The following is a 72,089-nucleotide window of genomic DNA, read 5'->3' as shown; positions in this document are numbered from 1 at the left end:
CATGGAAAACCATGGATGCAAAGGGTGCCTTACACCTTCCCTTTGTATAAATTACCCCCCGAACTCAAAATTTCTTTTAAAGGTTTTTATCTGTTCTTTTAGCCTTTCTAAAATTTGGATAAAATAAAAGTCGGTGGCGACTCTTGCTTACCGCGACATTTCAAAAAGTCAGTTCACCGTATTACACCATCACTTCATCGTTATAACAACATCAATACAAACATACACAACAACATCAAAATTCATGCAATATAAGTTCTGCAACACATATATAACACACATCAACAATAATCATCACTAATATATATCAATTTCATAGAATTTTCCGTTTTACTATCAAAATACGAAGTTTTACGAAACACAACAACAACATCAAAATTCATGCAATATAAGTTCTACAACACATATATGACACATATCAGCAAGAATCATCACTAACATACATCAATTTCATCAATTTCATATAATTCTCCGTTTTACGGTCAAAATACGAATTTTTACAAAACACGACAGTAACATCAAAATTCATGCAATATAAGTTCTACAACACATATATAACATAGCAACAAGAATCGTTATCAACATGCATCGATTTTATTAATTTCATATAATTCGCCTTCAAAACCTAAGTTATCAATCAAACCACAAAACTCATTCCTACATACAAATCATCATACCCAATCTTATAGAGTTAGAACTCCACCCTTACCTTGGTTTGAAGGTTCTCTACTCTTTCAATGGAATCCTTACCCTAACCTCTTTGTGCCTCTTCTCCTCTTTCACGAAAACTTTCTCTTTTCACGTTCTCTCCAAATTCTCTATTTTCCATTCTATTTTCTTTCTTATTTTTATTTAACTCCTTACTAATTTTTAACTTCACTAATGGGCTTAATAAACACACCCCCAATATTCCTCATGCTAACACAACATTGGCCCACTAACTATTTACTCATTTACTCTCTTATTATTATTATTATTATTATTATTATTATTATTATTATTATTATTATTATTATTATTATTATTAAACCTCAATAATAATTCTTATTTCAATCATATTAAATCATCTCATTTTCTAATAAATTAAATCAAATGAATAATTAGAACTAATTATATTTATTTAATTGTGCAACTTTTAATTCAAAGGCACTACCCTCTATTCTAAGGATACATACCCTCCGATACCACAATCATCATATAACATCGAAGAAAATTCATCCAATAAATCAACAAAATATCAAAAAAACCAAATCGTTGAATAGCGAAAACTGGGGTGTTACAATGCAAGTACCAGGGGACAGCAAGGTGTGGCGGACTTCGAGACCGGCTCTGAGGGATCACCTCCGAATTGACATCTTCGGAACGACATATTTATCAAACCAGGTTCTAAAATGTCTTTCTTTTTTGTTTTCTGACTCGCCTTTCGAAATTTAAAAGTTAGATGAAAGATGAGTCGAACAATCCAAATTACACCAAGAGTGTCATACGCTGCCTTTAGTAGGGATTGTAACAACACTTTAGAAAAACATAAGAAAGAATACTACTTTACCCTTTATGTTACTATGAGTACCTTTTTAAACAAGGATAAAAGAATCATCACGCATGTTTTGGTTTTTAAGCTTTACCGTCTGGTGCTCCTTATAACAATAGCTAGCAGATGAGAGTACATGATTACCGACTGCGTTTATAATGTTTCAACAAGTATTCAGCATACCCTTTATTAAAACGAAAACAACATATGGCATCAAAAGAGTACTAAAAAATGGGGCTTGTAAGTTAGAAGGTCTAGATGGGATAGAATTTCCTAGGACTTGTAAATCAAAATGTGCCACCGCGGCCTTTTTGTGATGAGTAAGCCGCATACGCATCTGTCAAAGTAAATGTTATCGCAACTGCTTTGATCAAGACGACTGGGCCATCGTGGTCCCTCGCAACGATCGAAGTGAACGTCATCGCGACTGATTCAACAATGTCGAATTGTGCCATCACGGCCCTTTCGATGCCGAAGTGAACGTCATCACGACTGCTTCAATGATGCCGAATTGTGCCATTGATGCCCTTTTGATGCCGAAGTGAACGTCATCGCGACTGCTTCAAAGATGCTGAATTGTGCCATCGTGGCCCTTTCGATACCGAAGTGAACGTCATCGCGACTGCTTCAACGATGCCGAATTGTGCCATTGCAGCCCTTTCAATGTCGAAGTGAACGTCATCGCGGCTGCTTTGATGCCAAAGTGAACGTCATTGCAACTGCTTTGAAGCCAGATCGTCCATCACGAACCTTTTCACAAATGCCAAAATGCGTCATCGCGGCCCTTTTGATCAAGCCGACTAGGCCATCACGACCTATGTCGCATTAGACAAAGTGCGCCAGCTAGTCGACTAGTCGACTACGACCTCTGAACAAATCAATCAATTATGTTCAAACTTTACAACACCACATACGTGTCGTATGGCGTGAGCCTGAAACCCATGGCACCTCACCCTGATACACAGATTCTCTGCTTGGGAGAAATCTCATAAGTACATACAACATGATACACTCCGGAGAAAATCTCAAGCGAATAAAAAAACGCTTGAGGCTTACATTGCACAAGCTTTCATCCGGTTTCATAATTAAGGAACTATATAAGTCGTCGTAACAAAGATAACAAAGCTAATTATTCCTTACCCAAATAGGAATTACTTAGACACCCCGGGAACAAAATACTTTCTGCTTAAAAAGTACTTCTCTCCGTTCCAAAGAAGGGGCTCTAACGTACAAATACGACTACGGGGAAACATCTGAAAGTCCTCATACGAATTGGTTTAAACAATGATGAATCGGATTGAACATCCAAACATGTGTACAAATCGGCCAGGTAGTACACACTCGGGGCTATTAATAAATAGCCATAAGTAGGATAAACATTATGCCCTAGGAGCATCTAAAAATTTTCATGGTCTACTATGGTCATAAAAAAAGCGAAACCGAACATCGAGTTAATATGAAGGCACTAATAGAGTCGGGACCCCACTAGGGCTTCCTGACTTCTCCATATCCAGAACTTCCCAGGTTCTGGGATGCCATCAAGACAACAATTCATTGGGGCTCCTTGTCCCGTCTATATCAAGGTACTCTTATAATTCAAAAACTTCATCTGGTCGAGAACCGATTGGGGCTATCCGGCTTACGCAAAACAACAGTAAATCGAGATCCCATTGGGGCTCCCTAACTTCTCCAAAAGTCCAAAATAAGTCAAGGACCCGTTGGGGCTCCCCAACTTCTCTGAGTACTACAAAAATAGGAGTTGAAAAAATATCTCCAAATGAAGCTTGACCCCCTTTCAGGTTGAACGATTTAGCGATTATGATAAATAAGTACCGTCGACACTAGTCAAGAAGACTTTCGTCCAACACCGGATTATTTAAACTTCTATCAAAATATTAATCTATCGATATAACGCTCGGGGCTATCAATAAGCTAAGAAGTAGGCCAAGAGAAATGGCTTGGATTTACTCAATTGCATTTAAAAATCTTCCATGATCCACTGCGATCACGAAGGTACACAGCCAGACATTAAGGTATTAACAATTGGGCTGGGAACATTACTGGGGCTTTCCGACTTCTCCATGTCTAAAATTCTCCAAGCGTCGGAAAACCGTCAAGACGAGAATTTTCCAGGGCTCCTCACCCTATCTATAACAAGTCCTTCGTAAACTCAAGGGACCTACTCAAGCTATGCAAACAACAAAGAGTCATGAACCTACTCGGAGTCCCCGGCTTATGCACAGATAACCCGTTGAAACGCGATAAAAAAGGATTAGGGCTATTTGATTGACGTGGAGTGACGGTAACCCAGATCGGACTTAAACAAACTCTTGATGGACCAAACTATTCACCCCTAGAGAATTCTAGATTGGGGGCTTGTACATATTTGGGATATTTGGACCAATCAGGGAAACCAGAATTAGAATAAAGCATGGCGACAATGAACTAAAATTGGTCCTGGAGATCTTGCCTACTTGCAACTCGATAAGGACCTCCAACTTGGCCATGGCATATCTCCAACTTGGCCAGGGCCTACCTCAAGTTACCTACTTGCAACTCGGCCATGGCCTACCTCCAACTCGGCCATGGCCTATCTCCAACTCGGCCAGGGTCTACCACGAGTTGCCCACTTGCAACTCGGCCATGACCTACCTCCTAACTCGGCCATGGCCTACCTCCCAACTCGGCCACGACAGTAACACACATGCAAAAAGTTGCTACCATTGCGGAAGTTATAATTCCCTATTTGATGGAATCAGTTACAAACGTTACAAACACTTATGAAGCGTTACAAACACTTATGAAGCAGTTACGAAAGTTACAGCAGATACAACGGTTACAACGACGACTTAATGGTCATTGAAGACCAAGGAACACTATAAATATGGGCTCCCATCAGAGGGATAAGCAAGACATTTCTTCTTGGGGGCACACACTCTACTATCACGCCACCCGAATCTCCCAATCCACTCAACATCTTCCTATGAGGCCTCTGCCGTAGAGTAAGATTTCTCAAACTCCTTTATGACCTCGCCGGATTCGCTTCCGAGAGGTAATCAAAAGTGTTCTGTAGGAACACCATACAAACTAACAATCTTCTCAATATACAACTCTGGTAACTTCTTCAATGGATGGTTAAGTCGAATGAGAATGAAATGAGTCGATTTAGTCAACCTATCCACAATAACCCAAATAGTATCACAACCCTTCATATTCCTCGGAAATCCATACACAAAGTCCATCGATATTTTGCCCCATTTCCATTCAAGAGTAGAAAACGATTGCAATAAACCTGACAACTTCTGTTACTCAATTTTTAACTTTTGGCAAGTCAAACACGTATACACAAATTCAGCAACCTCTTTTTTCATTCTTCACCACCAAAGATCTTCCTCAATTCTTGACACATTTTAGTAGCACTGGGATGAATAATAAAACCACTTCGTTGTCCTTCCTCAATAATACTCTTCTTAAGTCCTGGCACATCAGGAACATAAATTCTGCCACAAAATTTTAAAACACCATTCTCAACAATCTTTAAATCTAAACCTTGAATTTGATTGATTAATTCTAAATGATTAACCAATTTCAAATCAATCCTCTGACCTTCTATAATCTCCTCCATAACACCACTCGTAAGCTTCAAGATACCCAGTTTTACACTACGCGGCGTGATTTCACAAACTAAGTTCAAGTATATAAATCCTTCAATAAGCTCTAACTTTCTAGCAATCAATGTTGACATTTGCAACGTCTTCATGCTCAATGCATCGGCTATGACATTAGCTTTACCCGAATGGTAATTCAAACCAAAATACAATCTTTCAACAACTCAAGCCATCTCCTCTCTCTCATATTCAATTCATTTTGATCGAATAAGTACTTCAAACTCTTATGATCACTAAACACTTTAAATCTAGAGTCAAATAGATAATATCTCCAAATTTTAAGTGCGATCACAACAAAAACCAATTCTAAGTCAAGCGTAGGATAATTTTTTCATGAAATTTAAGTTGTCTCGAAGCATAAGTCATAACTTGTTCATTATGAATCAACACACCGGTGGCCTATGCTTTGGAGTTATAACCTTGCAAGTACACCCCAGTCCATTTGTCGGAGACCCTTATCGATGTATCAGAGACCTTCCATTATGGACTTCACAAACACATCTTCATCCTTCTATTCCACACCGGAATAATGGCGTCATTTGTGGAAATACTTGCGAATTTGAGAGGTATCACACTAGCGATGGATGTCGCTTGTGGTTGCATGCATGCTTGGTAAGACATCCTTGTCGTTAGAAATAGGTGCATGTATTGTGCTCACCATTATGAAACTATGATTGAGGAAAAAAGACTCTTTGAATAAGTTCGGTGTGGATGAGATTAGTTTTATCAGACCCCACGATGTTTTCCAACTGTAGTTATAAAAGTACAACATTTATGACCCCATCCATGTAGGACAAGCGAAACCTCAATTAGTGTGAATATGTGAAAAGGTGATATCCTTCCTTTGACAATTAGCACACCTTTTATAATTGCTCTCTTATACTTTGTCCATATAGAGTTTTTGTTTTTTTGCATAACTACTTTCTCTCTCTCTCCCCCCCCCTCTCTCTCTCTCTCTCTCTCTCTCTCTCTCTCTCTCTCTCTCTCTCTCTCTCTCTCTCTCTCTCTCTCTCTCTCTCCCTCTCTCTCTCTCTCTCTCTCTCTCTCTCTCTCTCTCTCTCTCTCTCTCGTGTACAGGAGTTAACTACACGACATTCATTCACGGCCTTTGTTGACTATATGGTCATTGTGATAATCATGTCTTCATGTTATCATTATCATGTTTACTTAGTTTGCGATTCGTCCGCATTATACATAACAAGTTGTTACGTGACTCATGGTTGAGTATGCTCGTCCTTAGAGTTGAGTCGTTTTCACAATTTTGTGGTCTCGCTGTCTCAACATATTGTGACTAGCTAGGCAATGCGACTTCAGAACATATTGATATGCTTAAGCTAGCTTGAGCGCTCTCCGAGGGTTTAACATTGTCTAGAGCCAACGAATCGAGTCTTGTAAGCTCAAGACAAGTTTGACTATTACATACATATTAGTTCGTAGTCCTTCAACAATTAATCTTATAAAAGCGAAATGAATTAAGCAATATTTGATAACTTAAATAAAATTATTTGTTTTAATTAAGGGTATAAAATACTAACTCTTGCATCTATAATATTTTTTCGAGTCAATAAAAGATCAGATACATTGAATAACTAATGTACTCAGATATTATATAAACCATAAAAAAATTAAATACATTGAATAATTGAATAATTAATGTACTTATATATTATATAGATGATATACATTATTTATTCAATATACTCGAAAATAAATAGTTTCTTATAATAGAGAAAGTATTAAGTAAGTATAAATTAACAACTTTTATATTTGATCTATATCTATATAGCAGCAAGACAACCTAAATTGTAGTGATCTATTTGGAAAAATTAAAAATGACAGGTTGGATTTTATATTTCAAAAGGTAAAACATTATAAGCATTTTCAATTAACAATTATAACAAAAATAAGAAATTTCGCATTAAGTTTTTGCTGGAAACTTTTTTTTATTAATGGAAAATCTTGAAGTCTTTTCCTTTTTCTCCCCTTTCTCATCCAAACCTTCTTTCAATTATTTAACCAAGCAAAAAAACGTGCGAGTAATAAACTAACCAAACAAAGCATACACATAAGTAAACAAACATAACAATAATGCAAACATCACCCAATAGTGCAAAACACAACACACAACACAAGCATCCCAAACAGATTGGTCAATCTTTTTCGGAAGATTCCGCTCTATTATGTTGGTCCACGTTTGTACTTGTACACCGTCTCTGACCAACATAAGATTATTACTCCAATGGACCCCATTTTCAGTGACTTTAGAACCCGACCCAAACTACACGACACCTTCCTAATCTTAATCAAATTGTCTTAAACAAACACAAAACACAACACCTTTGATTGTGTCTTTTTATTCTCATACACAAACCAAACCCTTCATTTCATTTCATATATAATATAACCTCTCTCACCTTCACTTCTTCAGACTCATTCTCCTTTTCTTTACAGAGAGTTCAGTCATTACTCTCATCTCAACTATTTCATCTAACCATGGATAACAAAAATGACAAAACTATCCCTCTATGTTTTTTCTTTGTCTTCCTGTTTTTCTCCGGTGTCCCCTTCGCCGGAGCACAATCAGTCAACGGTACCACAAACAACGATAATAACTATTACAACCGTGTAAGCCCCTCCATGGCGATAATTATCGTGATTCTCATAGCTGCTCTTTTTCTGATGGGATTCTTCTCAATCTACATCCGTCAATGTGCTGATTCACCTTCCAACAGCATCCGCAACATGGCTGGTGTCACAGGACGATCACGACGCGCGGCGCGTGGTCTTGACGCTTCCGTGCTCGAAACGTTTCCGATTTTCGAATACTCGTTCGTGAAGATTCACAAAATCGGAAAAGGGACTCTAGAATGTGCTGTGTGTTTGAACGAGTTTGAAGAAACTGAAACGCTGCGTTTGATTCCGAAGTGTGATCATGTGTTTCATCCTGAGTGTATTGATGAGTGGCTCGGTTCACATACGACTTGCCCGGTTTGTCGAGCTAACTTGGTTCCTCAACCGGGTGAATCGGTTCACGGAATCCCGTTGTTTAATACAGAACAACAAGATATCGAGGCTCAAAACGACGTAGTTGAATCGGTTCATGAACATCAAAATATGGATGGTTCTGTTAAAGAGTCAACTGAACCGGAAGTGTTGACCGTGAACGAGACGTTGAACCGGAACCGTACGAGAGGCTCCCGGTCTGGAAGGCCTCGTTGGTTTCCGCGGTCTCATTCGACCGGTCATTCGTTGGTTCAACCGGGTGAGAATACTGAGCGGTTTACTTTAAGGCTGCCTTTGGAAATGAGGAAACAGATATTACAGAACCCGGAATTGCATCGGGCTAGAAGCTTGGTAGTGTTGCCGAGAGAAACTAGTTCACGGAGGGGATATCGAACCGGTGGTGGGGAGGGGAGTAGTAGAGGGAAGTCTGTAAGGTGGTTGGACCGGGGTTTTAAATCGGACCGGTGGGTTTTTACTATGGCGCCTCCTTTTCTTGTGAGAGCGTCGTCGATTAGGTCACCGAGGGTGGCTAATAGCGCTGGGGAAGGTACTTCTGCTTCAGCAGCTACGACGGCGGCGGCTGTTGACTCGCCGCGCCCTCCGGTTTGACTGTCTGCTTCTAGTTGAACTCCCCTCTTGCTTACGATTTCATTGTATTTATTTAAATTTTTTTTATATCTTGAATTAGTTTTTGTCTTAGTGTAAAATTTGTAAAATGTGTATAACGCAGCACATTATTTTCTTAAGATAAATATAGTCATGATATACTGACAATTTCATGATCATTATTATTTAAGTTCATACTAGTATTTTAGATATGGCATACTCTACTCTTTTGTACCTATTATGGGTGAGGGAGTATCAATGGGTAAGGTATAAAAAGAAGAGGCTTGCTATTTGTCCACCAAAAAACATACACCATTCACTTACATCTTATCAAATATAGCATAGTGTTTAGGGATTAGAATTTTTATAAAGGGCACGACCTGCCAGTGAAGCTCTTAGAAGGTATCCCATTGACGTATCCGGCAGAAGCCTTCAAGTCTGGTCGAGTTTACAAGCTGGAACGAGCACTCACAAGAGTCTATCTAGGTAGACATGGCCGGATGCTCAGAAGCCACGAGTAGGAATCAGCCGGGTACTCAAACAAGTCGCGTACCAGAAGAATACATAGAGACATAGGCCAATTCGAATGTAACGCCTAACGGTTACACACAAGCAGGTCGTAACTGATGAGTAAATATGTCATCCACGGACCTTGTATTCAATGATTGAGCAATGTTTGTAACGTTGGAAGGCCAAAGGTTGCTTCTTAAATGAGGCATTGAAGGCCAAAGGTTGCTTCTTAAATGAGGCATTGAAGGCCAAAGCAGCTATAAAAGGGGCTCCCGCTAGAGGGATAAGCAAGACACTCCTCTTGTAATTCAGTGATCAGCTCACTATTTCCAAATCCCCCAGAATACGTATAAATATCATCCCGTCAAAGCTTCCCTCACCTCTGGAGGCAAGCTCCATCATATTCAGTTTTTTTACACAAGAACACATAGGTATATGTATTGTTGTGTCAAAGTATAGGAAAAATTAATAATTAAATATTTATAAAACGCAAAACCATATAATGTTACGGTGTAAATGTCATTTTTAGTGTACAAATAACATTTCTCTACAAAGAATTAGGGTTGATGATCAAGAGAAAAGAGCTTAAAACATAGAAAAAAGGTACATATAAAATGATGGCAAAATACTCTTTTTGTCCCTTAACTATACTCCAAAGTCTATTCTAGTCCCTTATCTTTAAAAAGTATTAAAGTGATACTTTAATTGTTCAAAAAGGATCACGTTAGTCCTTTCCGTCCAATTTTCTCAAACGGCGTCACCATATTAATTAAAATTCAACAAAAACTCAAAAACTTTGCCTTAGACCTGGATTCAAACCAGGTACATGCTAGTCATTTAGCAATTAGTTTACCACTGAGCCATTTATCCTTTTGTGATTAAGTTTACTAATTAAATTTATATTAACTCTTTCATTTCCTGGGTTTCAACATCATGAACCCTAAAGCCTCAAATTTGCTCTGTTACATGAATATCTCAACTTTGCTCCTCTTCTCAGTAACAATTTCAGACTTTGCAGGCTACAAAGAAATAAAATAAAATCCAACCACAACAGCATCATCATCAACAACAATAACAAAAAATTAATAACAAATTAATAACAATATCGTCAAAATGATTATAATGGTTAAATAATTTGATTTGATTTTTCAGGACTTGATTAACATTGAATCTGCATATAAACAAAAGGGTAACATAAAAACACAAACTTTGAACAAACAAGTGAAGTAAATACTTAAAAGAAAGAAACTCAAAATTCAATTGCTTTGGATAGAATCGTTGAACCCTTTTGAAATTGTGGAAAATGAATTAGCAATTTGAGTGAGAGAGATGGAGATGGACTTACAGTGAGGAGAAACTGATGAGGGTTTGTTGAATTGAAGTTCGACTCTTTTGGCTCTTGCTCGAATAGTGATAAGGGATAATAGAAACTGGAAGAGTGTTTTTCCTAAGATGTTTGTGTTTGAAAGGATCAATTTTGTCTATTTCTTTTGTGAATAAATATTTTATGAAATTAATTTCCCCTTCATTACATAGCAAACTGGAAGAGGTTTGTGTTCTGATTTGAAAAAGTTGTAGGCGGAGAGATGAAACGGAGACGACGAGCGGAGATGACAACAGCGGGAGAAACAACCGTCGGTGCGACGGGGACGATGGGGTTTTGTTGAAATTTTATTACGGTTTGTGTTGAGAAGAGTGACATGCAAATCCAACATTAGTACACAACTACTTTTTGTGAGTATGGTATCAATCTTGTCGAATCATGAATCAGTTTAATGAATTTTGTTATGTTATCACATGAATGATTTTGTCTGATTTGGAAAGAAAGGGTTATGAAAATTCTGGGCAAATCTATCTTGATGAAATACGCAGTTTTATTTCACTCATTGTGTAAGACATATAATCAAGTGTGAAGTGATGTAGTGGTTTGATATGTTGTCAAGCAATTAAGTGTGTCTGTGTTCAAATCTTGGCTGCAACAATATTTTTTAGAAATTTTCTGGGTATTTAATGACCTCACATGCCACGCGTATGACCAAGTGCCACATCCGATGCCATCATGCAAAAGTTAACGTCGTGTGAGAAAATTGGACGGAAAGGACTAACGTGATCCTTTTTGAACAATTAAATGACCACTTTGACACTTTTAAAGATAAGGACTAGAATGGACCTTGGGGTATAGTTAAGGGACCAAAAGGGTATTTTGCCTAAAATGATGATATATTAAAAGGAGAGAAAAAAATTATAGAGGATAAACAAGTTAATCCGCTTAGATTAATTTAGTCTGACATGTATTAGTTTGTCTAAAATGAGTCGGCTAAACATGCATAATTAAACGTATATATTTGAAATTTGGTTCATCTTATTTTACCGCGGATTAAGAGATTAACACAGTAAATTAGCGATAAAAAGATAAAATTATTTACAATTCATCAAGATTGAATGAAGTGCATGCGAGCTACCATATAGATGAGTCCAGACAATCTAAAGGCAAGATACATATAACAGCTCTCTACATCGCATGCCTAGCAAATAACGGGTTATTATAACATCCCTACTATATAAAGGACACACGCGAAGAATACAAATTCACAATTTCAAATTTAAATTGCTTTCACTCTTCTTTTTCACATACTGACTTGAGCGTTGGAATGCTAACCTTACAGTTCATTCACTCCTCCACCGCATTGAAAACTCTAATTCACTGTCATTTATCACAACAACCAATTCTCCAACAATTTTTGTTTCCATAATGAAACACATTGCATTCATTCATTGTATCACCATGAAAGTTATCCTTAGCTTATATAGTAGTGTAGGTTAGTTACAACTTTCATACTAACTTTCGTAACATCCTAACAACCTTTCTCTAGTTAGTATAACTAACTCTTACTTGAGATTGCTCTAATATACTTTAACACAAGAGTATAAAAGAATAAAAACAAAATTAGTACAAATTTAAAATACTTTTGATGAATGCATTTTATAATAAAAAACTTGAATCTTTTATATATTCTTAGATTTTCTCTTTTTTTTTTATAAAACTAAACAATATGAGACATAATCAATATGCATACTCTGCATCACTTCGACTACTACAAGTTATCAATATGTATACTATGTGTCATTGTTCGCTTTGGACTTGAAAATTCTCACAACTTTGTCTTTTAAAAAATGCATCTTATTGAGTTGAAGATTATGAGTCTTGTATAAAAACTGTTAAGGTGAATTAATGGAGAATTAGGTTAATTTGGAGAAGATGAAGTTAAGAAAATGAGAGAGAGAGAGAGAGAGAGAGAGATAGATAGATTAACAATAGGGAGCATTGAACCCCTTATATACAACAAGTTAGAAATGATTGGGGAGGTTGAAACACAGTTAAAAATAAAATAGAAAACTGAAAGTTACAGTGGTAACCGGTTGTCGGATATAGGGTAACCGCTTACACCATAGCCGAATTCTCCTTTGTCGTCTCTGTCGAATAGGGTAATCAGTTACCCCATATTCAATAACCGGTTACGGCAACTGAAATGACAGAAAACGGCTTTTTCAACATAAGCTACTCTTAATCTCGATTTTTTTCAAGCAATATAATACTATTTTGCCCACTTTAAAACAATTAGAATTTTTATTTCTTTCTTAATTGAGTTCTAATTATATATGTATAGATTTATTTTATGTATGGCTAGAACTTTTTGATCTTTTTATAATACATAAAAAGTTTTAACCATACACGTACAAAAAGTTCTAATCATACATACATATTTTTTCCCTCACACAGTATATTTATTTCTGCAATACAAAATGTTTTAAAAAAATTTAAGGCATATGCTTTGTAATAAATATCATTTTTTCACTTTTTTTTTTCAATTGATCTGCATCATGCAAATTGCTAGTACTAATATTGAGATTAATATTCTTTATTCTTTTTAAGTACCAGTGCTATATGTTAGCAACTGTTTCTAAAATTAAACCTCATATAAATTGTATAGTGAAAACGTTTTAAATATTTTTTATAAAAAATAAAATTAGATTTTAAGTTCATAACAAAAAAGTGTAGGACCCTAATAACTGAAATTTCATGTTTTTAATTGGTGTAAATTAACAACTTTTAAAAAAATATTGACTTAAATGCAACTTTGATCCTCCTATTTAGCATTTTTTTTTATTTTGGTCCCCCCACTTTAAAAACCATTATATTAGTCCCTTTTTTAAGTTTTCATGTGATTTTTGGCCCCCCTTTCAATTTGGTGTCTATTTTCAGTGACATGGCACATTTTTTGTTGAGCGGCATGTAACATTTATTCCACGTCATTTTTTCCATTAAATTTTAAAATAATATTTATGTAACTATATCTTACCAATTAAAAATTACATTAATGGATTAAAGTTAATAAAATAATTATAATTATCATATCCTTCCTTCACCAAAGAGGAACATAAGATTAGGTTTTCTGAGAAACCCACGATGAACCCTAAGTAAGTACTTAAGGCATCTACAATCAATCACCAAAAAGAAGAGTTGTATTTCTGGATTTCGTTTTCGGATTCGATCGGTATGGCAGACCTAACATACGTTTCCAAGTAAGTATTTTTGTCGCTCTTCTGTCGCGTTTTCTGATTCGTTGATGAATCGTTTGCAGTTATAATTTTTGTTATTTGTTTGTGCATTTTCTGAATCAATTGCTGTTATTTGTTTGTGCGTTTTCTGAATTGATTCTTCTGCTATTTGTTTGTGTGTTTTTTGAATTCATTTTTTAATATGTCATATTCTATTGCAGGCCACCCGATACCCAACATGCCAGACTTAGGTTACATTATCGGGGCAGTTTTCTTGATAATCCAATGAAGTTATATGTTGGTGAGCTTGTTACTGAATTGGACTGGGACTGGGACGTGGATTTTCTGTCATATATACACATTGAAGAACTGGTCAAAGCTGAAGGATATTGCAACATAAAGTGCTTATGGCATTGGAACACTAACTATTCATTTTCATGTGGACTCCGGCCTCTAAATAGCGACAACGACGTGTTAAGGTTAGTGGAAGGTGTTAAAGGATTTAAACTCATTGACATCTATGTTGAACACAAAGTTGAAGAAATTTCTATTGATGATGTTATTTTTGAGGATGAAAATGTGGAAAATGTGGAGGTTAATGGTGATGGCGTAAATGTTGAGGAGAATGTGGAGATTAACGGCGAGGGAGCAAATGTAGAGGAAAATGTTGAGGTTAGTTATGAGGGAGAAAATGTAGAGGAAAATGCTGAAAATGTTGAGAATGTAAGTGAAAATGCTGAGAATGTTGAGGTTACTAATGAAGAAGTAATTGAAGAAGAGAATGTAAAGGGTACTAATGTTGAGGAAAATGTGGAGGTCAATGAAGAAGATAGTGAAACAGATCTAGACTATAACATTAGTAGTGAGGATGATGAGGAGGAAGATGATGAAGCTAACTTAGATGAGTTGGAAGTAGATCCTGCTGTTGTTGTTGATTGGCAGACAATTCTCCCTACAGTTCCAACAAAAAAAACCTTAAATGCATGATATTTCTGATGACGAAAGTGATTCGGATGTGCTACATACTCCACCGAATAGTGATGAAGAAGTTCATATGGAAAAGTTTCCAACTTTTAAAGAAACAACAAAGCTGGAAGTATGGATGATGTTCAAGGATAAAGTGCAAATCAAAGATGCCGTAAAGGAGTTTTCTATGGAGAAGAATAAGAATCTTGAAATCAAGAAAAATGACAAGAGAGTGGTTGTGAAATGCATTGAAGGTTGTCCATTTCATATTAGGTTTAGCATGAGGTCTACCAACCAATTTTGGCAACTAGTTAGTTTCACCAATCAACATACTTGGAAGGACATGATGGATGTTCCTGCCGCATGTTGGAGTAGATCGCATTTCAAGACAAACACGCAGTACGACTTACAAGTCAACAATATGTGTGAAGCTTTTAATCGAGCGATATTGGAATATAGAGACAAGCCAATCATTTCACTGCTTGAGGGAATCAAACATTACATAACTGTTAGAATTTCAACTCAAAAGGAGAAATTAGGTAGGTACAAAGGTGTAACAAGTCCTAACATTCAAAAAATCTTGGAAAAAACAAAGAGGGACTCAAAAGGCTGGCTTGCAACATGGCATTCAGATGATGATATGACTATATTTGGGGTTTCAAACGGTGTTGAGACGTACTCTGTTAACTTGTTGCAAAAGAAGCGTGGTTGTAGGAGGTGGGATTTAACCAGAATCCCGTGTTGCCATGTTGTTGCTAGAATATGGTATACCAAGAAGGAGCCCGAAGATTTTGTCTCATCCTACTATCGGTAACGTCTTCTCATAGTATTTTACTTTGTTATAACATGTTAAGTTACTAATGCATTTTTTTTTGTAAACAGGAAGTCTACTGTGTTGGCTACTTACAATCATATCGTTATGCCAACCAATGGCCCACAACTATGGCCTGTCACAATTGCTAACCCAATCAACCCACCAGTCATGCAGAGGTCAATTGGTCATCCAAAGAAGAATCGCAACAAGGCAAACGATGAACCGAGCAACAAAACTACACTACCTAAAAGTCTTTAAACTGTCAAGTGCAAGAAATGTGGTAACTTTGGCCATAACAAGCGAACATGTAAAGGGAAGAGAGAAGCAGAGAGAGCAATTCCCAAAGGTGGCAATAAAAAGGCGAAAAAAAAGGTTGGACAAGCGGTAATTTAAGGAGGATCACAAGCACCGCCATCAACCCAAGAACAGTTACTCTATAGTGTTATCTCTTTTGTAATGACCCAACTTTTTGTAATGACCCAACTTTTTTGTAATGACCTGTTATATGGCCAAGTTATGGTCTCTTTTGTAATGACCCCACTCCAAGTTATGGTGTTGTTATTAGGTTGTTATATGGCAAATTTATGGTGCTGTTATTAGGTTGTTGTATGGCCAAGTTATGGGGCTGTTATTAGGCTGTTATATGGCCAAGTTTGGCTGTTATAGGATGTTATTAGGTACATGTATTGAAAATTAGGGCAAGTAATTACAAGTTACATGTTAACTATGTTGTTATTACAAATTTCTGTTATGGTTATTACTGTTGTGTATGTGGTTATTACAAGTTTCATGTTACAAGTTGTTAATTACAGGTTTGGTTATTACATGTTTCAACTTGTTTCTGGTGATGTTACACAATAATTTACGGGACAATTCATGGTGTTGTTACATAACACAGAAATTGCATACACAGAAATTGCATACACAGAAGACAAATTACATTTACGGTTTATGCCTAATTACACAACAGTTACAAACACATCAAAATAACCTAGAATAAGAAATTGCAAACTTCATTTGAAACTAGAGATTAAATTACACAGAAGACAAATTACATAGAAGACATTAAAGTACACAACACTTGCAAACGCAACTTCATTTGTGTCCATGTGTTGCCACCAGTGCAAACCCAAGTAACAATACAAACATCATACATAAACCAACAACATAAGACATTACTTAATCTTCATCTTAAGCAATTATTCACTATTCTTGGTGTCCCTAAGTAAATCTGCAATCTCGTCATTTTTATCCTTCAAAGTTCTAATCAGATATTTAGCTATGTTGCTCATGTCTTCATCAATCCATTGAAAGTAATTACAACCTTTTTTCTTCATCACCTTAAAGTTACCACAACCATAAAATCTTCTTCTTGGATTTTCGTTAGTCCATGACATCATCAATGGAGACTCAAGGCCACACCAACATCTACTACCTCTTCTTTTTACACTGGACTGATTTGTTGAAGCTAATGAAAAATTTGTTTCAGACATTGTTTGGAGGAAGAAGAGGACAATGATTGTAAGTGTTACGGTGTTGGGTGTAAGGGAAAACAGCAGATTAATAATGGTGAGAGGCGCTTGATGGCTTGAGAGAAGAAGAAGAACGATTGAAAAATATGGAGGAGGAGGCGCTGGAATAGAGATACAATTAGGGTTAGTTTTATATCAATATTAATAAAATATAATTTGCATAAAAAATATATTGTTGATTATGAAATTAAAGAAAATGAATTATATTATTATTTGAATGACATGGTAATGACACGTCATACAAAATAATGTCATGTCAGACATAATCATACCCAGATTTGATGGGGGACCAAAATTCACATGAAAACCTAAAAAAGGGACTAATATAGTGGTTTTTAAAGTGGGGGGACCAAAATCAAGAAAAGTGTTAAATAGAGGGATCAAAGTTGCAATTAAGCCAAAAATATTTTTAATATTTATTAAAAAAATTTTTTTTTTTCTATAACAACTTATTTCCCACCATGAAATTGCATGCATTGGACACGAATGTTTTATTCCCAACTAATATGAAAAAAATTCATCATGCAAAATTGTTGGTTCCAAACAAAAGTTGTATAAATCAACAATATGCCCCTAGTCCCCACATCCAGAATCTATCTTGATAGCAAGAACTGATTGACTGTGTTTTGTTATGTGTCTTGTGTGTGTCCCATTTTTATGTGGAGCATAGTTTGGTGTATTTGTTATCATAGAAAGCCAATGAAAGAGAATGAGAATGAGATGCTTTCAACAATAAAGCAATCTCAAAAAAGGCACTAATGAGGATCCACAACAGAATACATAAACTTAACAAATTCTAAAATTAATTAATATTAAAAATAAAATTATGCCACCTCATAGCTTACGCAAAAAACTACTAGAATTTTATAGCATATTAAGTTGACGGTCATTTTGAGCAACTTGTTATTAATTATAAATAAAATAGTTTTCGTTCTCCCCTCAAAAATTGACCGGAATGAAGTTCTTGAGTCTTGACCCTTTCTCAAACAAATTTTATGTTTCTAGAATTGTATGGATAATAATAAATAACATAAGACTAGTGGTACTAATTATTATTGTGACGATGATATCATGGCATGGCTGCTTTTAATTAAGGATGTTTACTTTTTTTTAGAAATTTTTGGAATTATTTGGGTTTCAACTTTCAACCTAACTAGCCATGGCCACCAACCTGAAATGAATAAACATTCAACAATTAGTTGTTATAAGTCAAAGAAAGACTTTAATTACTCGGTAGATATTGGTAGTGAGACATATTGGTAAAATTTTAACTATTAGATTATTAGGAAAAAAAAACTTAAAATATGTAAAATTATTTGGCCTGTAGGTTTGCTGTGACTAAAGAAAAATTTGTATATTACTGAGGGTTATATTTGTTCTTGATGCTTGATTTTTCTTGTGTTAGCTAGAACAATTTGTTATCCAAAATGAAGCGAGAGACGTTAAGGAATCTTTTGAATTCAAAAGTTTCCAACGACTTTCTGCTCAAATTCAGTTAGGTGTAAGATGGTTTAGTTTCAAATTTTGTTTGGAATGCTTTTTTCTTTGTACATGCCTAATTAATTTATAAATGATTTGATGTGTATTTGTACAGCATGTAGCTTCATTAAATTATGGATTTTGGTCATTTAATGGCAAGTTTGCCTTGTATATCTTTCATTAGCCACCAACCACTAGTATGGGAAGTAATCGTTTGACAATTGACACATAAGATGACACATACACCTCTATTGTACTAATAGAGTGTTTGGACGTGCGTTTTTATGCTTATCTCAAATTCTTATGCATTTTGATGTAGTTTTATATAGGTTATTATTGAGATTTATTGAGGTTTATGGCATATTTTGCTTTATCTTCCACTGGTGGAGGTTAGTGTTATTATTGCACAATTATGTGTTGTTTTGGGCTGTTGCAGTTGCCTTATATTTAGGAGTTATTTATGATTGAAATTCTAAAGATTAGTAGATTTTGTAACAGATTGTAAACAGGTAGTCTTGTAATGTGTATATATAGTGACTCTAAAGAATGAATAGATAGAGATTTCACATGTTACATCTGTGGTGAATTTAACATGGTATCATGAGCTAGGGAATATCCTAGGGAAAATTAAATACATATTTTTTTTCTTCTTCCAGATCAAGCACCATAATAGATTATGGCTGATAACAATGATAATGATGAGAAGAGCGTTGGTGACAAAAGTGGTAATAAGGAGAAGAAGGTGGATTTGGTGTTTTTTCTCGGCACCAATGACAATCCCGACAATGTGATCACACCAATACAATTGCGTGGCCCGAATTATGACGAATGGGCAAGGGCAATTCGAACCTCGTTGCAAGAGAAGCGAAAATACGGTTTTGTGGAAGAGAAAGTCCCAAAACCAACAACACCTGAGAAATTGGAAGACTGGACTGCAGTGCAGTCGATGCTCATTGTGTGGATGATAAACACGATCGAGCCATCATTGCGCTATACTCTTTCTTATTATGATGATTCACAATCCTTGTGGACACATCTCAAGCAACGATTTTTTGTTGTGAATGGTACTCGTATATGCCAATTAAAGGCATCACTAGGAGAATGCAAGCAAGGCAAAGGTGAAGAGGTGTCGGCCTACTTCGGTCGTCTGTCTCGTGTATGGGACGAACTTATGACTTATGTCAAAAAGCCAAATTGCAAATGTGAAGGGTGCACCTGTGACATCAACCAACAAGTGATTGATTTAAGTGCAGAAGATTATCTGCATCATTTTCTTATGGGCCTTGATGGGGTTTATGCGACGATTCGCTCAAATTTGCTTTCTCAAAATCCATTACCAAATATTGATCAAGCATATCAGCGAGCTGTTCAAGACGAGAGGCTGCTGCAAGGAGAATCTTCAATTCATCGGAACCGTGACAATGTCATGGCTTTTAAAGCTACAACTGATATGCGAGGTAAATCTAAACTTATGGACAATTCTGAAAAATTTTGTCCTCACTGCAACAGAGAAGGACACGACGAACGCTCATGTTTTCAGCTTCATGGATTCCCCGAGTGGTGGGGGGACCGTCCTCGTGGTGGTCGTGGACCGGGTCGTGGCAAAGACACATTAGGCCGTTTTGGAGGGTGTGGCAGAGGCACCTATAACACACCTGTGCGCGCCAACAAAGCCATAACAAGTAGTTGTAGCAGCGGTGGACAGTCTCATGCACCACCACACTCAAGTGAGGCAGCAGGTATATAAGGAATTACCCCGACACAATGGCAACAAATTCTCGACGCTTTGAATATTTCCAAAACTAAAGATCGCCTCCATGGTAAGAATAACATTTCCTGGATTATTGACACGGGAGCTTCACACCATGTGACAGGAAATTTCTCTTGTATGATTAATGTGAAAAATATTAGAAATACACCGATGGGATTGCCGGATGGGAAAGATGTTGTAGCTATAAAGGAGGGCAGTGCGATTTTGGATAGTGGATTGCGGCTCAATAATGTTCTTTTTGTGCCTCAATTAAATTGCAACTTAATTTCTGTAACTCAACTGATTGATGACTCCGATTGTATCGTTCAAATTACTAATACATTGTGTGTAATATATGACCGGACGACGAGGACGTTGATTGGAGTGGGTGAACGGATTGATGGACTTTACTTTTTTCGGGGTGTTCCGAAGATGCATGCCTTGATGGTGGAAGGGGATTCAACAATGGATTTATGGCATAAATGTTTGGGTCATCCATCAGAAAATGTGTTAAGGTTTATTCCTCATGTAAGTTAGTTTATTAGGAGCAAGAATAATCGACCTTGTGGTGTTTGTCCTCGTGCCAAGCAGCATAGGGATAGTTTTCCATTAAGTGAGAATAATGCAGCAAGTTTGTTTGAATTAGTTCATTGTGACTTATGGGGATCTTATAGAACTCGTTCGTCGTGTAGGGCACAATGTTACTTGACAATTGTTGATGATTATTCGCGTGCTGTTTGGGTCTATTTGTTATGCAATAAAACTGAGATTGAGACTATGTTTTTGAATTTTGTGGCACTTGTTGATAGACAATTTGATAAAAAGATAAAGAAAGTGCGTAGTGACAATGGCACCGAATTTAATTGTCTACGTGATTATTTTTTTAATAATGGAATTGTGTTTGAGACATCGTGTGTGGGTACTCCGCAACAAAATGGGAGAGTTGAGAGAAAACATCAACATATTATGAATGTGGCGCGAGCACTTAGATTTCAGGGTCATTTACCAATACAATTTTGGGGTGAATGTGTGTTGGCAGCATGTTACTTAATTAATCGAACACCGTCTAGGGTACTGAATTATAAGACTCCTTATGAAAAATTATTTGGTAAAGTCCCTAAATTTGACAACATGAAGATTTTTGGTTGCTTATGTTATGTCCACAATCAACGACGTGATGGGAATAAGTTTGCGAGTAGAAGTCGAAAGTGCATATTTGTGGGCTATCCCTATGGGAAAAAGGGATGGAAATTGTATGATTTAGAAACCAAAGAGTACATTGTCTCTCGAGATGTAAAATTTTATGAACATGAATTTCCATTTGCTGTGCAACAAGACACAACTCATTCTGCTCCTCCTATTATTTCTGACATTGAGTATGTTGACGATGATATTGGTTGGAAGACTTATGATACATCAATTGGAGGAGGGAACGCATCAGTGGTCTTGCAAGACAATGGGCCAACACGGCTCCAGGGGGGGTTGCGTGAAGGTGGTAATGCTGCCGACGAGGGAGTATGTGTCAGTGGTATAAATGGAGAGGAAGCACCCACGCACGAAGTTGATGAGGCTGGTGTTGTGGTGATGCAAGAGGATGATGCGGGATTTGAAGAGAATGAGGTGGCAGTTGAGAGAGAGAGAGACTATCGTGACACCTGAGATGGGAAGGGGGATGAGAAACAAAGTTCTGAATATAAGACTCAAGGATTTTGTCACTAATACAATACAAAAAGTAAAGTCCTCGAAAAGTTCATCTACCCAAGAACATGCCTCAAGTACTCCTTACCCTATTACTTACTTTGTATCTTGTGAAAGATTTTCTATTAGACATAGAAATTTTGTTGCAGCTGTGACGGCAGGGAAAGAACCTAAAAATTTTAAAGAAGACGTAAAGGATTCTGGTTGGCGTGATGCAATGCGCGATGAGATACAAGCCTTGGAAGACAATGAGACACGGGTTATGGAGAAACTGCCACCCGGGAAGAAAGCACTTGGCAGCAAATGGGTATACAAAATAAAACATCACTCAGATGGGAGCATAGAACGGTTGAAAGCAAGACTTGTTGTATTCAGACACCATCAAATATAGGGGATAGACTATGATGAGACATTTTCCCCAGTGGCAAAAATGGTCACTGTTCGTAAATTCTTGGCAGTGGCAGCAATTAAAAAGTGGGAAATTCATCAAATGGACGTGCACAACGCCTTTCTCCATGGTGACTTGGAAGAGGAGGTGTATATGAAAGTTCCTCCAGGTTTTAAAAACACTAATCCAAATCTGGTTTGCAGGTTGAAAAGGTTATTATACGGTTTAAAACAAGCTCCTCGTTGTTGGTTTGCTAAGTTGGTCACGACATTGAAGCGCTATGGATTTGTTCAGTCCTATTCAGATTACTCACTCTTTACTTTGCATAAGGGAAAAATACAAATCAATGTGCTGGTTTAGGTGGATGACTTGATTATTGCAGGAAATGATATTGCAGCCCTAAAAATTTTTAAAACTTACTTAGGTACATGCTTTCATATGAAGGATTTGGGAGTCTTAAAATATTTTTTGGGGTTGGAGGTAGCTCGTAATCACAAGGGAATTTATCTATGCCAGTGAAAATATGCATTGGAGATAATTGAGGAAACAGGTTTGTTAGGGGCCAAGCCTGCGGATTTTCCAATGGAACAACACCATAAGCTAGCGTTGGCTTCTAGTAAGCCTATTGTAGATCCAGAACCATATCGAAGACTTATCGGGTGGTTGATTTATTTGTCTGTGACTAGACCAGATCTTGCGTATTCTGTACATATTTTGTCTCAGTTTATGCAACAACCATGTGAAAAGCATTGGGAGGCAGCCTTAAGGGTTGTTCGATATTTGAAGAAACATCTGGGTCAAGGTATTCTACTGCGGTCTGATAGTGAGTTGAACCTAGAGGGATGGTGTGACTCAGATTGGGCTAGTTGTCCACTTACGAGACGTTCTTTGACTGGATGGGTGGTGTTACTTGGTTTTTCTCCGGTGTCTTGGAAAACTAAGAAACAACCAACCGTCTCTTGTTCCTCTGCAGAGGCTGAGTATCGATCTATGGCGGTTACTACATGTGAGTTAAAATGGCTGAAACAATTACTTGGTGATTTGGGAGTTAGTCATTCCAAAGAGATGCGATTGTATTGTGATAGTCAATCAGCATTGCATATAGCTCAAAATCCAGTGTTTCATGAGCGAACAAAGCATATTGAAGCTGATTTTCACTTTGTTCGTGATGCGGTGATGGGTGGAATTATTTGTCCTTTGTATGTTCCCACATCGGTACAATTAGCAGACATTTTTACAAAAGCCATGGGAAAAATGCAGTTTGAATTCCTTCTTCGCAAGTTGGGCATTCGAGATCTTCACGCTCCAACTTGAGGGGGGGTATTGAGATTTATTGAGGTTTATGGCATATTTTGCTTTATCTTCCACTGGTGGAAGTTATTGTTATTATTGCACAATTATAGATTTATCAGTTTATGGCATATTTTGCTCTATCTTCCACTGGTGGAGGTTAGTATTATTATTGCACAATTATGTGTTGTTTTTGGCTGTTGCAGTTGCCTTATATTTAAGAGTCATTTATGATTGGAATTCTGAAGATTAGCAGATTTTGTAACAGATTGTAAAGAGATAGTCTTGTAATGTGTATATATAGTGACTCTAAAGAATGAATAGATAGAGATTTCACATGTTACATCTGTGGTGAATTTAAAAGTTATATATTGTAGCTTTTGATTAAATGATAAAACTAAACATACATTAAGTTTGGATTTTTTTCATATATTGTAGCTTTTGATTAAATGAAAAAACTAAAGATATAAGTTTATATTTTTTTTAATTCTTCTTACAACTTTTTTATCAGTTTGAGCGCACAAATATAATTCTTGTATTTTTGTTAAGGTGTCCATATACGGTGTAATATATCCAAACAACTCCCCTCTATTTAGAAGATTAATAAAGAGATTGGTTATAATAATATTTTTAAAGATGGTAATGAATATGTCAACCAGAATGTTCCAGGAAACCTACATGACATATTGCTGACTTAGTTTTTAACTCAGAGGAAGGATGAGCGAGTTTCCCCCATTAATTCTAAAGTGAATGATATGGTGAATAATGTGAGTGACAACTTTGATGGTGTTGTTAATGATTATGTTTGTGCTGATGAGGATTCTATCCCTAAGAATGCCTACCCCTTTCAATGAAGGTGTAATGAAAGATGTTAGTCTTAGAGAAATGCCTGACAAGAAGTCAAAGAAAAAGGTGGAAAATAGAAAGGTTGTGTTGAAGGCTAAAATGACTCCTTCCAAGAAGATCCCCGCTCCTACCAAAACAAAGAAGACACCCAAGAAGAAGAAGAAGAAGAAGAAGAAGAAATATGTAGTTGTTAGTAAGAATTCAGCTAGCAAGAAATGGAATGTTGCTTATCATATGAGAATGGCTCTTGAAAAAAACATTATGTTAAAGCATTGAAGTATAATGAAATTATGAAGTCTCTTAGTTATGCTCAATCTTTGAAGACAATGTTGAATGTTGGATATGGTTATCCTAAGTGGATGAAGGAGTTTGTGGTTAAGAGTGATGATATTACTCATGGGTTATTGTATTTCAGTTGCAAGCTATTTGTTGAAAAACATGTTGTAGACATTGTGTTACACATTTGTGCACCTGTTGATAAAATTGATATGTTTTTTGATGAAGAAATATTAGAGTTTTTTCACCTCAACTTGTTGTTTCTACTGCAAGTGTGTGGAGGAGATTATGACATGATGATATTCAAAAAATGATGTTTCTTTTATCTGGTGTTCATAAGGAGTGATTGGTTGCTATGGAGTATAATAGTTTGTGTTTGATTAAGTTCTTTTTGGCCCTGGTTTTGTATTGGCTCAGTAAAGGCAACAATGGTTCTACACTATGGCATTATTTCCAGTTTCTTTTTTGTTCCAATCTTGGCTTGGAAGTATTGGTCTAATTTTATTTCTTTACATGTGTTTTCCAAATTATGACAAAAGGGGGGTGATGAATATTTGATAAGAAGATGTGTGTGTGTGTGTGTGTTATGTCTAAGCTTGGTTTGATTTGCTTATGCTCTCATTGATGAGCTTGTGTACTCATATTTAATAGTTATGTGATTACATGCTGGAACATCTGGCATGAAATTTGGCCTTTTGTGTGAGAAAGTATGGTGTGTTCTAACTGACTACTGGCTTTGATTGAATGTGTCCCTGACTGTATGAGAGCATTGTGTTTAATCTGTTTTGATGTAACAACCATTTTATATGATTTCTGATTTTGTGATACTTTTGTTGCTGCTGATTTCTCTGTTTGTTGTTTTCTTATAATTCTCAGCTTGTATTATTTTTAGACGATTTACCCATGCACATCTTGTAAGTTTTGCAAGAGTTGGTTTTGCCAAAATTTTCCAAATGGGAAGATTGTTGTTCCTTTTGATTGACTGCATTATGCAAAACAACATGAAGTGTAGAAGATGTTTTGGAGAAAGGACACATGTCAGACCCGATGTTCCAACATGTGTGCAATATTTGACCGTTGTCAGCAGGCCAATGTTGTTATTATCCTACACGTATTTTCTGGATGTGTGCAACAAGATTTGCTGCTATCTTTTAGCAACATGCTATTTATATTTGTTTGATAAGATTGAATCAAAATAAATCAATTTTTGGAGGCTTTTGGAAAAACAAGTCAAAACAAAATCCTCTATAGATCTGGATGTGATCAAATCTTATGCCCATTGGAGAAAAACCCAAAAGTTGCATTGCTATTTAAGGAGGTTACACCGAACTAGGTTATCAATTCTCTTGTGTTATTTATTGCTTTATGTTTTAAATCATAGTTGCTTTCAAATTTTGTCAATCAGTCATCATCAAGTTGTGTACAATTGTGCCAGACATTGTGTCCAACATATGTCCCCTTAAGAACAGAATTTAAAATGCAAATAATTTGCACTTGGAAGCTTCGTCAACGTGGAAAGAGTTCAAATGCTCATTGATGAGTTGTATGTGCTCGTCGGGATCTCCTTTCGTGTTCTTCTCATTCAACTTAAGAGGCTTCTCCGTCAAATTCAATATCATGTTTTCCAAGATGTAGGCGCAGAGACGATGTTTCTGCAGGTTCTTCGCTTGAGTTTTCTCTACTTGATCCTGAGTATGGATATCTTGGTCTCTCATGGCTCTGAGAAGGAGTTTGGTGCTTCTTAATATTCTAGTGATTCTGCAATTTCGGAGCTTTATTCCTCCTTGAGGTGCTCGGCTCTGGGATGGCAACTTAGTTTCTCTTTGACAAGGCCTCGTGTGTGGTGTTTCCCCTTTGAGGCGCGTTGTACATGCTTTTTTTCAAGGCGAAGTAACCTATCATTTATCGCCTGCAAATTTTGTTACTAAACCATGTTATACATGCAGTTAAGAAGTTCATTGGCATATTGTATTCTAAGATTGGCTCGCAAAAGTTGGAAACCATGCAACATTTCAGGTTGTGAAGCTGGTAGTGGTATATGAGGTCTAGGAGAAGGAACTGAAGTAGATCCCATAATATGAGGATGTTGGAGTATATTTAGATGCAACAGAGTATCTACTACAACTTGAGGAAGATGTGGAGGGGGTTAAGTTATCGCCGCCTGAATGGCAACGATGAAGGAAGCTTCTTTGCTTAAGGTAGCGAAACGAGTAGCTTTACATCGATCCATTGTTGAAAAGTCCGAAAGTTAGGAATATGAAAAATCAAGAAATTGAGGTTGATCCGCTACTTGACTGGATCGAACGAGGTGGATGCAATTCTTGATTTCGAGAACTCTGATCTTATAAATCAAAGAGGTTTCGAATCGATGGATCGAAGAGCGAATGTGTGATTATGGAAAACATGGGAAACAAAAGTCGATCATAAACCGATTTCAATATAGACAATGTCATTTTTCCATTATAGAACTTGAATTTGTTGGAGAATCAGTGGTTGTGGTGGCCAAGACTTGAGCTTCATAAATAGTGGGAAGGGGCTGACTTGAAAGGTTATCACTCCAACGTCCAAGTTAGTAAATAAAGGAGATCAGTGAGTGAAATTTAAATGTGAAATTGTGTACCCGAACTGTTCTCGCGTATCCTTTATATAGTGGCGCGATTATAACAATACATTATTTGCTAGACATGTGATGCGAGGAGTCGTTGGAGATATCTTAGATCTGGATCACTTATACTCCTCCTCATGGTAATTCTTCTACGTTGCGAGCAATTCAGTCAAACGGTAACTTCCTCTAAATGGTCGACTGATAGTCATTTAGTCCGGTCTAAAAAAAAGTTTTTTAAAAAAATATAGGAGATTGATATTTCTATTAATAAATCTTTTTATATTTTTTTAAACATTTTGTAAATATATGTTTACATAGCATTTTTTCTATAAAAACATATTACATTTTTATCACATTTGAATTATTTAATAAATTTTTATATAAATAGTTAATAAAAAAGTAATTGTAGGATGCTAAGTAAAATTTCATGTTTTTAAGTGGGTGTGAATTTATTAAAGTGATTTATTTTTTATAATATAACTTTTTTTTCTTATTGCCCTTGTCTCCCACCATGAATTTGCATGCATTAGACACGAATGTTTTATTCCTCAATGAATATGCAAAATTGTTGGTTCTAAACAAAAGTTGTATAAATCAACAATATGCCTATAGTCCCCACCATTGATTTAGTCGGATAACGAGAATTTATAGTGACTTTATTTTGTTGTGTCTTTTGGGTAGGGCTGACAATGAACCAAACTAACTCGAACATAGTTCGAAACTCGATTCGAAAACTAAATCGTTGAACTAGGTTTATGAACCAAATGAGCTGAGTATGAGCTAAAAACTAAGTTCGTTAACTAAATGAGCTGAACTTGGACTATACATAGTTCGACTCATTAGGTTCATGAGTCAACTCGATTATATATGAGATAGATTATATTGTATTTAAAAGTAGGTTTAAATATTTTCTCTAAATCTTAGTATCATATTTTATTTTAATCTAACGGTTTTAATTGATAATTTATATACTCTAGTGAGCAAAATATTTCTACAAATAATTATACAAATAAAATTAACCTCGTATGAATTCCAATCTTATAACTTTAATTTTATTTCTATATTTTTTATTTAAAAAATATTAATTTAAAATGTCAAATATATATATAAAAAAATATACTTTACAAAATTACTTTTAATTTAGTGAAATAAGCGAGTTGAACCTAACAAGATAAATCTAATGAGTTGAATCGAGATGTTTGTGAACTTCTAACAAGTCGAGTTTGACCTGATAAAAAAGTTCGAGATAAACTCGAACTCGAAATCAAACTCGATCAATTCTTAACGAGCCGTCATGAACTCGAACTCGAACTCGGCCAATTCTTAACGAGTCAAACTGAACTGAGGTGAGTACGACTCGACTCGACTCATTTCCAGCCATACTTTTGGGTGTTCCATTTTTGTGTGGAGCATAGTTTGGTGTATTAGATTATTATAGAATATGAATGAAAGGGAATGAGAATCAGGTGCTTTCAGCAATATAACTATTGCAAAATAGGGGGCACAAATAAGAGTCCAAGACAGAATAGTAAAATTTAACCAAAAAAAAAAGTTTTAATCAAATTTTGGCCACCTCATAGCTTTTAAAAAAAAAAAAAAAAACATAAAAATTTTGCATCACATTATGCTTGACGGTCATTTTGAGCAAAAATTGACCGGAACAAAGTTCTCAAGTTTTGACGATTTCTTAAATAATTTATTCACTTTTAAAAATTGTTTGAGTAATAAGTAATAGTAATGAACTAATCGTAAGTTGGTCGAGTGATGAGTAGCGGTAAATTTAATAGAGAAGATTATGCTTGGAAAAATATGTAGTACTAATGAATATTGGTGATGATGATATCATGGCATGGCTGCTTTTAATTAAGAATGCATACTTTTTTTTAGAAGATTTTGGAGTTATTTGAGTTTCAACCCAACTAGCTATGGCCACCTACCTACCTGAAATGAATAAACATTCAACAATTAGTTGTTACATACAAGTCACAAGTCATAACTAAGTGAGACGCTTCGAGACAAAATGGTTTTTAATTGCTTGGTTGATAATGGAAGTGAGACATATTTTGACAGAAACAAATATTAATATATTTTACTAGTACTTAAAATATGTAAAATTAATTGGTCTGCATGTTTGGCTGTGGACATATACCAAACAAGTTGAAAATCGGTATATTATTAAGGACTCTATTTGTTCTTGATGCTTGATTTAGAACAATTTGTTATCCAAAATGAAGTGAGAGAGATGTTATTTTAAAGGTAATGCTAACTTGTGTTCTATGACACAAGTTAAAGAATCCACTTATAAAAAATATTTGTTTTAATAAAAATAAAAATTAATTTATACTTTCATTAAAATTAATACATAATTTTTAAAATATTCCTTCTTTAATTATTCAATTAGTAGTTCTTAATAATTAATAGTTGTTAACTTGTGTCCTAGTCACATAAAGTAACATTACCCTTCTTTCAATTCAAAAGTTTCCAACTACTTTCCTCTCTTTTCATTAGTATTCATTAATAACACGACACAAACTACAGATCCAGTTAGGTGTAAGAAGTAAGATGGTTTGGTTTTAAGTTTTGCTTGGGTTGCTTTTTTCTTTGTACATGCCTAATTAATTCATTAGTGATTTGATGTGTATTTGTACATAACATAGGGTTGCATTAAATTATTGTTTTCTTCCCTTCAACCATCCACCTATTGCAAATTTGCATTCCCTTTCATTTGAATGTCTTTAGTTTGCCTCCAACCCATTAGTATGGGAAATAATCTTTTGACAATACATGCACCGCCGTACTAATAGAGTGCTATGGATGTCCGTTTTTTAATGCTTATCTCGATTCTTAGGTCATTTTGATTTTGACGTGGTTTTATAGAAGCTACAGTAGCTTTTGAGTTTTGTTAATAACTAATATATATATATAGAGAGAGAGAGAGCGCGCGCGCGCGCGAGAGGGGTCAGGAGTCTGAGTATTAATGCATGCATTACGCGATGGTCCATTTAAGTCACTTTAAGACTGACGGCGGACGTTGCTAATCATAGCATAACAGAGGGAAATCCAAGAGGTGCCTCTTAAATGAGGTTCTTTATGATTAAAGTTATATAAGGGGTTCCCGACATAGGGATAAACAAGATTTCTTCTTGGGTGTTAGTAGAACTCAAATTCTCCATAATATCAATAAGATTCATCGCACATTCAAAAATTAGGTAGGAGTGTCGCCGGAGGAACTTAGGTGTTACCAAAGAAATCAAAAAAAGACAATGCACATTATGGTTAAAAGAAACCAAAATATCTTGTCGAGATAGCTTTTGATCAAAGCGTTTCATCATGTTCCACAAGCCTCACACTTAGGGGTTACATAGGTATCCCGGTTAGGAAGATTATAGAAGATAAAGTCAACTCATCTCATCAGGGAAAAATTTTAAAAATAAATTTATGCTTTAAACCAATTATTATTGTTGTATAAGGCGAGCTATTGTCTCTGCCATTTGTAAAATAGTTCAGGTAAATTTATTAAAAGGAGCAAAGAGTGTCGTCCTTTTCCCCCTGCGTGGGCGGGAGGCACACTACTCTTGTTAAGTATCAAAATTAGGTGGGATTCAAACATTATGTAAAAGGATCTGTAATCGACTGTGTTTTAAAAACCGGACCGGACATCAAACCGATGAGGGTACTGGGTCACTGGTTTATTGGTCGAACCGCATGACTAAACCGGATAACTCGGTTGAATAGATCGGTCGTTAAAACAAAATTATTATATGTATAAAACTTGTCGAACCAGATGATTCAGTCTCTACAAAATATAACTATCACTTAATTTTTTTTTGAAATTATCATTATAAATAAATTCACAAGTTCATAATTTAAATTCAAATTTTAAACATAGGTATCAAACATAATAAAATAGTAAAAAATTAATAAGTATAATTACAAATAAAGTTTAATCCCAACATTATCTAATTGAATAATTTATAACAAAATAATTTTATTGTTTACTAAATTTAATTTCAAGAAAGGAAAAATTGTTTCAATGTGGGATCTCCTTCTTCAATATCAAAATCATCGGTAACAAAATCAACCGCATCTAAAACATTTTTTTATTTTATTTCTATTATTTTTTATTTTAATTTTTCATTAAAATAATCAAAACGACGTCATTTTAATTTTTTAAAATAAAAAAATTTTAAAATGCAATTAAACCGCCGGTTCAGAAAAACCGTCGGTTTTCCCGGTTTTAGCGATTTACACCGATTTTGACCAGTTCACACGGGTTCGATGACATATCTGATCCAACTATTGAACCAGTCCGGTTACCAGGCCGGTTCCCATTTCGACCGATCTGACCGGCCGGTCCGATTTTTAAAACACTGGTAATCAGCTTTGGCCAAAAGGATGACTGCAGTACTCGGTCAACCTCGCCAAAGGCTCTGAACCAACGTGGTCAACCTTGCTAGAGGCTCTAACCAAACTTTTACATCAACCTCGTCAAAGGCTCTAAACCAACTCGGTCAACCTTACTAGGGCCTCTGAACGTCGGCCAACCTTGATAAGTGCCAAAATGTCGTTATTTTGAGTATTATAATTGTGGCAATTATCAATTATATTCTTTCTGTTTTTATTATAAAAACCCAACTTTTGTGTATATATTCATTCACTTGAGTTTTGATTCATTTTATGTACCATTTGACCATTTTTCATTTGTTTTATATGTATTGATGCATATCGGAGCCTCGAGTAATCAAGTGTCGAAGGCATGACTTCGATGACGCAGTTTTTGAGCAATAAAATGGAAATTATGCAGAAGCTCGCTAAGCCAAGCTCAAGCGCGCTTGCATAAATGTAACCACACCACGAAAGCTCATAAGGCATTTACTTGCGCATTCCGTAGTTGTCCAAACATATTTACCCTTGAAGCAATTACTATACCGGCCAGATCTAGTCGGGCATTTGATGAAATTGACCATAGAATTACCTGAGTTCAAAGTGTCTTTCAAAGCATGGAATGCAATGAAGGCCTAGTTGTTCGTTTCTTGGTTTAAATGACCCTAATACCGTTGGAACTAGATCACACGTGGGTAGTAATTACGGATGGATCATCCAAAAGTCAAGTAAGTGGTGCCGACATGTTCTTGAAAAAAGTCTTAGGGTTGATGGTAGAAGTTTCTTTGAGGTTCGAGTTCCCAACCACCAACAACTAAGCCGAGTACAAGGCGATTATCGCAAGGATCACACTAGAAAAATATATGAGGGGCCAACGGTATTAAGCTGCAAACGGACTCCCAGTTGGTCGTTTCCTAAATAAGAGGGGAGGCTCAGGCCAAAAACTCGTTGTTACAGCGATACCTCAAGATAACAACAGAAAGTCTACCCATATTCAATATGTTCGAGATTGCTCACGTTCCATAGGAAGAAAACACTTACGCTGACATGTTGTTTCGATTGGCCAGCACAAGGAGCCCGAGTATTAATCATTCCTTCGTCCAAGAAACCAAGAAAGCACCAAGCATTGAATCCATGGGGAAATAGTGTTGGTCGTGAACGCCGATGCCCCGCCACCATGGATGACTCCTATTTGTGATTATATCGAGACAAGGCGCCTCCCATCATATTTGTTTGAGGCAACCATGGTAAAAAATAGAGATATTGGGTACACAGTAGTCATAAAGTATTTGTATAAAAGAGGCTTATCCACACCGCTGTTGAAGTATTTAAGAAGGGAAGAAACTGCATACGTCCTCTAGGCAGTGCGCAAGGGGATAGTCGGGCAACATCTAGGCGCTAGGGAGTTGGCCAAAAAGATGCAGATATCAGGATATTTCTGGCCAACCATTGTCCAAGATGCCCAAGAGTACATGAAAAAATGCAATCAATGCCAACAACATGGCGATGTTTTCAATGTTTCATCCATAAAATTTCAGATCCTAACATCACCTTAGTCGTTCCTACAATGGGGGATGGACTTTCTCGGTCCCTTTTCCCCTGCATCAGGGCAACTCAAATACTTGTTTTTATTCGTGGATTACTTTACCAGATGGACTAAGACGGGGGCATTGGAAAATATCGCAACAACGAACATCTTGAATTTTTCAAAAGGAATATACTAGCCAGGTTAAGGACACCCTAAGCTATTGTAATGGACAATGGACACACAATTCATAGACAAAAAGCTGAAAAGCATGTTGGAAGAATTGAAGATCAAACAACATTTCGTGTCGGTGGAACACCCCCAAACAAATGGTCATCAAACTCCTAATGCACTCTATGGTCTGCGTAGGGTGTCTAGATGATATCGTCTATAGTCAGGGCATCAATCCTCTTCCTGTACACTAGAACACTGCCTAGGTGTGCATGCATGGACTTCCCTCTTTTGGTTCGTATGGAGCCAGTAGTGGTAGGAAGAACCCGCCTCTCACAAACGGAGGGGAAATGCTTGTATATCTAACAATGTACAAGAACATTGTCAAATTAAGAAATGTCATAAATAAGAACCAAATTAATAAGTAACAAAAGTTCATACTTAAAATAGAATCATGTAACTGACAAACGGTCTAGTCTCAATGAAGGTCTCCTCTCCAAGTGTAGCATATAAAACAGTCAATACAACACATCTCCACATGCCTAACTAACATGGACAAGACTACTAAACAATCACATGTACTTCACATCAATATATACATGAGACTTATCCGCTAAGATACTACATCATACATGATGCACTAGGTCGCCATACCTATCCTAGGGCCAAGATAGGAAAAAATGAACACCCTTGTAACCCCAAGCTCCTCTATCACTTGCTCCTTAGTAACTCCCAAGTCTCGTATAGCAGTAATACATGCTAAATGCTAGCTAATACGAGAAGCGATGACGAAACTACCTGCCAAGGGAAGATGGAACAAAGAGGAGACATCATTCAAGGTAATCGGCATCTCACCAAATGGAAAATGGAAGGAATATATCTCCTTATGCCATTGCTCAACAAAGGCTGTTAATAGCTGGCCGTTGAACATCATCAACAAACAGTCCACTAGTGAAAGGAGATCACAATCTTCAACAATCACCCAGGGGCATCTAAGAACTTCTTCAACTTCCCCCGTGGATGGGCACCTTCAGAGGCAGTTGGTCTTATAATAATCAAAGTAAACAACATTAGTTATTTTCAACGTATCAATAATAAATAAAGTCAAGTTCAACATAACATATACATAAGTCTCCCTACCAAAATCTTAATGCCACGTGATTGACATATCCAATGAGAACAAAATAGTCATTAGGCCCGACAAGAAACCCTTCACCCATATGCACAAACGACCCTATTAAAGTCGGTGCAGTAAAATCTGTCTCAACTGGAGTAGTAAGCTCCATGTCACTCGTAGAAGGTGGAGTAACCTCCATATCACATGTAGCAAGCGCCTCAACATCCGGCTGCAGAGTAACCTCTATAGTAGTCGGAGCCTCCATCTTATAATGGTGAGGCACCTCTGCCACAACTTCCATTTTCTTGTAATCCTCAACTGCTACCAAGATATCCTCAACAACTAACTCAACATCAGGATCTTTGGTCTATCCAACAGCAGGTTTAGATCCTCTACGTCGAATACTCTAGGGTGCACGAAACTACTCGCCCGCCATCCGCCTCATGTGAGAATTGGTCGGGGCTACTCTTCTCTCCCGAATATGTGAGTCATCGACGTCATCTCCCCTTGGACGAGCTCTCGATGCAGCAGCTGCAGCTTTGTCATTTTGCCTAGAAACAATTGTGCAACTTGATCATATGGTCCTAACTACAATTAAAAAACGATGAAATTTAAACTACCAAAATTTTAAAAATCTGGAAAATTTCATGGTTTTCTCGAATATTTTGAAGTTTTCGGTTAATCAAATAAAAATTGTTCACTACCGGTTTTTTCAATGTCACGGGTATAAATGCATACATTTTTACCATTTTTTTCAAAAAACTGGTAGAAAACACACATTTCTATTGATTTTTTCAAAATATTTGATAGAAACCATGCCTTTATATCGGAGTTTTCGAATAATCTAGAATAATGTATGTCTTTTTTTCAAAGTATGCATTTTTATCGGTTTTTTTTCTTCAAAATATCTAGTAAAAATACATGAAAAACATTAACTTTTACTAGACATTTTTAAAAATCCGGTAGAAATGCATATAGTTTTCTAAAAAATTCGATAAAAACATAAAAATTTAGTAAAACTAAATCCCCGCTGCCCATAAATTTGATAATTTGAATGAAAAATCTGATATTCACGAAAGCTTTTTAAAATACTCAAAATATTCTACTAAAATAGTGAAATGAATTTTATATTTCACAAAATTAAAAGAGCAATTCCATAACATCAGGAGGTGCAAAATTAAATTTGATGATGGCAGGATAAATTCTAATTAATTTTTTTTCCTAGGCTCAAGCTTAAGTAAGACTACAAGCCCATTTCAAACTTGTACAATTCACCCGCAAGAAACAACCCGAGCACACCCCTGTGAGCAATTTCATCAACCAGTTTGTGTTCGCGCGAATAGAGAGATGGAGAACGAGGGAGAATCGCAAAACAACGACACAAACAAGAAGAATTCCGTCGTCATACGAATCCCTTCCTATCAAGAAGTAGTCGAAAGTTCTCAATCCAGATCAACTCCACCGTCTCTCTTCGTTCCCTCTCAAACTTTTTCCCAAGCCTTCGCGTTCGTCAAATCCTCAGAGTTCTACTCTCCACCTCCTTCACTCCCAAAGTAATCGCACTTCTCTTTATCATATCATTCTTCGTCATTGTTATTATTCTTATCCTTTTCACATTATTCAAATTTTGATTAGGGAAACTGTTCAATCGAATGCTTCGTCTTCAACGCCGCCAACATTATCTGCAACTACTACTGCACCTGCAGCTTCATCGAAATTACCGAACTCTCAACCTACTCAAAATCGCAATGCGATTCTTGTGAGCAACAGACAGGTCAGATGGTTATGGTTCTAAATTCTTATGCATAGCTTTATGGTAAAATTCAAATTTATTAGGGTTTTTCCTGATATACCAAACTTGTCTCACAGTTTTGTTTTTTTAAAATATTTCAGAAGGGAAATCCGTTGCTCAAATATATTAGGAATGTTAGATGGACATTTGCGGATGTTGTTTGTGATTTCTTGCTTAGCCAAACCTCATGTGCTCTCTATCTCAGGTTATTTATTTTCTGTTGCTGTAACTTGTTTGTTTTTCTGGTGAAGTTAGAGAGGTATGGTACCGGATATCGGAGAGTTTGTTTGTTATAGTGTTGTCAAATAACGGTTTGAGTTGCACTATAGTGCTATTGCGTGTAGCAGAATTTTAGCAAACTGTTATTATTATGTGGTATGCGATTGACAACATTGGTTTTTTACTGTCATTTATGATATCTAGCTCCATTTCTTGATAGTTTCTGCAGACTGATAATTTGTTTAAATGAAATACTTTCTGTTTTTTAAGCATGTATTGGTTGACAAAAATATTGGGCTGCTTGAATTTTTTTTTTTTATAGCATTTCGGATACATATAAGTAAAGAAAAAACAGGTCATGTATATGTTTTTATCTATGTGCAATCCATATTAATAGTAGAATAAAATGGGATAAAAGGTTAACAAGGAACAAGACATTTTGGTCTCACTAAAAAAGAATAGAATAAAATAGAAAAAAGCCATCCCTTTCCGTGCTTTGTGCCCCAACACGGCCTTCTTATCAAATTGCCTGTAATGGGTGGATCTTCTGGTGCATCCATTGCCTCAATTGCTCTGGTGTATATGCGGCATAAGTAAATGATCTGATATCTCACAATTGCATACTTATATTCATGCCAAGGGAATCAACTATCTTACGTGGAACTTTATGGTTTATCATGAGTATCGTAGAACTTCTTGTTTTCTACATTACCTGCCTGTTGTTTGTGGGTAGTTAGTTAGTTGGATATCTAAGATGTTGTTGCTCTACTAGATGGGTTTAATACAGTTATTTTTTCGCATCAACCTAACAAAAGTGGATGATTTTGATGCAGTCTTCGGTATCATCTGCTTCACCCAGACTATTTATATTACAGAATACGGGAGTTGCAGAAAAATTTCAAGCTTCGTGTAGTTTTATGCCATGTTGATGTGGTTAGACACCCTGTTATGTACTCAAATTTCCAAAGCATCTATTTTAGTTTATATCTTCCTATGATCTATTTAGGAATTTGTAATTTAGTTATAGCAAATATATTATACAAATGATGTAAGTGACATTTTCTTTGTTATTTTACTATTGATTATAGGAGGATGTAGTGAAGCCTCTACTTGAAGTTACAAAAACATCTATGCTTCATGATTGTACCCTCTTATGTGGATGGAGGTTTGATTGACTCATTGACACTCCCTTTAACTGGTTGTTTGCATTTTTCTTTAACTTGTAGGAGCGTAAGAGTGCTGCTTGTTTGCATTTTTTTGGTTACGACATACTGAAAATGTTAATATGCATAAGTAATTTTTAGTCTTTTAACTTACTATGTACATCTAGAAAGCATGAAGGAAAAGAAAAGCTTATCGTGGTTTCTTCTAGAACTTCTGTTTTTTAGTATATAACTCATACCATTTTTAGTAGCTTGGAATTACTGCTGCATTGATGTGAATTTTTGTCTCTTCAGTAGCATCAGGCAAGATTCCTCTTACCTGTCTAATTGATTTTTTATCATTCCATCCTATTGTTGTTACAGCCTGGAGGAATGCGGCCGTTACTTAGAGACCATAAAAGTCTACGAAAACAAACCTGCAGATATTATTCAAGGCCAATTGGATTCAGACTATTTATCGCGGGTATTCTTGTGTTTTATTTACCCCACACTTCAGTTTACTATGGCTTTTGGTACTCTTAGAAAAATAATAAAGTTGCCATTGTTAAATTGATTAATTTGCAAGCAAGGTTGTCCAACTTGAGTTTGTACATCAACTTGTTTTACCATTTAAAATTACTATATGCATGACTGATATATTTATATTATACCACAAATACGTCAACATTTCAACTTAATTATAAAGGAAAAATATGTCAAATCACCGTAACAAAGTGTCATGATCATAAACTTCTATCAAACTACATAAACTACATAAAAATACCTAAAAAACAAGTGTTACATTAGTTTCTAAAGTTGTTAAAAGTTAAAACTATCCAATAAAAAGAGTTAATTTCTTTCAAATCAGGTTAAATCAGGTAAACCTGAATAAAATAGGGTAAAATTATTTTTGATTCTATCTGATTTCAGAGAGTTCACTATGCTATGTATTAACTATAGTAACATCTGGTTCAACTATGATTTTACCCAAATTTGATTTTTACAAGTGATTTAAGTCGAAATCAATACCTATAAATGTGAAGTCGGACAATGATTTTATGAGTTAAAACTCAATTTTAACAACCTTGTTTGTAAGCATAATCATTGAAGGCGCTGATACTATTTTACTTTCAACTGTAGCTAACACATTCTCTAACAACAGTTCGGCATGTCAACAAGACTGATGTAGTTACTCTTGGTACCAACTTTGGGGTATGCATTTTGTTTTTTTAGCACATACACAAATATTGATTGAGTTGTTTGCACAAGATTTTGATCAAGCTGGATTCTTGTCCTTTCAGTCTCTATCTAACATAATGGGTGCATCTATGGAAGATCTAGCTCGTTGTCCTGGCATAGGAGAGCGCAAGGTATATTATCAGCGGCGAAAGTGGAATAGGACAATGTTTCATAGTTATATTTTTGAGACTATTGTTGCCTAATTTGGTACAACAGCCATTGATATAGACAACAAAAAAAAAACCTCTGAATATTTTGCATGCTTCCTGATAACAGGTCAAGCGCTTGTTTGACACTTTCCATGAACCGTTCAAGCGTGTGGAATCCAGCCGGCAAGCCATTCCAGAGACTTCTGTCCTGAATAAGCCAGCTAGTCCAAATACATCTTTAAGGAATAATGCTGAATCTTCCTCTTCTCTTGAAGACAAACAGAACGATGTAGACAATGCAAGCAAACGTAGCAAGAAAGAACCTGAACTTACTGTCAAATCTGCCCTTTCCGAAGCCTTTGCCAAATTATCTGAGAGAGCTGGAAAGAGGAACATCACTTCAAAATCGAAGGAGAAAGAAGATCCAATTGTTCTCAGTGAATCAGATGCTGAAACGTAAAATTGATGCTGGTATTATCAATGGTTGTTAAATAGTTATTCCTGGAGCAAAATAATCTCGTGAGATTTAGAGAGTTAATCTCCATGAATTTAAGCCAATGGTATTCTGTGAGAATTTTGATAAGGGAAACGGCTGTACTAACTAACTGAAGAGGTAGTTAGTTGGTTGCAATATGAAAGCTGGACCTTTAATTGACTAGGACAAGCTGTAACTTAACGGGAATGAAGAGAAGGGGACTTACGGGGTATGACACTTAGAATATATTGAAGATTGGATTTAATTTATGGTTATTGACAGGGAGAGCCTATCAAAATTCTTAGGTTGAGAGACATTCTCATCTTCTGTATATACTGTTTACCTCATCTCCTTGATTCTAAAATCATATTGATTCAGAATTGGGGGGAAGAGCGTCATCAATGATAGTTTCCATTGTTGTATATCACAAAAACATTCGGTTGTTTGATTGTTTCCTTCTGTTTTAGACAATTTTTTGAACCAGTATCAAACTCCTCTTGCCCAACACCTGTATATATCTAGGGTAATTTTGGGTTGTGCAGGTTTAGAAAAGAACATGTGCTTAAATAGACAGTCAGACACAGATTTCAGCAAGGGTTCTGGAAGTTATAATGTTACTACAGGTCAGCATTATTACTCCATTAAATTCCTCACATCTATCTGTATGTATGTTATGTTAGTATTTATCGTCAGAGAAAAATTAAGTAGCTTTCAATATAATTTTCATATATCACCTTATGTTAGTGCCTAAAATTTAGCACTTTGCCTTCAGCCAGATGGAAAGAAACTGGGCTCAATTGATCACCTTCCTAACCTTTAAGTTGAAGCTTTATGATGTAGGCCGTTTTTCATGGACCGAAAGTTATCCAATTTGATTTGAAGTATGTCATTGAGTTTGGTTTCAGGCATTGATTTGCGTGATTAAAAATTTTGTCGGAAACGAAACTCTTAACGATAGGGTATTAATTTCATTATAATACAAAGAAGAAATGTTCTCCTTAATTTTAGAAAGTTCACATTCCTCCTAATTTTGTACCATATTTTAGCAAATATTTTATTGTATCATAATAACAAAACCAATTTAAGAAAGATGTTAATATTCCATATGGACATCTATTCTATTCTATGAAGGGAATTCCAAACTAAGTTAACTACCAATAACTACTAAATTTGTTCAAATGTTTTCTTGGACAAATTTATCTTCAATAACATTTTTATTTTTCAAATTAAATTTAAAAAAATATAAATCATGAATACTAGAACTAGAATCTAGATATCATTAAATTGAAAGAAGTGAGTTAAATTAAAACACATTATACAATAAAATATCTATACAACCAAACACAACAGAAAAAACGGATAGACGAGTGAGTCTTTCCGTCAGAAAATAAAATAAACATATAGAACAGAAAATAAAATAAACATATAGAACAAAGTGCTTCTATAACTAATGCAAATGGCTCTGGCCTTGTTGGCCCTTTAGGCTTATTTGGGTTGTCTGTTTTGCTCTTTTTTTTCTTCTGTACTCTCTTCTCCTTTCAGTAGAGGTGAAGGAACCATGCAGATCTAAGTTGCCAACATGAGGATGTGCTATCAAGTATGAAATTACAATTTTTTTCACCATATATCTGTCCAAGCACCATTTTAGTCCAAGAAGGTAGAGCAGTTATTTCTAGGCTGCTTATGCTCTTCTCACACAGAACGTTGAAGATAATGCACACTTAATAAATTGGTATTTGTTTATGAAATCTTAGTGAACTGGAAAGAGATTGTGTCCTCACAAGTGGTATCAATGATTGTACCACATCTGTCATTAGTGGCCTGTAATCAGCTTCTGGTTGTATGCACATTGCTGCGATTGCAGCTACCTGTGAGCCGAGTAGTAGATAAAAATATTATCAGTCCAAATCATTAAGTCATAATGATGAGAATTAGAGAATAACGTTGACTAGCAAAATTAAGTTTGACCTGAACTAATGCCTTCTTTGAGTATTGCCCGTGTAGAACTGGGTCAACCATTTCCACAACTTTTTCTCTGTTTGTCAACCTTGGAAGAGCCTGATAAATAACAAAAATTGTATGTCACAAAATGAAATATGACATTATTACTAGCTCAACACTATTTTTTTTTTCCACATTGATTATAAACAAACTGGTCAGGAATAATTGCAGAGTACAGTTTTCTAACCCAAGAGACAAGAACATGTTCTCCAGTGGGGCGCTTAATATCAACCGGTACACGTCCTGTCAGCAATTCGAGAAGAACTACCCCGTAGCTGTAAACATCTGACTTTGTAGTAAGCTTACCTGTGGAGGCGTACCTACATTATCATATCCAAATTACACAGACGAATTAAATTTATGCAATGTAATTGTGAAGTTAATGATTTTTTGTTAAAAATTATTACTAGGTTCTTTGTGATATCATAAAAGAGCCCTTGCTAGAAATTCAGATTATCTGCAGCTGGCATCCCTTCGCATTCACGTAGTCAATATATCAATGATTGTTTGAAATCTAAATCGTCTTATTTCAATTCAACGACCATCTATTAATTGACTGCGTGGATGTTGGAGAGTTACCGGTGGCAGGCAATCCGAATTGTCTAGCAAGCTAGTATTTACAAAATAACAGCCTGCTTGATAGGGACCCGGGGTGTGACCATGTGCATGAGTTCTTTGTTTTACAATGCACGTTATGAACTAGGAGTGGGTAAAGATAGATGTAATAGGGTACTCACTCTGGTGCCAAATATCCTGTGGTCCCCAACACACGGGTAGAAACCTGGCCATTTCTCTTTTCTGATCCCATCTTAGCCAATCCAAAATCTGCCACCTTTGCACGAAAGTTTTGATCCAGTAAAACATTGTAAGTCTTGAAGTCTCTATGGATCACGGGTGATACAGCATATTCATGCAAGAACTCCAAGGCCCTAGCACAATCAAGGGCTATCCTCATCCGGGCCCACCAATCCAATGGCTGAGTTTTATCATTGGTTGAGTGAAGATGGTTTTGGAGTGTACCATTTGGCATGTATTCAAAAATCAATAACCTGTGGTGTTGGTCTGCACAATAGCCAAGCAACTCCACCAAATAAGGAGAACGCAATTGGCTTAGAAGATCGACCTGCCACAAATGTCATTTAGTCTTCACACCCATGTGCTATATTTTAAATTTAATATAAAAGTTTTCATTCCAATTCTAATGGTCCCAATCATGATTACTAAACGCCAGAGAATTCTGTTATTATTTTAAAGCTCTTGAAATAAATTATCATAATTTTGATTTAATGTTACTGTCTAATTCTTATGATAACATTAGAATAATATATGTACTTACATCCCCAACAAATGCATAGCTCGAGTCAAACGTGATACCATAAACTAGGATAGGTTGCCTAAGTCAATCCTCACATTAAAATAAACTGTTCCTTACCCCCTTGTTATTTGTTTTCTATTTTCTTTGGCAACAAATAGAAGTTTCAGTTTGATAAAAGACAAAAAGGACAAAAACATGTTCTCTGTACAAACTCAGAGTTAACAGAAAAACAAGACATTGAGAGAGAGCAGGTAACAAACAAGAAATATTAATTCATTGCGTACAGAAAACACAATATATCTCACTGACCTCTATTTTGAAGCCACGCTCTGCTTGCTTACCCTCAATGTGCAGCAACTTAATTGCTGCCAAAGTTCCATCAGTTAAGACTCCTTTATACATCAAACCATTTACTCCATTACCAATCACATTTGCTTCATTGAATCCACCTGTAGCAGCTTCTAGCTCTCTATACGTGAAAACTTGCACTCCTTTAAATTTAGGTGTTGTTGGTGTCCTGCTCAGATTTCCCCCATAAAGACACCCACCTTTAACATCTGAAATCAATGTCTCAGTCACTATTTATTACTTTCAAAAGCCTCAACCCTTCTAAATGTACTAGGAAAAAAATAATTAATTACCAAAAGTTTAATAAGAAAAATGAACTTGGTTACTAAATTTAGCGACGGCTTTAAATTTTTGTAGTCTCTGATTCATACATCATTAAATTTAGTAACCAAATTAAAGGGCCTGTTGAGTTAATAAGGCAAATGACCAATGGTATTGTATACAGTAATGTAAAAGAAAAATTCTTGTGAAACTCATAAACTTGTATATATGATATGATATATGTTCTGCCAATTAAGAAAATGGTTGCAATTAATTGATAATAAGATGTATAAGTAATTACCCGGGCTAGAATCAAAGGACAGGATTGTTGAAGCTATGTGTCTGCTACTTGTGTCATGAAGCACTCTACTCTCACAATCCTCTTTGTAAATCCCATTTTTGCTTGAAGATTTTTGGCGACGGATCAAGCACACAACCATGAAAATGGTAAAGAAGAGCATAATTAAGGCAACCAATGTGACAATTAAGAGAACAGTTTTGAAGGGAAAATGGCGAGCATGGCTATGGTAATTTTTATCTGAATGTAAGTGATGGAAATGGTGTATGAAAGTATGGTTCTTTGTAGAAACAATAGGTGGCCCTGAAGGTACAATAGTAGTTGTATTATTAACTTCCATTGGTGACCACAGAAATTAAGTGGCTTTCTGTGTGAAGTGAGAAATGGGAAGGCACAGAAGAGAGGGTAAGGGAGAGAGGTTTTGTTTATAGTAGTAAACAAAACAATGTGGAGTGCAAAGAGGTTTTGAGACTAAGAGGACAGGGCATTTGTTTCTATCTTTCTCGTGAATATTTTAATCCAGTTGTTTTGGTGTGTGTACTTCATTCGTCTCTTGTTTTGTTATTTTCTAGACTTGTCCTTTTCTTACTATTAGAAAATCCAGGAAGCATTTTCACGGGTTTTCAATCACTCTATCCCTTCAATAATTCTTTAGTTTCATTGTAATGTTTCATAGTATAATTTTGATGTGCAAAAATTCTATTTTTGGATTGCTTTTGGTACACAATTATTTTTAAGAATCAAGGCTAAGAGTATAGCTTACAAAACCTACTTTAACTAACTCACTGACCCATCTTTTAACTTATGACAAAATCGTAGCTTACACAATTTAAAGCGGACAATTTCTCGTAAAAGTGATGAGATCGAGATCTTTTCTATTCATGTGGGATGACGTGCTTTTAGTCTGTTAATCTCGATTGACGACTATTGTTGCAACACTCTATGAGTTTCACATTATACGGGAATTGAGGTTAATGATGGTTTTCGAGTTGCAACAAACAAATGAAAGTGGATATCAAAAGGATGTAATTCCTCATTCTTGTTTGGAAAAAGAAAACAAAATAGATAATTATGCTTTTGGTAGGGTGAAGAAAAGTCATATTTATCTATGCTATATATATTGCTAGCTGCTGGGAGGGGTCAAACACTGTTGGACCAATTTAACTAGTGAGAGTGAAGTAAGAGGATGAGATGAATCTACTAGGAAACTGTGCCATGCATCTAGCAATTCAGCATTTACACCAGACACTTCCAAGAATAACTCCTTCAAGTTCACATGCATAACTCAAAATGGCAGAAGTCAATTCTTAAACGTGTGTATGCTTTTTAACATCATTTGTTTTGGTCTGTTTTAATTATTCTCATCTGGTTCTGAATGTTAGATGAACAAGGGACAAAATTATTCACTTGTTTTCAGATGCTGAATTAATTATACACTCGTTAAGAAACTTAAACAAAGTTGTATTTTTTTAACTACCCTATATTCATACATGATCATGATTCATAACCGATACATGTAACATTTTGTATGCATATATTCATCTCACATGAAATGCATAGGTTTTTTTTTTTTTCAATTTCACTAAGGCTAACTATTAAGGTCTAGTATAACTATCATGACACTGATCAAAATTGCAAAAACCTTTACATGATCGTAACTTGACAATAATCTGGTTGTTATTTAAACTCTTGATCAATATATCTAAATTGTACATACCATCTATTATTAATGTAATTACTACTAGACATCAATATTTGTCCTTGGTCGTATTAAAGGGTAGCTACGTGTAATTGAGGGAATTATTTACTACTAGTACTACAATCTCTCAGTGCCAACAAGTAGAAAAGTGACACATCCCTGACTTTCACTTAAGACTACCAATCATATGTCTAGAAATCACATGTCTTTCTGTCGTCCCACGACTTAAGTTGTCATGAAACCACAAAAGACAACATATTCTCTTTCAAAGTTTTAAAGCATTGCAGATTTGTTTTTACTAACTAGTAGTTTGAGCTATGACTCATTTCCACAATTCTGGGCCTCATGATTATGTCAAATTAACAAGAAGAATATGAGGAGAAAATTGGTTTCACATTTAAAATCTGATCTCAAATTACCAATCATATGTTTAGAAATTTGATGTAAAAACCAATAGTATTTTCCTTCTTATTCTTATCATGTCACGGGATTATCTAAACATGCACTTCTGTCGTAGTCAATGCCGGAAACTAGCTTCATTTTTATGACGGTCTAATACAGCCTACATTTGATACAGATTTATAGAAAAGTTATTTTAATATTTTTTATTTAATAATTTATTTTTAGAGATTTTTTCTATATAAAAAGTATAAATTGTTTTCTGTTTATTTATGAGTGAAAATCATTTTTTAAAAATAAAATAGTTTAAAATGTTATTTTAAAGAAAATACTTGAATAGTTTCTCAGTTTAAATAAGTTTTAAAGACTAATTTTTTCAAAAATGAAACTACAAAATGAGCAAAAGTAATATTGTTTTGAAAAATTGAAGAAAACATATATTTATTCTTAATTTATAGAATACTAATAACTATTTTACAAATTACAAATGTTTCTTATTATTAAGCTAGCACATCAAGCTTAGACTGTTTGGAAAAACAAGAGAAAATAATATCAATCAAACATAAAAAAAAAAAAAAATTCACACGAGAGAAAAATAAATAATGGAAGATGTTAATTTTTTTTCCATCTAAAATAGCCGAGGTCCCTATTAAATTTTATATGTATTTTCTACGTACAACCAAGACAAATGTTGATCCAAAATTAAAATGGAATCAAACAAAGTCACAACAAAAGTCAACAAAAAGTTTAAAAAGGATTACAATGTAACTAATGTAATTATGCAAATGAACAAATATGAGTATGTAACCAATGAGTGAATTTTTACTTGATGAAGGGCATAATGCAGATGAATAAGATATAACCAACTTGGGTATAAAACTAGGGTATGACTAAGGGATAGACCAGGTAACAGACCATTGATTGAAATTTGACTTCCAAAATACAAATGGATTTATGATGCATTGTGACAGATTAATGATTGTATGAAATGGGTAAAGGGGTAAAATCGGAGTGTGACACACCCTAGAGGAAATACTAGCTTCTAAAAGGGGTGAAAGGGGTAAAGGGGTAAAATCGGAGTGTGACACACCCTAGAGGAAATACTAGCTTCTAAAAGGGGTTAATGATCCACTGACTCCTATCCTTTTTTTCTCTTTGTAATCACGTCCTTGGTGGTTACCCCCGGGGAACTCTGATGTATTGTTGAATATTTCCTTTAAGGGCCCCTCTTATATTGATCTTGTTTATCTATTATTATTTCTCTATTATGACTTATTTAGGAATGTCCTCGCCCAAATTTTAAATGTGTTGCTCTCGTGGAATGCCAGGATCCCTCACGCTACTTCAGGGCGACAAAGGGATCTATCGTTCGTAACAACCTTAAGGTGGTAAGGATTCCTGGCATAAGAACCCCACATTTTTAATAGCCTAAAAAGGTAATGAGGATTCCCATATAAGGATCCAGCATATTCAATAGCCTTATAGGCGGAAAGAATTCCCACATAAGGATACAACATATTTAATAGCCTTAGAGGCGGTAAGGATTCTCACATAAGGATTCAGTGTATTTAATAGCTTTAGAGGCGACAAGGATTTCCACATAAGGATCCAACGTATTCAATAACCTTAAAGGCGGAAAAGATTTCCATATAAGGATTCAGCGTATGCAATAGCCTTAAAGGGGGCCAGGATTTCCACATAAGGATCTAAAATATTCAATAGCCTTAAAGGCGATAAGGATTCCCACATAAGTATTCACCATATTCAATATCCATAGAGGTGACAAACATCCCCACATAAGGATCTAACATATTCAATAGCCTTAGAAACAACAAGAATTCACACTTAAGGATCCAACATATTCAATAGCCTTGAAGGTGATTTCAATAAGATTTCTTTGCTCTAAGACATCCTGCATGTGAATCAATAATAGTCTAAAACATATATAAATAAAATGATGGCCTCGTTAAAAACTGAGTGCCCCATGAAAACATTATTATCCGTACCAAAATAACCGATAATATAACTCGCCTACATAAAATAAAACTTCAAACAATCGGAACTAAGTGAGGAGAACCTTTTAAGCGATAATATAACCAATAACTTCAAACGTTGTGTTAACTGCTTCTACCCAAAAGTGTTTAGCAATGTTAGTCTCATTGATCATGGTTTTGGCTATTTCTTATAATGTTTTATTCTTTCGTTCTACAACTCCATTTTGTTGAGGAGTTCTAGGACAAGAGAAATCATGAGAAATGCCATTTTCATTAAAAAAAACTTTTCAAAGCATCTGTTTTCAAACTCTCCACCATGATCACTTCTGAATTTTACAATTCTAAACTCTTTTTCATTTTGAACTTGGTTACAGAAAGTAGAGAACACATAGTGTGACTCATCTGCTATAGTCATCTACGATCACTAATCCATATTTCTTTCCGTTGATGAAAGTAGTTTTCACTGGTCCAAACAGATCTATGTGGAGAAGTTCTAATGGTCTAGAGGTAAAAACAACATTTTTAGATTTAAAAGAAGGTTTTACGAACTTGCCTTTTTGACATGCTTCAGACAGAGCATCTGAACTGAACTTCAAGTTAGGAAGTCCTCTGACCAGATTGAGTTTGTTAACATGAGATATTCTTCTCATACTAACATGCCCCAATCTTTTGTGCCAGACCCATTGCTCATCGTTAACAGACATAAGACATTATACATTCTGACATTTTAGTTCAGAAAATTTTATCTTATAAATGTTGTTCTTTCTCTTAACATTGAAGAGGAATGTTCCATCTTTCTGACTAACTGCTTTACAGGACTTTTGTTTAAAGATTATATCATAACCGTTATAACTTAATTGACTTATGGATAACAAGTTATGCATTAGTCCATCTACTAACAGAACATTAGATATAGAGGGAAGTGTACCATTACCAATAGTTCCAGAGCTAATTATTTTTCTTTTCTGATTCCCTCTGAAACCTACGTAACCTCCAGCTTTAAGTTCCAGACTTTGGAACATATGCTTTCTTCCCGTCATGTGTCGAGAGCATCCAGAGTCTAGGTACCATGATTGGTGTTTCAACCTTGTTGTTAAAGACATGTGCAACATAGATGATTTTATCCTTAGGTACCCATATCTTTCTAGGTCTTTGTTTGTTTGTGATTACTAAATTCTGATTGATCTTTGGTTTCTCAAGAGAATTTGTAGAATAAGATTTGCTAGTATATTTTATATCATGATACGTGAAATGAGAGTTTATAGGTGTGATTTTTTGACCATATCATCAACATGTGTAGGTTGATATGGTTCTTCTCCTTTTGGTTTCACATATCCTATGCCTTTTCTGGCATTTCTACTAACTTCATAGATCATTGAAGCCGTCTTGCTTCTATTTATGCTTTTAGCTAGAAATTTTTGAAAACGATGATCATATTATTTTATGATACTATCAGAACTAGTTAAAACTTTTGAGTCAAAATCTTTCTAAGTTTTTTGTAATTCGTTTTTAATAGTAGAGTTTTCATTTTTAAGTTTTAAAAAAAATTCTTTTAACTCAGAGTTTTATGCTTTTAGTTTCCTAGTTTCTTCACCATCAGATACTAGACCATGTTTCAGGTTCTTGAACTTGATTTGAAGTTACTGATACTTTTCAAGAATTCCTGACAGACTATATTCTAATTGAGATCTAGAAAAGTTAGAGAATGCCTCTTCTTCTGAGTCTGATTCTGATTCTGATGAGTTAGTATCATCTGATATACTGGCCATCAAAGCGATGTTGGCATGTTCATCTTCTGATTCTGATTCTGATGAGTTAGTATCATCTGATATACTGGCCATCAAAGCGATGTTGGCATGTTCATCTTTTGATATAGATTCTTCTTCAGAAGAGTCTGAGTCGTCCCATGTAGCCATAAGAATTTTCTTCTTCCCTTGTTGAAAATCTTCTTTGGATTTTTTATGTAGTTTAGCACAATTATGTAGTTTAGCACAATCGCTTTTGTAGTTACCAGGTTCCTTGCATTCATAACAGACAATCTCCTCGCTTCTAGACTTCCTGTGTCTAGAAAATGATCTAGAGTAATCGTTTGATCTTCTAGGATTTATGAATTTCTTTTCTTTGTGCTTCCATAGTTGTTGGACCCTTTTGGAGGGAAGGGATAGTTCGTCTTCTTCTGATGAGGATCCTTCAGAGCTTTCTTCTTCTGCCTAAAAAGCTTTTGTTTCATATTTTTTTTATTAGATTTAAGAGTTAGAGACCTACCTTTCTTCTGGGGTTCATCTTCTTCTAGTTTATCTCGTGACATCTCAGGGAGCTGGTAAATTCTTCAAGAGATATCTCGTTCAAATTCTTATCAAGCTTTAGGACTGTGACCATGGGTCTCCATTTCTTTGGTAAGCTTCTGATGATTTTATTTACATGATCTGTTGTTGAGTATTCTTTATCTAGAAATTTCAACCCAGCAACCAAAACTTGAAACCTTGAGAACATAATCTCAACTGTTTCATCTTCTTCCATTTTGAAAGCTTCGTACTTCTGGATGAGTGCAAGGGCTTTGGTCTCTTTGACTTGAGTGTTGCCTTCATGCGTCATTCTTAGAGAGTCAAATATATTTTTGGCAGAGTCTATGTTTGTGATCTTCCCATACTCAGTGTATGAAATAACACTTAAGAGAATTGTTTTGGCCTTGTGATGATTTCTAAACTCCTTCTTTTGTTGATCAGTCATACCCTTTCTTTCAATCTTCTGAACATTTTCATTAACCAGATGTTTGTAACCATCTTTCACCATATCCCAGAGATCAGCGTCGTGAGCTAGAAAAAAACTTTTGATTCTTTCTTTCCAGTAATCGAAATTTTCTCCATCGAACATTGGGGTTCTGCTACTGATTTTGTCTCTATCATCATAATTGTCATTGTTGTTTTTAACTGGTTTCGCCATAGTGTTTTTCTTGCTTGGATCTTTTTCCGACACGGTTAAGTGTTAACACCCAGAACCAGGCGCTCTGATGCCAATTGAAGAAACGAAAAACACAAGAAAGGGGGTTTGAATTGGGATTTTCAAAAATTAAAGCAAATGACATGTTTGGTTATCTTGGTTCGTTTGAACTCAAACTACTCCAGTCCACCCTACCAAGGTGACTTCTCCTTTCTCTTACGAGGTCTTAATCTACTAATCAAAAGTTTGATTACAATAACATGAAGACAACCGTCAACGTCTTCTCGAGATTAAACCACAACACGGTTTTCTCAAGGAATAACAGTTACAAAGTAATTACTAAGTGTGTTTACAAAAATGCTTCTAGTAAGAAGTATCACAACTGTGATGTATACACGAAATTATAGCACAATAATAATAATAATAATAGATAAGAATGTATGAATATTTTATGAGCGCTCTTTTTGTGCTCACGTGCGTTAGATTCTTCATCATTGTCTTGTTTATATAGAGTGAGCTTGAAGATCCGTTGAGATACACAATGACTTGATTTGGAAGGTTAATAAAATGATATTTAAATGTTCTTTCCAAACATAGAGATTATGTCCGTAGTAATAATGTTCCAGCCGTTACTTTGTTTGAATATGTATTAATGATTTTAACGTAAAGAGAATCTTCTGATTATTAGAGATTTGAATCCATTTGAGAGATCAGTCAGAAACTTCTTATTAGAGTATAGAATGCAGCTTTGTCCTTTGGTGCTTGTGAAGCGACTTAGTATCAAAACTTCTTGTTCTTGTAAACTTCTCTCAATCTTTAGAACTTCTTATTCTTGTTAACTTCTCTCAATCTTTAGAACTTCTTGTTCTTGTAAACTTATCTCAATATTTAGAACTTCTTGTTCTTGTAAACATATCTCAATCTTTAGAACTTCTTGTTCTTGTAATCTTCTCTCAATAAAACCTTCTGCTTCTGAGAGATCACTTTTATAATTTTGTTTTCTTCTTAGAGTGCTTCAGAACTTCTGCAAATCAATTAATACAATTAGAGTGCATATTTGATCTTAATAAAAATTATGTATTTGTTATCATCAAAACTATTACAAGGATGTAGAATCAAACTATGTTCTAACAATCTCTTGGTCCCCCTAGATAACATCTACTTGCCCATCTGTAAAGGGACACTTCATACATAGATACAAGGTAGATAGGGTGACCCCAGTAGTTTAAAAATGTCTTTCTATGATCCTATTATATGAAGAGGATGCATTAATGACTAGATACCTTACTTTGACCTGTCTGGCATTTTCTTCTGTTCCAAATGTGGTCTTCAGCATTATGTAACCCTTCACCTATACTGGCTCGCACGTAAAACCTACCAACGAACCTTGTAAGGGTTTGAGGTCATCTAATTCCAGGAGAAGTCTCTCAAATGCATCCCCGTAGAGGGTGTGTGCAGATCTCCCTTGATAAATCAAGACTATTTTGATTTCCCAATAATCACATTGAACGATGATAACTATTGGGTCATTGTTATGCGCCTCAATACTGGTTGCATCCTTCTCGGAAAAGGTAACAATGGCCTTTAGATTTTCTTATTTGCTTGCCTTAGAGTCAATGAGAGGATTTGGCGGCTGGATACTAATTCCATACTTCTCGGAAAAGATAATCGGGGGGCCACAATAAATTCCTATAGTACTTTCAAAAGTATATATGTATGTCAATCCCTCATGATTAAGGGCTGTCAGAGGCTTTGAGGTTTGTTTTGAGGATGAGAGTGTTGAGTGTCTTTTGTTGTTTATATTCATATGCTTTTTAAGACACTTTTTACCCCTTTTTCTATGTTTTTAGAAGAATAGCTTATGTAAATAAGTGATTTTTGTCATATGTAAATATTCAGTATTTTGATCTATTTTCTAGTGTTTCAGTTATTGGTGATAGCAAAAGTTCAGAAAAATCGGGGAAAAAGTCGAAGAATCGAGGTTTTTGGCAACTCTGAAGGTGTCAGTGTTTGCTTGTTTTCGCCCGGCGCAAGGCTTGGAGGCGAAGCTCCGCCCGGCGAGTGGTAGGCGAGCTGGGGGCGAAGAAGCTCATTTTTTGGCCATCTTTCTGTTCTGGAGCGCCCGGCGGAGCATCTGGCTCGCCGGGCGGAAGAAGATATTATTTTGGTTTCTTTAGTTGTACTATCTAGGTCACGTGGCCTGTTTAGTGGGTTTCGCCCGGCGAAGCTGTTCTTCCGCCGGGCGAATCTGTGCAGATGTGCCATACTATATAGTGCTTGTTAGATATTTTGAGAACCAATCCATCTTTAATTTCTCTCTCTTAAATCAAAACCTATAATTTTGAGTGAGAAAACCCTAAAACTTCCATTGTTAACTAAAATCAAGTTTTTACCCATCAATCTTGGAGGCTTCCATTTTGATGTTCATAAAGCTTGGTAGTTTGCTTGTTACTCAAGTCACCATGGAAATGGGTGGCTAAACCTTCTTGGTGTCAAGATTAGAGTTAGATTATTTGCTTTTAGTTGTATTTCTTTTGATCTTTTGTATGTGAACAAGTGATTATATATATATGGTGATAAACCTTGTGTTTATTTATTTATGAGATTTGTATTCTATTTGAGAAAATGTTTTCAAGTCTTGACCTAGGTTTTTTATCTATCAACAAGTAAAGTTTAGAAATAGCTTTGTGAGTTGATATTCACCTATATTAAGCTTTGAATGTTGTCATTTTGATAGTTAGGTTGAGAGATCATTTAAGGATTAAAATGGCAAATCTCACAAAATAGTTTAGAAATGAAACATATTGAGAGGATTGTGATTATATGTATCATTCATGAGTTCACATATTTGATCAAAGAAAATACCCTAGAAGTAAATTATCAAAAATCTAATCTTGATATTCTTTTACCATCTTTTAAAACCACATACTAAGTTTAACACTTTTTGCATGAGATCGAAGAGCTACGTTACCAAAATCAAAACCAAACCTTATGTTAACTTTAAATCACGACAAAATAAACTATAGAACGGCGGTGATATCGCTTCGATCCCTATGGAAACGATAAACAAAAAGTACCACAATACTCTTTCAACAAAATGGCGCCCTTGCCGGGGATTGTTGTTTAGATATTGCAAGCATTGCAATAGTTTGTTTTGTATTGAGTCTTATAATTAATCTCTTGTTTCTAAATTTATTTTCCTTGTGTTTGTTAATTTGCTTGGTTAGTTTTTCAGATTACAGTTTATGCGAGGACGTGTACCTGCAGATCAACTCCTTTTTGATCCTGAGATTGAAAGGACTGCACGTAGAGAGAATAGTAAAACTCGTAGGAGGAGACTACTAGCTAGGGAAAGAAGACAACAACAAGAAGCATCTTCTTCTTCAACTCCGGTTGAAAACTTGGTTGAGGAAGAAATGGCCGCGGATCCTAATGTTCCATCGCGAGGGCCTTGTGCTAATAGCCCTCGTCTCAATGCACAATTTGCTCGTGATCAAGCCAATGGAAGAAACTCCGAAATGAAAATGGGGTTACTTCAATTATTATACCAAAATCCGTTCACATGGGCAGATCACGAGGATCTGTATACTCATCTAACAAAGTTCTACGAGATCGCCGGAACAATTGGTGCTCCGGAAGCCGAAGAAGACCAGGTGTTCAGGAGACTCTTTCCTCATTCCTTAATTGGAAAAGCTAAGGAGTGGTACCTTGATCAACCAAATAATGTCATGACAAATTGGAACGAGTTAGAAGAGAAATTTCTGGATAGGTTCTTTCCTCACAATAGGTTCATGGAAGCGAAAACTTCTATTGCGGTGTTCTCTCAACTTCCGAATGAATCTCTCAATGAAGCATGGGAGAGGTTCAAGTCCATGGTTAGAAAATGCAAAGGTCATGGGTTTGATGAATTGTCTTAAATCCATATTGTTATACCCCAAAATTTTCCCGCATCTTTTTCAGAAAGAAGGCAACAGACTTCTGTCTAAAAATTGGGAGTTTCATATAATCTTGGATTTTATTTCATAAATATCCTCATTTCATGAATACTCGGTTTTTAGAATTTTTCTTATACGGTATTTTGGTTCGCTGTTGAATTTATTCTTACGCAAACGCCAATTACTGTTTATCACTTCACACACTCTGTTTATTTGAGATTTATTTGCAGATAAATAGTACTGACGCAATTGGTACAGAATTAAATCTTTTTGCAGGCGCAGAGTCCGGGGATTCAGACTGTACTGGTAACGAGTAAATTATTAGCTTTTGTTTCCCACTAATTTTTGTAATATATTCTATTATTTTCAAAATCTTTTCCTTTCTTTTCAAATCTCTTTCTTTCAAAATCAAATCCTAACTTTATTCTACACATATCTCTTTTTCAAACCCTACCACACACTTTCTTTCAAATCCTACTACCACTCAAATTTTCCTTTTTTGTACGGAATCACTTCATTCCCCAACGTCTCTATCCTTCTTTTCACTCTATAAATACCTCTCATTTTTTTCATAAATTCTCACATCAAATTTCAACTTATCTCTCAAATTTCTACCTCATATTCATTCTGTAACGCCCTGAATTTTCATCCGAGACATAAGTCCGAAATTTATCAAAATACTCGTTGAAACACAAATAAATCGATTTAAAGATTTAATCAATTCAACTTTAATCCAAATTCCTAAGAAAAAAATTATCGTGTTTCTAATTCCATGGAAAATACTAAATAAATAATTTCAAAAAGTAATGCGGTCGGTTTAATTACAACATAATGCTTAAAAAAAACCCATTCTTTCCCGCGATCACGCATTAGTCAAACATCAATCACTTTGAATTTCCACATCAGTACCTACAATGTTGTTGTAAGGGTCAGTTACCCATGTCAAACTAAACTAAACAAGAATTAAAAATCAACCAAATACAAATATACATATCATGTCAAAGAGAACTAAATAAAAGGAGGGTCCACCAAAGTTGTTAATATCGCACGGTAACTATGACATAATATACATAGAGTAATTAGCTCAAGATTAACAACCACAACGACCACAAATAATTAAATGCAAAATATGAATGTTCTTAAACTATATGATCCGGATATTTCAGCCCGCCACTAAGGCACCACAAAGAATTCATCTCATATTAATGAGAAAAATAACCCGCCACTAAGGCACCACACAGAAATGCACATGATATGTCATATATGATGAAAAATATAATTACCCGCCACTAAGGCATCCACACAGAAATCTCTACCCGCCACTAAGGCAATCACACAGAACTCCATCACTAAGACAACCACAAAGTCAAACAATATTTATCTCACATAAATTTAAAAACACAATTTATTCACTCTTAACCCAAGCAACGCTCTACAATAATTTAAATAAATTCTCATTTTATTTATTTATTTTAAAACAAATATAATCTTGAATATCTACCTCATGTTAAAACTAATTCTCTTAGGCTACATATTAATGAGCTTTAATAATTTCGTATGCTACATCTATTCTTCTGTTTAGGCCGAAGGAAATTCCAGCCATACCACAACACTATACATATACACAATTACATACTCCATGTTTACATGGCACCTAAAATAAACAAACCAAGCATTTACACTTTACACAACATAAATAGGTTTTGGCATAGTAGTAAATTTTATAACTAAACTCACATATATTTGATAACGCACGAGGTATAAAAACTCACATATATTAGATAAAACACATTGTATCAGTTTTATAACGTAATAGTTACGAGATCCACATACCTACACGCATTTAAATAAGATACTAGTTCATTACTACGTCATTTTATTTTCAATTATTTAAACCTCTCAAACATTACAACATGCATATAATATTTAACTAATTCCTAATTCAAATCTAGTTTAGAATTGCATGAGAAAAAGCCCTTACCTCGATGTGTTTCTCTTTGAATTAAAATATTCTTAAGGACTCTATTATCTGATTACACGAACCACACTTTCAAGAGTACTCCAGAGAATAAAACCGGAACGAAATAGAAGAGTTACATTGAGGAGAAACTATTTTATGAGAGATTTTTTATTTTAATCTTGTAAAGAGTTTATACCATACTAAAGTTCATAATGGAAGTTAAGAGAAAAATAAAGAATCGTGTAGTTCTACAAATTAGGAGAATATTGAATTAGTCTAAAACTTACAAGTGATGAGAGAGAGAGAAATTGACTAATTCAAATTTTCTAATTTTACTTTTATTATTAATTATAATTATTATTGTTAATGTTATTATAATTATTATTGGAAATCTATCATATAAGAAAAGTCTACCATTTGGGACTTTCTTAGGCTGTCCACATCAGCAACTCTTCTCTCAATGATCCACATCAGCTTTGGTGGTTACTACAGAATTTTTGATCCTTCAACTGCATGGTGGGCTGCGGCAGTTATGGCTGTGGAAGTTTCACCCTCACAGCTTCTCATGTTGCTGCGGTTATGTAAGGACCATTACTCTGTGCCTCTCCACGTTCCAAACTGCACAATTGCAGTAATTATGTGTTTAAATGGCTTGCCTATTTATCAGTGATTTCATTCTTCTCTTTCCATGCTTGCTAACTTCTGCCGTAATCATTCAGTGCAGTGTGAATTTGCATTATCATGTCAAGGCCTGTTGAGAGAATAGCAGAGATCAATGATGGAAAAGAGCTTTGGAAGATTGTTGTTAGGATTCACCACCGATGGAAAGTTGTCTCCAACAGCAAGGAACATTTTGAAATGATCTTTGTTGACAAATTGGTGATTACCCTGTTTATGTTTCAGTATGTTTATCATTTACCTATGTTTGTATAGTTTGAATCATTTGTTGGTTTCTGCTGCAGGGAGATGATATTCATGCTGTTGTTCCAGCACCGCATGTGTCGGTTTTCACCGAAAAATGCTTATTAGGCCATACTTATACTGTATCTAATTTTAAGGTGGTGCCTTATGTTCTGGCCTTCAGGGCATCGGGACACAGATATATGATAAAGTTTACTGCTGGAACGTCTGTTCTTGATGAAGACAAACATGAGATACCCGCGAAATCGATTTTATTTACAAGTTTTTCAGACATCATAACAGGGAGGTTTGACAAACATGTTCTGATTCGTGAGTATGGTTTTTGGTTTTTTTATTGTCTCATGTTTTGATGCATTATAGCCGTGTGAAATTAATAAATTTATTTCAGATGTCATTGGAATGGTGGATAGTATTGGTTATGCGCAGACTGAGTCAGGTGCAAAGAAGCAGCAAATTAGCATGATGTTGCGTGATCACAGGTTTGTTTTTTTATACATTAAACTGCCTCATATATGAATCATGTTATATATCTTAATGTGTTGTGATCATGGTTTAGCAACAACATGTTGAACTGTACTCTGTGGGAATCATACGCGGATCAGTTCATCAAGTTTAACAAAGTTAGGGTTGCTGCATCACTACCTACAGTTGTGTTGCTTCAGTATGCCAAAGTGAAGGAAGAAGGTTATTCCATGACTTATTTTATAAATTAATACTAAATCAAAAAAATCTGTGATAAATATATTGACAAGGTTATGTTGTATTTGCAGGAAAGTATCCTCTGTCTGTGACAAACACCTACAATGTGACCCTTTTATGTGTTGATGCTGATTTTCCGATCATGAAAGACTTTATTGATAGGTATGTTGATAGTGTCATCCATTTTATGCAATTATTTTTTTCATGTATGAATTTGATAATGATCCATGCTCTGCAGAATGCCTGAGGAGAGCAAGGTAACCCTGTCTGACCAACTTGGAGGGAATTCCCAATATTCCTCCCAAAGTTCTGAAAATCAACAGCTCACTCCTGTGCAAAAATTGTTCTCAAAGGCTGTTGTTTTGCCTATTGCTGAAATTATTCAACTTACGGATGTATGTCTTTCTATTTTCCTATATTATCGTAATTATAACCTCATTGTTTAGTGTGTCACATGTTTCTGATTTTGGCGGCTATTTGTCCAGGTTACATTTTGCGCTACTGTCGCTACAACAAAATTATTAGTAGCATCTCCGTTTGGATGGTTCTATCGTGCCTGCCATATGTGTCAATCTATAGCGCGCGGGGACAGCCCCCCCTTTGAGTGTGAATCTGGTCATGAAACCATGGCTGAAGTCCTTAGGTTTTAGTTGTTCTCACCTAATAGATGTTGTTTCTGTCATGTTTTTGATGTTTCTATGTTGTCGGCTTTTTTAACGGAACGACTTCTTATGATGTTCAGGTATAAGATTGAAATTGAGGTTACTCACGGGGGTCAAAGCTGCAATTTTGTCTTCTGGAACAGAGAATGTGAAATGCTGTTGGGTTTATCTGCATCGCAACTTCGTAACACTATGATTCAGGTTATATTTATATTGTGCAGACGAATTAGAATGTACTTTTCAATACTCTGTGTACACTAATATGGCCAGTTGTTTAAATAGGCTGGAATTACTGATCCATTGGACTTTCCGTTAGCACTTGATCAGTTGTTGAAGTTGGAAATGGCTATGAAGGTTAAGTGGCATCCACGCTGGAAGAACTGTTCCATCGTTATGATTATAAAAAATGATCCTATTATCCAGCAACTTAAGGAAAAATGGGGAACAGATGAGGTCAGCTCTAATAAACTGACATTTGTTTTATAAAAGAGGACTTCATATTATAACAATTTTTGGCCTGATTTTGTTTTTCTTTGGTAAATTCTCAAGGAACCTATTCCAATCCAAACTGTCGTACCTGATACTCTGGAGGTAGAAATTTTAAACTGTGTATGCATTTTTTTGCTTTTCCTGTGATTATGTTATATTGAAAACTGTGTTTAACAATATATAGATTAAAGAGAGTGTTGATGAAGCTAAAACAGATGCCAATGAAGACTGTGAATTGGTTACAGTAAGTCTCACTGCAACACACTTACCTACTTACATTTAGATCAATATTACTAACACTTACCGACTTACATTTATATCACTATTCCTAACTAATAGTCTTCATCGTGGCATTGCAGGACCTGGAAATTACATCTGAACACAAGCCGGATGCTGTCACACCTGGTGGTAAGAGACATCTTCCTGCTGCATCAAGTGAATCTATTGATGGGGAACTGTCATCAAACAAGCTGAAGAAGATAATTAAAATGGAGAAGATTGATTAGGAATATTTTTATTTTGTGTGTGTTTTGCTTAGGTGTTTGTTATAAAAACTGAATGTTAGTTTCCTTTGCTTTTAATCATGTGTGTGATTTCATTTTCTGTAATAATTAGTGCATGAATACTGGCTATGTGCTTCTGTTATGTTCAATTTGATTTAAGAATTATCAATGGTTTCTTTGGCTTATTATATTCAAATGATTCAAATTGAACTACATATTATATATACTATTATTAATTATTTTGATTCTTTTTGATCATATATCAAACATTCCATTTTAACTATACCTCTTATAACGCGGTGCTCCTTTTTTATTATTTTTAATGTTAGTTACAATAATGATGTTGCAAAGAACGGTTTGTTTGGATTAGCAGAATTTAAGTTTTCTGTCATTGCATTGTAAACTAAAACATGGATTGTGTCTCACAAACAAACACCAGGACTTTTAACATTTGACTATGTTAACTATCAATAAATAATTTTATGTCTGATCTTACTATAATGTTGATACAATATTATGGGACAGATTTCATTTTAACTAACAGCATATCAGAGTGGATTAATAGAATATAATAGGAGAACTTAAAAAATTTGTCCTGAAAACGATTATAGATTAGATCTTCCAGTGGTCACAATATTACTGTGTTCACATTTTGGATAAAGTGCTTACAAAATAACATGTAGCAGAATATATATAACACAATGTACCAAAATAACATTCCCAACATATAATGTAACCATTAAAATTCGGGTATAGTACGCGGTTTGCAAATAGCAGCAGTTTCTTCATTGTCTTTCAACCTTCACATAGATATACGGAGAGAATCGCAGCATACTCCACGCTATTGTATCCCCATTACGCAGGTTAAGAGATTTGACGAATTCGTACCATCCCAGGGCCATGTACTTTTCATATGGCTGGGGTATTCCTTTTCTGTTAGCTTTGTGAACCTGACAGGTAACAATGTTCTTCGTCCTCACATCCAGCAGGTTGATTTCATCTTGAAAGCGACGGAGGCATCTTTTGGCGATTTCCTTAGGGAAATGCTGCATACAAGAAATAAGGTAACTATTAACGATATATACTATTTACATTTTCAATAACATGCTGCAAATATTCAAATATCTCCTTACCATTACATTCTGCTGTGTAGATTTAGCATTTGTAACATGGGTGTTCCAGAAAAAATTTTGAGCCCCTGTAGAACTGTCTACAGTAATGTCTGTACCGACCTTTGCTTTTTTCACCACTTTACCCTTTTGTTTCTTACCCTCTTTTGATCCACTTGGTTCACCAACTTCAGAAACTTTGATTTCATTTGTGTCAATGTCTGTTGATTCCTCTTTTATCTTTACAGGTCCTGCATTGGGATTGCTGTTAACCATTGCGCTATTTTGTGCGACAACATCAACATTCGTCACAACACGATCAGCAGTGACATTGCGCTGTTTATTCCTGCGTTTTCTTTCCACCTTAGGATCGTACCCTGTTTCCTTTACCAAATCTTCTATGATTTCCATTGCCTGATCATCGCTGTTCCAACATCAAATATGGATTAAAAACAAACCGCATATGAAGCATTCTTTACTAAGCAATAGTCATATGCCGAGCAACGACGGGATATGAAATCCAACAATAAAAACCAACAATAGTCATTCAGTCACATTTGATTTCTTGACAAATACCACACATAATACAACATTGCGCTATATTGATACTACACCCATCACTAAATGTTGTTAAGTGTTATTACCACACTACCATATTTTGTATACCGGTATACCCTATTTTCTACCGCAAAGCAATGGTGAAATAAAATTAACTACTCATACCTGAAATCATTTTCATCATCAGAGGGAATACGCACAGAAGGACCACCGTGTGAAGATGCCATTGTCGGAACCCTAACCGCAGGCAGTTGCAATGCTAAACTTCTATTCAGTGCAATAGGAAACAAGTACTTGGTACATGCAGAAAGTGGGTTAACTGTTCAGTTTCTATTTACTTATAATATTAGTTTTGACTTAAAGTCTTTTTAAAAGAGTAACACATCCATCAAATAAAATATTATAAATAACCTGTATAGATTAAATTAAATACATTTAACACACACAACAGTTATAAGGGAGGGATAAGTAGTAATTTAAATCTATAACCATCATTCTATTCATATTCAGTTCCAATTTCATATATATTCAAGTATCAAAGAAAAATTAAAATCAATACTGCATTCATGACATTTGAACCCACCAATTCCCCTTCAATTAGAAACTGTAAACTTTTAGTATTCAAAATCATGAAGTAGCATGCTATACATCTCATATTGTGTGCATAAATCTATACAAATCAATCTTATTTGTAGTATTATTATTCATCCTACTTTTGTGTTTGTGATGGAAACAGATGTTGTTAAAAACACTGCTCCTCAAACATCCATTGCAAGAAAGAGGAGAAAGCTTATTCTTAAAGCAAAGAGGGATTATCGAAACCGTGTCAGATCAAGCAACCTCACTTCCCATTTAAATCATAATTTTACATCTTCTGTAACATATGAAACCACTATTGAAACGGCTATGGCTAGAAAGAGAAGGAAAATAATCTTGGATAACAGAAAAAGATTGAGAAATTTGTTCAATACTGAAGTTAGTAGGGTTCAAAATACGAACAACATTGTTAGTCAAAGTCAGAACATGGATCATGCATCTACTTCAAATTATAATATGTCAAGTCAGTCCATGGATCATCCATCTACCTCAAATCATAATGTGTCTGTTGAATCTCATTATGAAGACAATGATGACTCCAACTCTGACAATAATTTAAATTCTTCTAGTAGTTCCAGTTCTGACGAAGATTCAGACCCGGCACAATTACAGGAGGCCCATCTTCAAGGTATTTCCATATCATACACTGATAACCAAATGATGTACACTTCTTCTGTTGATAGACATATTCAGAATTGTGGTTTCTTTTTTCAGAATATTACGATATTGGCGACCAAAGTTATGAATGCGCACACTGCCAAGCATGTATGTGGTACCAAGAAAAAGTGAATAGACACAAAATTACAGCAACTCCTCGCTTTTATCGTTGTTGCCGTGGAGGAAAAATTGTTCTTCCGTTCCTTGAGCAACCTCCACAGGTGTTGCAAGATCTTCTATTTAATAACACATATTCAGATAGTAAAAACTACCAGGCTAACATACGAACATACAACGCAATGTTCTCATTCACTTCCCCTGGAATGAAGTTCGACACAACATATTCTAAAAGAGGTGGACCCCCTACTTTGAGACTGCAGGGTCAGACCTGTCATCGAATTGGTACACTGCTGCCAGAAACAGGGCAACCTCCGCAATATGCTCAATTATACATCTATGACACGGACAATGAAGTTGAACACAAAATAAAATGTTTCAAGTAAGCATGCTCAGACATAATTACACAATTGTTTTATACAAAAATTATGTTAAACTATTTATTCATGGCTGCGAAAAATAAACAGGGACAACAAAGGCATCGAGCGACCGGTTGTCAAAAAGCTCAAGATGATGTTAGATCAGCACAATGTTCATGCCAAAGCTTTTAGAATGGCAAGGGATGTTTTAAGGACAAATTCTTTCACAGATTTAAAACTCAGGCTTATTTCTGATAGATCCGAAGATGCCCGTGTTTACAACAAACCTACTGTCTCAGAAGTGGCTGCACTCATTGTGGGAGACATTGATTCTGCTGATAAAAGGGACATCTTAATTCAGCGCCGCAATGGTGGTTTGCAACGAATAGATGAGTTTCACCCAGCATATTTGGCTTATCAGTATCCTCTTATATTTCCTTATGGGGAAGATGGTTACAGGAAAAATATAATGCACAGATATCGCCATGAAACTGAGGTCACTAAGAGAAACCGTCAAAGCATTAAGGATTGGTTTTCTTACCGGTTACAACAACGTCGCAAAGAGGCAAAAACACTACTTTACTCAAGACGCCTATTTCAACAATTCTTAGTCGACGGCTATGCTATGATGGAACCCGAACGACTGAATTGGTTGAGAGATAATCAGTCGAAATTAAGAGTGGGCAAATATAATAATTTGGCCGCTCAAACTGATTGCGATACAAGAAATGAACACCAAAAGCGAGGAAAACGAGTTGTTCTGCCATCAACATTTGTTGGTAGCAAGAGATATATGGATCAACTATATTTTGACGGTATGGCCATTTCAAGTCAATTGGGATTCCCTGATTTATTTGTTACTTTTACCTGCAACCCAAATTGGCCTGAAATTAAAAGAGCATTGTCAGGCACAGGTCTACAACCCCATGATAGGCCAGATATCATTTCAAAAGTTTTCAAAATAAAGTTTGATACCCTCATGGATGATATTACAAAACACCATGTCGTGGGAAAAGTGATTGCATGTAAGTTGTTTCATTTAATTATACTACTTTTCAATCATGTGTCTGTGTAGTACCAAAATATTACATCGAACTAACTTTCAATTTAATAGATATGTACACCATCGAATTCCAAAAGCGCGGATTGCCACATGCTCACATCTTGATATTCCTACACCCTAAGAGCAAATACCCAACACCATCTGACATAGACAAGATCATTTCTGCTGAAATTCCCGACCCGACTGTTCATCCCAATTTATACAAATTGGTTAGGGCACATATGATGCATGGACCCTGTGGGCTTGCTCGCGTGACCTCACAATGTATGAAGAATGGACGATGTTCTAAATACTACCCCAAAAAGTTTATTGAAGACACTATTGTTGATGCAGAGGGATATCCGCTGTATAGGAGAAGATCAAAAACCTTCACTATTGAAAAAAATGGTATCACCTTGGACAACAGACATGTGGTTCCATATAATACCAGATTTCTTATGAAATACCAGGCACATATAAACATGGAATGGTGTAATCAGAGTACTTCCATAAAATATCTTTTCAAATATATCAATAAAGGCTATGACAGAATAACAGCAGCAGTTTCAACAAATAGCAATCAACCTGTTGATGAGATCCAACAATATCTCGACTGCAGGTATGTCTCACCCAGTGAAGCATGCTGGCGCATTTACTCTTACAATATTCATGGCAGAAAACCAGCTGTGGAACGTATGTTCTATCATTTGGTTGGGGAGAAACCTATATACTATACAGATTATGCACGCATGGAAAATGTGCTGGAAACTGCAAGTGTGACTGAATCAATGTTTACTGCATGGCTGGTAGCAAATGCTAAATATGAAGAGGCACAAACATTAACTTATGGTCAGTTTGTCTCAAAGTTTGTTTACCACAAAAAAAAGAGAGAATGGAAACCGCGGAAAAAAGGCTTCACCATTGGACGTCTCATATGGGTTCCGCCAACAACTGGTGAACTGTTTTACCTGCGCATGATGTTGACGGTGGCAAAAGGACCAACAACATATGAGGAAATCAGGACCGTGGATAACATTCAGTATGATACATTCAGAGATGCATGCTTTGCAATGGGATTTCTTGAAGACGACAAAGAATACATAGCTGCTATAAAGGAGGCAAGTCATTGGGGGACTGGTCATTTTCTTCGAAAACTGTTTGTTATCATGCTTTTGTCTGGTGCTGTTAATCGCCCTGCACATGTTTGGGAACAAACTTGGCTCCTATTATCTGATGGTGTCTTACATACACAAAGAGCACTGGCTGCTAATCCAGGTTTGTTAGACATAATAAAATAGCAAACAAAACAATTTGTTAATAACAAGCTACAGATGACTTACCAACAGTATTATAACTCAATTTCTCATATCAATGCAGAATTGGACCTCACACAAGAAGAGTTGCAAAATTTGACTTTAATAGAAATTGAGAAACTGCTTCAGGCAAATAGAAGGACACTAAAGGATTTTAGTCCTATTCCATATCCGGATGCTTATGTTCTTGAACAGTTGGGAAACAGGCTCATATATGATGAGCGTAATTATGATACAGCATCAATGAACTCAGAATTTGAAAATTTGTTTGCTGCTCTTACAGGTAACTATTGCGTCAATTAAATTCATTTTATTTTACGCTTTGAAATTCTATGAATCAATTATTCTAACACCGTTCTACAATCAATATTATGTTCCTAAGATGAGCAAAGAAGTATTTATGAAAAAATCATCCACGCTGTGGAGTCTCAAAAACCTGCGGTTTTCTTCCTTCATGGTTATGGTGGTACCGGAAAAACATATATGTGGAGAACACTCGCAGCTGCGTTAAGATCAAAACACGATATATGTTTAACTGTTGCAACTAGCGGTATAGCATCATTGTTACTTCCAGGAGGTAGAACTGCACATTCAAAGTTCAGGATACCGGTACCAACTATGGACAATTCTACTTGCAAGGTTGAATTCAACGATGATGTCGCAGACATGTTACGACAGACAAAGCTTATAATATGGGATGAGGCACCAATGGCGCATAAGTATGCAATAGAATCGCTTGACAGAACTTTGAAAGATGTTATGAGTGCAGACAAAAATTCAACTGATGTATTCGGTGGAAAGGTTGTTGTTTTCGGGGGCGATTTCAGACAGATTTTACCTGTCGTCCCCAGAGGCAGTCTTTCCGATATTGTACACTGTGCCGTAAATGCATCTTACATATGGCATTCAGTTGAGGTATTAACATTGACAAGAAACATGCGGCTACGAACAGGATCGACACAGACTGACAAAAATGAGATAGCACAGTTTTCAGATTGGCTTTTAAGAATAGGAGAGGGCCAAATATCTGAGCCTAATGACGGCACCGCCGAAATCAACATACCACCTGATATTCTGATAACAGAATTTGATGATCCAATCGTGGCCATTGTCAATAGCACATACCCTGATTTCATAAATAATTTCCAATGTGTAGATTACCTTAAAAGTCGAGCGATACTTGCTTCTACACTGCAGATTGTTGATCAGATCAATGACCATATACTTAGCTTGATGCCAGGTTAAGCAACAAAAATATATAATTTAATGGATTATATTAATCTAATTTTTGCTTTTACTAATTCTGTTTGGTCAACAATGTAGGAGAGATTCGTGACTACTACAACGCAAATTCAGTTGACAAGTCTGAGATTCATGACCCAGCAGTAGTTGATATCCTCACACCAGAATTTCTAAGTTCCCTCCGAACATCAGGATTGCCAAACCATCACTTAAAACTAAAGGTTGGGACACCTATAATGCTCATGAGAAATATAGATCAGGCTGAAGGTTTATGTAACGGCACAAGGCTGTGTATAACAAAGATGGCAGCCCATGTACTGGAGGCTTCAATAATGGGTGGTAAAGGTATGGGAAATTTGGTTTACATACCTCGAATGGACATGTCACCATCCCAATCACCATGGCCATTCAAACTGAATAGGAGACAGTTCCCTATTATAGTTTCCTATTCTATGACAATTAACAAATCACAGGGACAGTCATTGGATAACGTTGGTTTGTACTTACCGAAAGATGTATTCACACATGGCCAGATTTATGTCGCATTGTCAAGAGTAACAACAAAAAAGGGAATCAAAATACTGATACATGATGAAGAAAAGAAATTCAGGGAGAAAACTACAAATGTTGTGTATAAAGAAGTTTTTAACAATGTCTAAGTTTTTAGAATTGATCAGAGTAAATCTGTAACAGCGGTAATCTATATTAATAACAGCATATTAGTATTGCAAGTAACTGCTGTAATATATATTACTAACAGCATATTAGCAATGTAAGTAACAGAAATAATATATATATAGCATAACATCTAAATACCAAAATCTTATATATTAATATAAAGGTGGACCTAAGTCCACCAGAAAATTACAAAAAGTTAAACACTTAGATATTTATAACAAACTTTGACATCATTGTCAATATTTCAACATTGTTACAAGTATCTCCTTGCTGATGGGATCCTTAACGCTGAAGCCCATAGAGTCTCCATCAAGCAGGCACCTTTCCTTGGCAAATTTGTACCAACCACGCCCTAAGAACATCTGACCCTTTTCGGTATGATGAACTTCACATTCATACCTGACTTCCCTTTCCCAGTCAACCAAATCTACAAACCTTGCTCCATGGAGCCAGCGACTTGCCACAACATGCTCAGGAATTTCCTGCAATATTGATATAAAACAACATTAGATAATCCCATTAACTGTTAGGGAAAGACAATAAGCTTAAAACGAATAATAACTTACAAGAAGACATGACTGAGCCATCTTCCCGTTGGACACATCTTGCTTCCAGATACAATATTGTAACTTAGCAGGCTGTTCTACATGGCAACTAAAATCGTCAACAACAGGTTCATGGCATCTGGAACATTATACAAACAGACAACATGGTCAATAAATAAATGTGTTATCAAACATTCTAAATTAAAACATAAAACGTATACTCAACATAAGCTAATTCAAACATACACAGAGTTATCAGAGGTGACAGCTTTCCCCACAGCCATTTGGTTGACCGAGTTTTCTTCACCTGCATGCAACCATATATAACTTTTAAATACAATATGTAACAGAGCAAACTTTCAAATGATGTGTTAAGCTTTACCTCTCACTGCTTGATCAACTCTTCCTTCCATCTTTTCAGAAATTCGCAGCTTACACTGTTGATTGCAGAGTAATGATGAATGCTTTAGTGTTTAGTGCTATCAAACTAATCTGCACATTACTTATATAAACACTCTAAATGGACTCTTCACATACCTGCTACTTTTCCACCGCCCAATAGAAATCAATGCAATTGTTCAATTAGTCTTCTTTGCATTTACATCACTTCAAAACAGTTTTCGTTTTATTTATATGCCTCACGAAAAAACAATAACTGCCCATAACCCAATTGATCTTTCACATCCAATATAATATAACACATTACAACTATTTTATAACCATTTAATATTATCATACTACTCTTTAACATATACTATTAAATTGGAATTTTCAACTATTCATATGTCCATTGTTGTGTGTTTACCTATTAGATTTAATAGCCTACCATTTACAGGAGCCATACCCAAACTTATACCAACAATAATGAAATTAGGTTCCCTATTCTGATCAAGTTTGATAGATATCCTGTTCAATACTTATAATAAACAATACTTAATTTTAAAACAGAATGGTAATCAATTTTGCATAAAAACCATGGCAGATTCGGCTCAGTCCATGAAACTTACAGCCAAAATTGATAATATTTAATTTAAAACCATACATAGTGCCATAATTGTTAATCTTGGTTCACATCCACCATTACAAAAAAAAACAAAACCATAAATCCCATACAAACCAAACTGCTAAAAAACGGCCCTATACATCCACCACAAACATTGCCTAACCAACAGCTCTATCAACGATCACCACTGCGCTCCACTGTTACCATAATATCTAACACCGGCGGGTAATAAATCACAAAGTGCACTTTATCACCTACTTTCAGTTCCGCTGCCCTTACATAGTCAAACCATTCTCCATACAAATATGTTTCATTTTTTTTTGGCCTCTTCTTCACATTGCACTCATATGGGTACCCGTTGTCCACATCATTGAGGGTAATCTCTGACATTCCAGCAAGCCCACATTTCTCTACTATTTCTGCAGGGAATATACTGCACTCATTGACATACAATATCAGTTACATTACATCTCTGTATAACACCAGTCGTGCCAACAACTATAGACTTTGAACACTGCTTACCATAACATTTGAGCAAAACTTCTTTACATCATGAACTTCACGAGTCCAGTACGCTTCTTCGAACTCTTCCTGTACAGGACTCATTTCCCTGAAATTAAGACCACATTTACAACACAATGCAAACACAACAGCATCAATATACCTATAACGATAATATATTACCTATCTCTTATAAATAAACTTTACCTCTCACTATTAGAAGATATCATTATGTATTCAATTCCATCTCCATCATCCTTCAACACAATAACATACAAACTATTTATTAAACTAAGTTGTAACTCATTATTCCGGAAACACATTCAATTTTGTAGAGGTTAAAATGGAATTCAATACAAGAAACAAAATTAAACTATAAGATTACCCTTTATTTTCAACAATCCTGGCAGCCTCTACAGAAACTTTACCGGCATCGTCGACACGATTCAATCTTTGATGTTGTTTCTTCCATTCCTCCATAACATCATCATTCTCCTGTGACCCACTCAGTATCCTCTCAACTGTGAGCCGCTTCCATGGAGTTTGCAACTCCAACCTATCGGGTGAACTGGAATCAAAAACAACATTGCGACCTCTAAATGGATGAATATCTTATGATAAACTCTGCAAACAACATAAACAGTAACACATGCACATACCTTCTTGGCTGCGACATTTTGTTCTTCACACTTATCACCCAACCCCTGCGTTTCTTACACCAACAATGCCAAAGACAGACTCTTTGATTGCTTATGAATCCAACGTTACTTTCATTTTAAATTCCAGCGTTATGTAACAATACCAATAATAGGATTCTTTTTTGGGCCTATTAACAAATTAGGTCTAACAATAAAAATAGGTTTTCTGCACCAAGGCTAGAATTCTAAGGCCCAATAAACTTTATTGTCCTATTAACTTAGATAAATTAAACCAACTATAAGGTCCAACAGGTATTTTTAACCTATTTTAAAATATTTTACCTTATAATATGAACTTACATGTATATATATATATATATATATATATATATATATATATATATATATATATATATATATATATATATATATATATATTATATATATATAATATATATATATTTTCCCTATTTTATTAAAGTGCCCTAAAACCCAATGCGCGAGACAGACGGGTAACCCGTGCGAACGCACGGGTAAGACACTAGTTAATATCTAAAAACTACTACCAATAACCAAATTTTTTCCAAACCCCACGTATCATCCTCTCTATTTTTTTCTTTAATTAATTCATTTCTTTTATCTTTTTCTTTCAAAACTCCACCTCACCACTCTTATTAATATTTAAAATATTATTTATTTAAAATGTTCACATTAAAATTCTTCAATTATGAAAATAATAGAATAATAAATATAACAATATTAATTATTAAATATAATCAATATGTTTATAAAAATAACAAAATAAAGAAGATATAAAAAAATAATAACTTTTATATTACCAAGTTATCAAAATAACTATATTAGAAGGATTGAAACAAATAACTAAATAGATTGATAATAATTAATTAAAATAAAACTATACCCATAAAATAAATTATTCACTGAAAAATAAAATTTAATAAATTGGTAGATGTATCGCGTATAAAAATATCGGGATGTTACACATTCTCTCTTCTTCCCCGGCAAACATGGCGAAGTGGATGGATACGTGTTTTCCTTATGGTCATCACCGTCGTGGTGGTAATCATGTCCTTTTTCTGTCTGCATAGTCCTTGAAAAATGCGGACCTGGGTTGTTTACACTCCCAATCATCTATATGTTATTATTTATAGCATGGGTTATTAATCGTCATTCTTAAAGTTTGTCGTATCTTTTGTTTTCAAATAACGTACCGCTTATTTGTCGTATTGTTCATTATATTATGTAATATTTGTACTGTCGGTATTAAATGTCGTACTATCTGTCGTACTGTTGTTTAATTATTAAGATAATATTTTGTGTGTTTTCTGCCAGTTAAATATTTATTTCACTGTGCATTAAATATTTTTCAAGGTTATTATCGGTAATTTCGTTCGCGTACAATATATTTATTATGTCTGTGTTTTTTTAACCACTCATGTAAATAAATTTTCACCATTAAACACAACAAAAAAAAAGAAAAAATTAACTTTAACTGTTGAATTTTCACTTTAACTGTTACGTTAATGCCTGAACAGTCAGTTGACAGTCAAA

At 35.4% G+C, this 72,089-nt stretch overlaps 6 protein-coding genes across 6 annotated transcripts; 4 read left to right on the top strand and 2 right to left on the bottom strand.

Annotated features, from left to right (window-relative positions):
• The first annotated feature begins 7,530 nt into the window (after positions 1–7,530).
• LOC131634769 (E3 ubiquitin-protein ligase ATL6-like) lies at positions 7,531–9,790 on the top strand. The gene has a single exon (XM_058905394.1). It carries the CDS (start codon positions 7,693–7,695, stop codon positions 8,809–8,811), a length of 1,119 nt encoding a protein of 372 aa, XP_058761377.1. The 5' UTR covers positions 7,531–7,692; the 3' UTR covers positions 8,812–9,790.
• Positions 9,791–36,006: 26,216 nt separating this feature from the next.
• Positions 36,007–40,883, top strand: LOC131634768 (DNA excision repair protein ERCC-1-like). Its single transcript, XM_058905392.1, has 9 exons — positions 36,007–36,271; positions 36,354–36,492; positions 36,612–36,715; positions 37,563–37,662; positions 37,818–37,894; positions 38,256–38,355; positions 39,012–39,083; positions 39,173–39,241; positions 39,387–40,883. Exons 1-9 carry the CDS (start codon positions 36,066–36,068, stop codon positions 39,717–39,719), a joined length of 1,200 nt encoding a protein of 399 aa, XP_058761375.1. The 5' UTR covers positions 36,007–36,065; the 3' UTR covers positions 39,720–40,883.
• Positions 40,884–41,060: 177 nt separating this feature from the next.
• Positions 41,061–44,464, bottom strand: LOC131634767 (probable serine/threonine-protein kinase PBL7). Its single transcript, XM_058905391.1, has 6 exons — positions 43,961–44,464; positions 43,360–43,607; positions 42,473–42,858; positions 41,923–42,055; positions 41,703–41,792; positions 41,061–41,602 (listed from the first exon to the last, which is right to left on the bottom strand). Exons 1-6 carry the CDS (start codon positions 44,295–44,297, stop codon positions 41,456–41,458), a joined length of 1,341 nt encoding a protein of 446 aa, XP_058761374.1. The 5' UTR covers positions 44,298–44,464; the 3' UTR covers positions 41,061–41,455.
• Positions 44,465–57,625: 13,161 nt separating this feature from the next.
• On the top strand, positions 57,626–59,448 carry LOC131634743 (uncharacterized). Its single transcript, XM_058905367.1, has 9 exons — positions 57,626–57,763; positions 57,847–58,114; positions 58,194–58,284; positions 58,362–58,489; positions 58,576–58,666; positions 58,743–58,899; positions 58,990–59,147; positions 59,247–59,367; positions 59,437–59,448. The coding sequence occupies exons 1-9, from the start codon at positions 57,626–57,628 to the stop codon at positions 59,446–59,448; spliced, it is 1,164 nt and encodes a 387-aa protein (XP_058761350.1).
• Positions 59,449–62,551: 3,103 nt separating this feature from the next.
• On the top strand, positions 62,552–67,811 carry LOC131634741 (uncharacterized). Its single transcript, XM_058905366.1, has 8 exons — positions 62,552–63,050; positions 63,137–63,578; positions 63,664–64,580; positions 64,631–65,005; positions 65,138–65,872; positions 65,975–66,193; positions 66,293–67,150; positions 67,234–67,811. Exons 1-8 carry the CDS (start codon positions 62,552–62,554, stop codon positions 67,809–67,811), a joined length of 4,623 nt encoding a protein of 1,540 aa, XP_058761349.1.
• Positions 67,812–68,066: 255 nt separating this feature from the next.
• Positions 68,067–68,747, bottom strand: LOC131634740 (uncharacterized). The gene is made up of 3 exons (XM_058905365.1): positions 68,622–68,747; positions 68,397–68,514; positions 68,067–68,312 (listed from the first exon to the last, which is right to left on the bottom strand). The coding sequence occupies exons 1-3, from the start codon at positions 68,657–68,659 to the stop codon at positions 68,067–68,069; spliced, it is 402 nt and encodes a 133-aa protein (XP_058761348.1). The 5' UTR covers positions 68,660–68,747.
• Between the last annotated feature and the right edge of the window lie 3,342 nt (positions 68,748–72,089).

The sequence above is a fragment of the Vicia villosa genome, unplaced genomic scaffold, assembly GCF_029867415.1.
Source record: "Vicia villosa cultivar HV-30 ecotype Madison, WI unplaced genomic scaffold, Vvil1.0 ctg.001344F_1_1, whole genome shotgun sequence".
Lineage (NCBI taxonomy): Eukaryota > Viridiplantae > Streptophyta > Magnoliopsida > Fabales > Fabaceae > Vicia > Vicia villosa.
Note: the sequence above shows the minus strand (reverse complement) of the source record. Positions and strands in the feature narration are given on the sequence as shown.

Bases quoted from the DNA above. Each gene is read 5' to 3' on its own strand.
- LOC131634767 (XM_058905391.1), bottom strand. From the start codon at position 44,297: ATGGAAGTTAATAATACAACTACTATTGTACCTTCAGGGCCACCTATT. The intron at 43,608-43,960 runs GTAATTACTTAT...CATTGATTTCAG, and splicing joins GTCCTTTGATTCTAGCCCGG to ATGTTAAAGGTGGGTGTCTT. The intron at 41,793-41,922 runs GTTAGAAAACTG...GTTATTTATCAG, and splicing joins AACATGTTCTTGTCTCTTGG to GCTCTTCCAAGGTTGACAAA.
- LOC131634769 (XM_058905394.1), top strand. From the start codon at position 7,693: ATGGATAACAAAAATGACAAAACTATCCCTCTATGTTTTTTCTTTGTC.
- LOC131634740 (XM_058905365.1), bottom strand. From the start codon at position 68,659: ATGGCTGTGGGGAAAGCTGTCACCTCTGATAACTCTGT. The intron at 68,515-68,621 runs GTATGTTTGAAT...ATAATGTTCCAG, and splicing joins GTCACCTCTGATAACTCTGT to ATGCCATGAACCTGTTGTTG. The intron at 68,313-68,396 runs GTAAGTTATTAT...TCAATATTGCAG, and splicing joins TGGCTCAGTCATGTCTTCTT to GAAATTCCTGAGCATGTTGT.
- LOC131634743 (XM_058905367.1), top strand. From the start codon at position 57,626: ATGTCAAGGCCTGTTGAGAGAATAGCAGAGATCAATGATGGAAAAGAG. The intron at 58,490-58,575 runs GTTATTCCATGA...TTGTATTTGCAG, and splicing joins TGCCAAAGTGAAGGAAGAAG to GAAAGTATCCTCTGTCTGTG. The intron at 58,667-58,742 runs GTATGTTGATAG...CATGCTCTGCAG, and splicing joins ATGAAAGACTTTATTGATAG to AATGCCTGAGGAGAGCAAGG.
- LOC131634741 (XM_058905366.1), top strand. From the start codon at position 62,552: ATGGAAACAGATGTTGTTAAAAACACTGCTCCTCAAACATCCATTGCA. The intron at 65,873-65,974 runs GTTTGTTAGACA...ATATCAATGCAG, and splicing joins AGCACTGGCTGCTAATCCAG to AATTGGACCTCACACAAGAA. The intron at 66,194-66,292 runs GTAACTATTGCG...TATGTTCCTAAG, and splicing joins TTTGTTTGCTGCTCTTACAG to ATGAGCAAAGAAGTATTTAT.
- LOC131634768 (XM_058905392.1), top strand. From the start codon at position 36,066: ATGGAGAACGAGGGAGAATCGCAAAACAACGACACAAACAAGAAGAAT. The intron at 36,716-37,562 runs GTTATTTATTTT...ATTTTGATGCAG, and splicing joins TCATGTGCTCTCTATCTCAG to TCTTCGGTATCATCTGCTTC. The intron at 37,663-37,817 runs GTTAGACACCCT...TATTGATTATAG, and splicing joins TTTTATGCCATGTTGATGTG to GAGGATGTAGTGAAGCCTCT.